Source organism: Carcharhinus amblyrhynchos, chromosome 1, assembly GCF_965287045.1.
Source record: "Carcharhinus amblyrhynchos chromosome 1, sCarAmb.v2.hapA, whole genome shotgun sequence".
Taxonomy (NCBI): Eukaryota; Metazoa; Chordata; class Chondrichthyes; order Carcharhiniformes; family Carcharhinidae; genus Carcharhinus; species Carcharhinus amblyrhynchos.
Window position 1 is genome coordinate 84,308,513 of NC_137324.1, and position 71,923 is coordinate 84,380,435.

Here is a 71,923-nt window from a genome sequence, read left to right on the forward strand (position 1 = left end):
GTACATAAAGTAAATAAACATTTTACATCATGGATTGCCTGATAATAGCAGTAACAAGAATTTAACATGGCATGATAGGATGTGATGTTTCCAACAACTGGCAGAAATCCACCTAGCAACAGCAGTAGCCAGCATTCAAAACACGTAATTTCCCAGTTATGAGATTAGCAGGCATCTAGACACAACTAGGTGTAAACTGGCCTACTAGTAGAATGATGTGGGTATGCCGGCGTTGGACTGGCGTAAACACAGTAAAAAGTCTGACAACACCAGGTTTTAGTAAAACCTGGTGTTGTCAGACTTTTTACTACTAGTGGAAAACAGCTTATCTCGACCTTGAAAGAGGACAAGGAGCAATGTCTATAAACTGTGTTTAGTCATTTACTTGTTTGCCTTAGAGTATTGTACTATTGTTCATGTGTATTTGTATTTAATAAATAGTCTTTAATACTTGTTTATTGATGGCTGGTTATTCTCACCGGGCTCTCACATGACTTCTCACACCATTCCAAGAATAAAACTGTACACCACCATGAACTGATGTTTCAAGTTGGGACACCATCGCAGTTAATATCAGCGTAGGTCATGACATTCACAATATTTACACATTTTCCACTTAATTCATCTCCAGAAATCTTTGTTTTCTTTGGAAGTCTTGTATTTGACCTGAGATATAACTGCTCATCCTCTTAATTTTGTTTGTCATATTCACTGCACCTAACCCCTGGGTGCAGAATAGTGGATGAAGTATGCTGGTGGGTAGAGAGGAAAAATGGATTAAACAAGGATTTATTTAAGCACTTAAGCACAGCACAGTGGACATCCAATAACAGACAATTGACTGACATTAGAAACAGCAGATTAGAGCTGTGAAACAAAGAAGATGGCAACAATTTTTATTAAGATGTGTATTTGAGTGGATACAGCATGCAAAGCTGGCTTCGCAACATCCCATTATTCACAAACTTTGGGTGTATTCTTTTGCAGACCACCATTTCATAGAGCATCTCAGAGCCCCAGATACCAGCTTAGCCAGCCATCTGACAAATGCAGAATTCATCTTTTGGGCATGGACAGAATTCCAAAGTCACTTAAGGATGTCAAAACCAGCCAACAACTGCACCTGTCAGTAAAACTGGGGACAGATCAGTACTCCGCCTCTAAAATAGGAAAATATTTCACATTCTAAATGATGAGTTATTCAGTTCCTATATATTAACACTAGGCAAATTTAACACTACAGTCAGCACTGACATATTGATCTACTTCTACATTGCTGTTGAAGCCCACAATTCAGGCAATATCCTGAAAATCATTTAATGTTAATTACCATCAGTTGGTGTGTATGTGTTGTTGGCTATGCCTCCAAGGTTTGGGAGTATTTGGGAATGACACTGCTTCCATGTTGTTGGGGCTCCAGTTGTTGTTGACACTGATCTACTTGATGAAAAATCATCAGTGCCAGGCTCAGAAGTCATTGGGAGAATACAAATTTACACATTTAAAGTTAAAGTTTATTTATTAGTCACAAGTAAGGCTTACATTAACACTGCAATGAAGTTATGTAAAATTCCCCTAGTCACCGCCTATTAGGGTCAATGCGTCTAACCAGCGTGTCTTTCAGAAACTGGGAGGAAACCTATGCAGAACGTACAAAGTCCACACAGACAGTGACCCAAGCCAGGAATTGAACCTGGGTCCCAGGCACTGTGGAGCAGAGTGCTATCCACTGTGCTAACCATAGATGCTGTTTAAGCCACTTAAGGAGATAGAATAATTGAATCGCTACAATGCAGAAGGAGGCCATTTGGCCCATTGAGCCTGCACCAACAACAACAATCCCACCCAGGGCCTATCCCTGTAACCCCACATATTTACCCTGATAATCCCCCTGACACTAAGGGGCAATTTAGCATGGCCAATCCACCTATCCTGCACATCTTTGGACTGTGGGAAAAAACTCATTCAGGCATGGGGAGAATGTGCAACTAACCCAAGCTGCGAATCGAACCAAGGTCCTTGGTGCTATGAGGCAGCAGTGCTAGCCACTATGCCACTGTACCACAATGTAAGCAAAGTACAACTGAATAAGTTACCCAATTCTGAGAGGCCCACAGTTTCACTTTGTACTAATGCATCCATTAGCTTCTACCATTGGTGCAAGGCTGTGTCTCTTCCTCCAGGTTCACAACTTGCTGGTGCAGGACTGCCCTCTGGTCTCTGAGTTTCTTGGTCTTTTCCTCTTTCAAATATGTGATTGTTTGGGATGGGGACAACCCCTCCTGCCACTGGATGGATGGTACATTTCTACTGCCTGCTCCAGGAGCCAAGACGCTGGCATCAGTGTCCGAGTCTCAATATTATTTCCCTAGTGATGATGATCCCTCCCTTTTTACCTTGATTTTCTACTATCCTTGGATGGCATTTTTGTCTTCTACAGTGAAGACAGACACAAAATATCTGTTCAATACTTCTTCCATTTCTGTGTTTTCTATTATTAATTTTCAATTTTCACATCTAAAGGAATAACACACATTTTAGTTACACGTTTTCTTTTTAAAATGTGTGTAGAAATTTATATAAGAATCTCTGAAGAAGAGTCATATAGACTCAAAATGTTAACTCTTTTGTCCTTCGCCACAGATATTGCCAGATGTATTGTCTGGAATTTTACCGCCTTGTCCACCATGTGAATCGGAACGGGTGAGGGGTGGAACATGGAACGGTCCATTGACCTTGGATGAAATTTTACAATTTTGGGATGAGTGAGGCCATAAAGTCCCTCCCATTGAGTTTTTCCAGCATTTTCTTCTTTTGTTTCAAATTCCGGTATCTACAGTATTTTGATTTTATTAGAGAAAGTCATATTATCCGCTTTCATTTTCTAGTTAGTTTTCTCTTCTACTCTTAATTTCCCCCTCATTTTATTTAGTTATTCTTTGATGGTTTCCAAAACCTCTCCAATATTCCATATTACCAATAATATTCACATTATTATATGTTTTTCTATTTAATTTGATACTACCCCTAACTTTCTTTGTTAACCAGGAATGGTGCATCCTTCTCATAAGAGTCTTTCTTTTTCAACAGGATATATATAAGTCTTTTGAGGAAAGCTTGAGGGAGCTGGGGCTTTTCTCTTTAGAATGGAGGAGGATGAGAGGCAACTTAATAGTGGTTTATAAGATGATGAGGGGGTAGATAGAGTGGACGTGCAGAGACTATTTCCTCGGGTGGATGTAACTGTTACTAGTGGGCATAACTATAAGGTTCATGGTGGGAGATATAGGAGGGTAGTCCGAGGTAGATTCTTCACTCAGAGAGTGGTTGGGGTGTGGAATATACTGCCTGCTATGATAGTGGAGTCAGACACTTTAGGAACTTTCAAGCGGTTATTGGATAGGCACATGGAGCGCACCAGAATAATAGGGAGTGGGATATCTTGATTTTGGGTTTGGACATAACTCGGCACAACATCAAGGGCCAAAGGGTCTGTACTGTGCTGTACTGTTCTATGTTTCTATATTTTTGGTGAAAGTTATGGAATAATATATCTAATAATTTTTCCTTAAATGTCTGCCACTCCTACCTTTTAGCTTATTTTCCCAGTTCACTTTAGCCAGCTATGCCCTTGAGGGAATCCTTGTAATTGCCTTTAAGTTTAAGATACCATTCTTATATTCACTCTTCTCACCCTCAAACTGAATGTGAAATTCAATGATGTTATGATCACTGTTGCTTAGAATATTTTTTAATACAAGGCTGTTACTTAGTCTTCTGTAATTGCAGAATATAAAGTCTAAAAAAGCCTGCTCTCTGGTTGGCACTAGAACGTAAAATTCTAAGATAATGTTCTGAATGCACTCTATAAACTCACCTTCCAGGCTACCATTCTCAATCTATGAAAAGATTAAAATTGCTCATGGTCATTGCAGTAACCTTCTTATAAGCCCTCATTGTTGCTTCCTTAACATTCTGTCTTACAATGTAGCTATTGGTGAGGAGAAGGTAAACTACTGCCACAAGTGACTTCTTACCTTTGATACTTCTTATTCTTGCAAACACTGATTCTACATCTTGAACTTCTGAACTAAAGTCATCACGCTCTTCCAGACTAATATTTTCTTTAAATAACAGAGCTATCCCTCCACCATTTTCTAGTTTCCTGTCCCTCCAGAATGTCAAAAAACCTTAAATAGTCAGATCCTAGCCTTGGTCACCTTTCACCCACATCTCTGAAATGGTTATCAACACATTCATGTTTGTCTGCATTGGTACAATCAATTCATTCACTTTGTCAAAATGGTGTGCACATTCAGATATCTTTCACTCTGACCTTTTAACAGTGATTGTAAATTCTGGCCTTCTCTTCTGGTTAACTCTAAGCATATCTGCTTCCCACTTGAGTGGCTCCTTGCACCATGGCATCTTGGTCAGTTCATCTACCCTGTAGCTCCTGCTCACATCCATAAAAGTTGCAAGAACCTCAAACCTGTTGGATTTTGGCAAGGGCTGAGGCTTCTCCACTTCAACGTTCTCAATCTCCATATTGCCTTTTCACAGACACAGCCTCCTGTCTCTGACTACAGACAAAATCAGAAGACCCTAGCTGTAGGTGTGTGGCTGCCTTCTGGGACAAAGGGTGAAATTCTCTAGTGTGCTGGGTGGAGGAGGAGAATTCTACGGCAATTTCAAAAATTAGCATTATGCCGATGGGAAATTACAGTGGGACCTACGGATGCTGCCCTTCACAGCGGATCAGGAATCCCACTGGAAGCCTGCGTGAAACCCATTTCATCCCACTTATGGGATCAAACCTACGAAGACCCTTCAGGCTCTTGTTTAGGATGTTAGAGTCCCAACTGCCAAAGCAAATCTTCTTCACCCAGAACAAGGAAGGCTCTCGAACAAGAGCAGGACAAAGGAAGTGCTTCAAAGACACTCTGAAGGCTCTCCTTAAGAAATGCAACACAGCCATCAAAGCTTGGGAGACCGTTGCTCAGAAGAGACCTACTTGGAGGAACCTCCTGCTTGAAGGGACACAATTCTTGGAGAACACCCAACAGCAAGAGGGGGCCTGGAAAAGGAGTCTGAGAAAGGAATCTCAGTAATCTAGAGCCCAAGGACCTATCCTACATCCTGGAAACACCTGGCAAATGTGGGGTTGGAGATGTGGCTCTAGGATTGGGCTCATCAAAAGATATATTGGTCTTTCTTGTGAAGGAGATGGGCTATAAGAGTAAATATATCTTGCTGCAATTATATAGCGTTTAGGTGATAGCACACTGGATTCAATTGCATCTGGAGGCGTGCAACACGGTTCACTTGATTGATTTCTGGGATGAAAGGGTTATCTTATGATGAGAGATTGAGTGGAATGAGCTCATTTTCTCTAGAGTTCAGAAGAATGAAAGGCGAAATAACCGCAATGTATAAAATTGATATAGTAGATGCTGAGAGGCTACTTCCTTGTCTGTGGAGTTGAGAATCGTGAGTCACAGGGTTATGTTAAGGAGTTGACAGGGTAGGCCATTTAGTATTGAGGTGAGGAAAATTTCACTCAGATGTTTGCGAGTCTTTGGAATTCTCTAGCCCCGAGACATTTCAGTGATCCAGGGTTCAAGGACCAAACCCACCTCCTACTGTCATCATTAACTACATTCAAGAATGATACTGACAGGTTTTTAGAGACTAAAGTAATCAAGGGATTGGGTTGGAGGTTGGAGGAACCATACTCCTGCTGCTGACTTCCTTAGTGAAAGTGGAGTTGATGTAAGATCACCTGTGATCCAACAAAATGGTGGGACAGTTTTGGGAACTATGTGGCTTCCTCTTGCTCCTTTGGGTTATTTTACATAATAGCTATCTCAGCAGTAAAACAAATGCACAAGTCACAATTGCTAGTTATATATTATTGATTCATTTTTGCTTGCACTTTTTGTGGCATAATCTTGATTTTAATTTATTAAATTTCACTTCTCCCATACATTTGTCTCATGTTATCTCCCTTGTGTTACCTCTCTCCATTTAATTTGCAAAACTGAGTGGGGTAGTTTAACAATTATATGGAGAAACATTTCTCTAAACCTTTAGTTGTATAATAGTTTAGATAAGTAAATGAAATGATTGACATGATGGAGGCTTGTAAGTTCACAATATGAAAAAGTCCAAATGATTACATTTAAGTTTAAAATGTTTACAGTGGATGTTAAATTGCAAGTGACAGTGTCTGTTAATTTTGGCTACCTATTTGACTGAAGTCTATAATTAGAACTTTATAAATAGCATAAAGATTATCTTGCCTACTGGTCAATCAATGTTTAGTCTCTGCTTGTTCGACACACTTTCTTCATGCTATCGAAGTAAAGGATTTACTTTTCATTGCTGTGAACATTTGTTTACTTGAGGTGTGTATGAGTAATAATTTCACAATGACGGCTTTAGAAATATATCTTTTCTGTTTATTTGTTGAGCGAGAACTTGGCAATTAACACTGGCAAGATTATCACTAGTAGAAATATCAACACCGCTAACACATTCTGTAAAATCATATTAAGCATTTGTTTAAGCTACTTCTATATTTCTCACAGCAATAATGCATGTGTAAGAATTTAAAATTGACAGAGAAAACGATAATTAGTTTTTGGAGAACTGATTTAATAAATTTATTTTTAGATGTATCGGTTAATACTGGTCTATACAATGAAACTATAGGGGTTTTCTATATTATGGATTTATTTGAATGTTGAAGTGTTTTGTACGTAGTGTTTAAAATGAATGCATTTCTTAGTTATGACGGACTTGGCCTATGACCAAAATTAGTGTTGCTGGCAGAAACAGGTGTTTATGTTGCATGCGCAATCTAATTGCCCAAGACAGAAAAACGTTAAAGTTGAATGAGGTGGCTGTTGTTTAAAGATATCATATTATCATTTTAAATAGTCTCTGACTTTATTTTTGTTGTGAAATTTTAAAGTGCGGAATCAGGAAATAGTTATTTCTGAAATCTATTAATTTATTCGTAGTTTATTAGCATTATAAGACTGATGCATTACAAAGATCATGGGCAGGATTTTCTGCACCACCTGGGGCAGTCCACCATTGGCCTTCAGTGGGATCTTCAAAACGGGCGCAATGACAATGTGCACAGCCTCACCAACACTTACCTCCTCACCGGTCAGACCTCATACCAGGGAGAATCACAGCTAGTCTCCACCAACAGAGAACAGATGTGATGGCCTTGCTGGGGGAAGTAGGAGGCCATGGAAGCCCCCGGGTGTTCAGAGCCAAAGCCAGGAAGTGCTTATTTGGCAGCACCAGCCTGACACTGCCCACTGGACATCCTGGCACTGTTCACTGGGAACCATAACTGTGCCGGGGCAGTACCAATGGTGTGGGGTTTGAGTGGGGGAGGGAACCTGAGTAGGTGTGGGTCTATGTTGGGAGGAGGCAAGGGGAGGAGCTCTGCAGATGGGAGAGCTCTGTGGTGGGGGAGGCAAAGGGGAGCTCTGCAAGGGGATGCAAGGCAGTGCTCTGCAAGGGGAGAGACAAGGGGGGGAGCTCTGCGGGGGTGGCTTTGCATACAGCGGGTGATCGGCAGGGGGATATACAAGATGAAGGGAAACTGACCAAATGGGTTGCACAGCTTGGGCTGTGGAGGAAGTGAGTCATAGAGGCGGGTTGTAATGGGAGACTCATCGAGTGGGTCCCAATGCCCCGATGCCAACAATCTGTGTTGCCATGGGAGAGTGGGGGGCAGGTTACACTGCTGCCAATGATCGGCAGGGGGTGATGTCCATGGAAGGTTGGTGGATGTGTTGGCAGTTTACTGGAAGATTGTGGCACTTGAGCAATGGTGCTCCAAGCAGTTTGTAGCCAGCTTCACTGGTGAGATTAGATTTTGGGCTCCCAACTGGTGAGAATTGCACTTCTGTTCAAAAAAATTGACAGTGTCATAAGGTAGCGTTGTCAAACTTGCCCAAAAAACAGGTCAGAAACTCTCTCATTTTCTCACTTGTTCGACACCTTTTTTGTGGATTGTACCCAAAGTGTCATAACAGCGAGAACAATGGAGTGATCCATGCCAGGTGTGGAGAGGGGGGGAAATCGCACCCCCCTCCCCCACCCCACCCACACCCGTGCCTCAGATTTCTTTCCCAAAAGCAAAACTTTCTAGACAATTTACTTAACTGCATCATTTCCCTCTTTTCACTTGTTATCAAAAGGTAGTGTTTAATTTTTGATTATTAGGGTATATACTACTAATTAGTCTATGATAATTCACCATTTGGTATTAATAGCTGATTTGTGAATCTTTATTAAATATTATTTATTTGTGCACACTTATTGCCTAAAGTGCTTTGCAGGATAATTCCTATGAAGGTATTTCAATAGGTGGCTTAAGAGGACCAGGAAAAGAAATGCATTTCCTGATGGAAGTTTGTTTGATGAATGATTGACACCAAGATGGAGGAGGAAAGGTTCATCATTGTCTTTGAAATACTGGTGTTCAGACAATTCTTCTTCATTATTGGGTGCTGGCTAATACTGAAGGTGGGAAGCAGAGGTTGGAAGCTTTTGAAACATAATTTGCTGGAAGGATATTGTGTGTCAGCTGAGAGGAAGGACTGACCGACTTTGAAATAATGAAAAGCAGTGACCTGTATGCAGTAATGGAGTACACTGCAGCAAGATTACAATAACCACCTGTGATATATACTTAAAAATCTCCTCCCTTTGAATAAGGCAATAGAAAATGTTGCAGCTGGGAAAAGAATATGTTGAAGGTCAAAATAAGATTTTTTTTTTAACTCTTTCATGGAATGTGTGTTGTTGGCAAGGCCAGCATTTGTTATCTATCCCTAATAGTGGAATTTGGTATGGAAAGACATGAATGGAATAGTATGAGCACTGGCATTATGAATGAGAGGAAAGGGTAAAGGCTGGGATCTTTTTCTTATAGATGCATAACTCCACGATGACTACTCACTGAGTTAATTCAAGTGTTGCCCTTGTTCCACTCTGTTTGTTGAAGATTTTCCATTTCATAAGGCTATTGTTGTAACACTTCTAGTAAAAGAACATGATAGATAGGAATAGCATTCCATAGAAAATAAAGCACTAAATACTTGAGCTAATACCCTTCAAAATCTGACATTATAGGCTACGTAGTGTTGTAGCCCAAAAATCTCCATTATATTATCACTTATAAGAACATAAGAAATAGGAGCAGGAGTAGGCCATCTAGCCCTTCGAGCCTGCCCCGCCATTCAATAAGATCATGGCTGATCTGTTGTGGCTCAGTTCCACTTTCCCGCCCTCTCCCCAAAACCCTTAATCCCCTCTCTTATCAAGAACCCATCAACCCGCTTCTTAAAAATATTTAGCGAGGCAGCCTCCACCACTTCAACGGGCAGAGAATTCCAGAGATTCACCACCCTTTGAGTGAAGAAGTTCCTCCTCAACTCCGTTCTAAACCGCCTCCCCTTTATCTTGAGGCTGTGCCCCCTAGTCCTACTGTCTTTTTTGAGCGGGAAGAGTCTCTCCACCTCTATCCTATCCATCCCATTCATCATCTTATACGTCTCAATGAGATCTCCCCTCATTCTTCTAAACTCTAACGAGTACAAGCCTAGTTTATTCAGCCTCTCCTCATAGCTCAATCCCCTCAACTCCGGTATCAGCCTAGTAAACCTCCTCTGCACTCCCTCCAGGGCCAAAATATCCTTGCGCAGGTGCGGCGCCCAAAACTGCACACAGTACTCCAGCTGCGGCCTCACCAATGCCCTATACAGCTGCAGCAAGACCTCCCTACTTTTATATTCAATCCCCCTCGCTATGAAGGCCAGCATCCCATTCGCCTTCCTGACCACCTGCTGCACCTGCAAGCTGGGTTTTTGCGACTCATGCACAAGGACCCCGAGGTCCCTCTGCACCGTCGCCTGCTGCAGTTTTTCGCCACGTAAGTAATAGTCCTTCCTACCATTCTTCCTACCAAAGTGGACCACCTCACACTTGCCAACATTAAATTCCATTTGCCATTTCCTGGCCCATTCGCCCAGCCTATCTAGATCCTTCTGCAGACTCTCCACACCCTCCACACAATTTGCCTTTCCCCCAATCTTGGTGTCATCAGCAAATTTCGACACCCTGCACTCGGTTCCCTCCTCCAGATCATCTATATAAATGGTAAATAGCTGAGGCCCCAGCACCGACCCCTGGGGCACCCCACTAGTCACCAACCGCCAATCCGAATAGCACCCATTGACCCCCACTCTCTGCCTCCTATTTGACAACCAATCCTCTATCCACGCTAACACCCTACCCCCAACTCCATGTCCCCTGACCTTCTGCAATAACCTCTTGTGAGGTACCTTGTCAAACGCCTTCTGAAAATCCAGAAAGACCACATCCACCGGCTCTCCTCTATCCACTGCCCTAGACACATCCTCATAGAACTCCAGTAAATTTGTCAGACACGACTTCCCTTTAATGAAACCGTGTTGCGTCCGCCCTATCAAGCAATTCCCTTCAAGATGCCTCGCAATTTCCTCCTTAATGACGGATTCTAACATTTTACCTACCACAGACGTTAAACTAACCGGCCTATAATTCCCCGCCTTTTGCCTGGCACCCTTCTTAAACAACGGCGTAACATTAGCCGTTTTCCAACCTTCCGGCACTTCCCCGGAATCCAGCGACGTTTGGAAAATAACCACCAAGGCATCCACTATAACCTCCGCCATTTCTTTCAGAACCCTCGGATGCATTCCATCCGGTCCTGGGGACTTGTCCACAATCAGCCCCTCCAGTCTGTCGAGCATCACCTCTCTAGTAACAGTAATGTCATTAAGACCCTCCATTCCTACCACCTTTCCATCTCTAACACCCGGCAAATTATTCACGTCCTCCTCCGTGAAGACAGAAACAAAAAAGTTATTCAAGACCTTAGCCATATCCCCATCCCCTACCACTAGCTCCCCTTTCTCATCCTCTAAAGGACCAACGTTCACCCTAGCCAGCCTCTTCCTTTTTATATATTTATAAAAACTCTTGCTATCCTTTTTTATATTAAGTGCTAGCCCAGCCTCATAGCTTCTCCTACCCTCCTTTATCAACTTCTTTGTCAATCTTTGTTGACATTTAAACCTTTCCCAATCCTCTTCTCGCCCACTGCTCTTAGCTACTCTAAATTCCTCCGCTTTTAATTTAACACTTTCCTTCACCTCCTTCGTTATCCACGGCTTATGAGTATTTTATGAGTATGACTTATGAGTAATTTCCTACCAATTAACTATGAATAATTTGTTAATCACTGCAGATAATCTGCAGGATTTAAAAAGGGTCATGGAGTACTTGTTCTTCTAATAGTGGGCAAGGGCAGACCATGGAAAGGTCCATTGACCTTGGCAGGATTTTAGAGTTTCGGGGTGATTGCAGCCGGAAAATCGAGCCCAGTATCTTTAATCATGCTTCCTTTTCTGTTGCTATGATGTGCAAAATGGAAACAAGAACAGAAAATGCTGGAAACATTCAGTGGATCAGGCAGCATCTGTGGAGAGAGAAATTGAGTTAATTCAGGTCTGATGAAATGTCACTGAACATTCAGTTTATTTGTCTTTCCATGGATGTTGCCAAACATGCTGAGTATTTCCAGCATTTTCTGTTTGTATTCCCCTTTGCTGTTTGAAACAAGAAAAATTTCAGCTCTGTCGAAAACATAAAGAGATAAATATTAGAGGTGTAGTTTTACAAGTTTATCCCCCTGGCACAAAGCCCTGCCTACTGAGAGAGAATATCCCAAACTTGGCTGTGCATCCCCATAATTGTTTGTCAATTAATGTTTAAAAATGAATAGTCTCAGCCTGAGATGCATGGTCTATCAGCATGATGTTTTCTTATCTGTCAGATATTAGAAGAATCTACAAGGAATCAATTTTGCTTATGAAGGGTAGCTCAATGTTATAAAGGTAGAAAGCAAGTCAGCCCTGAAATATAGTGTATAAGGTAATTACAGTTCAGATAAAGTGTGTGCTTGCCTATGTGAGTTGATTCTTGCAGTGAGTACGTGTAAATATATTAGGCCAGTAGCTTGATTGGTAGCTTTACCACTATTCCACATCCTCCAGCTCTTGAGGAAGATTACATGCACTATTGGAAGTTGGCTCTATCAATATAATCTGCTGATGAAATGTGGTTTCAATTTGGAGGATTTAATTATGTGATAATTGTTTTCTAGGAATTTTTTCAGAATGTCTGCCTTTGAACAGTTTAATCCAGATTTTTACCAATCAAATTATGATATCAATGACCAACAAGGAACCTCATATGACTATGAAGGGAGCAGCTGTCCAGATTCAAGTAGGTAAGACAATTTATATTGTTATGTAATATTACGTACTTTGTTATTGCAGAGATACAGGTCAGTCAGCCCAACAGTTCCACGTCATTTTTTGTTTGCCACATGAACCTCCTCCCACTCTTCAATTAATGCATCACCTTTTATTATTTTCTCCCTTATTAGTTTACTCAGCTCCCCTTTAATACTTGCAACTATTTGCTTCAACTACTCGTTGTGTTCTATGTTCCACATTCTAACCAACCTCTGGATAAAGAAGTTTATTTTCTGAATTCTTTATTGGATGTATTATTAACTATCTCTTTTTATGGCAGTTAGATTTGGTCCCTCTGCACATGGAAACTTCTCTATATCTACCCTATCAAACTCTTTCATAACCTTAAAAACCTCCCTTCCATTCTGCTGCTTGTCCCTGACGCAACAAGTTCTGACCTTAATCACAAGTTCTTTTATGTGCTCCCTTACTTAACTTTTAAAAATCCAAATATATTACCTCAACTGCATCACTGAGCTTGAAGTTGTTCATCAAGAATAATGAATCAATATTAACATTTAGGTATGGATTTTTTACCAAGTTGAATGTGTAAAAAAAGCTTTACACTTTCTTAAAAAAATCTCCTTTTTGTTACAGCTAATAAAAGTGTCCATCATCCAGATCCTTTAATGTTTCAAATCGGTGACACTGCATAATCCTTATCTTGTGTAAATAATCATTATGAAATTGATAGCACAGTTCTCAGAGCGAGAACTATCAATCAAGCAATGTTTTTCTAAGGGCTTAGGTGTTTGAACAGGCTAATGGATTTCTTGGCTCTCAGCCAAGCTTCATTATGTATTTTTTGCTGAGAGTACAGCCAATACTAAACACCCAAGCTGGAGTGAAAACGTTGTTTGATTGACAGCTCAAGCAGTTTGATCCAGCCTGAAAATTTAACCATGTTTATTATCATAGAGTCATAGATTCCTACAGTACAGAAGGAGGCCATCTGGCCCATCGAGACCATACCAATCAGGCCCTATCCCCATAATCCCATGTATTTACCATAACTAGTCCCCCTGACACTAAGGGACAATATAGTGTTGTCAATCCACCTAATCTGTGCATCTTTGGATATTATTGTTATTGATAAAGGGCTGTTTGGGAGGGGCATAACTTGCATGGATATGAAGAGCCATAGGGGTGGGTGACATGTGGTGACTTAGATGGGCACGGGAACTGTGTGGGCTGAGGGCTGGAGGACTTTCTATTTTAACTGGGATGAAGTCCCAATGCGCTTAGGTGGGCCTTTTAAATAGCCCAGTTCCACAACCAGCAGCTCCAGTGGCTGTCTCCGAACTATCTGCCAGGTTAGCTGACCCAATCCCACTGCACACTCATCTCCCCAACAATGAACATCCATTCTTGTGGGCACTTTATTCTGAGGAGCCTGAAATTTTCCTGACTCCCACTACATGCCTCAAGAATCAAAATCTATACCACCTGAAACTGATGTTATTTTACTAAGAATCCCAGAAAATTGTTTTGTCTCTGCAAAAAGAAACAGGGCTTCAAATGTTTGGAGCCAGTTTCAGTCTGAACCTGTTTATCATGATTCTAGTCTGTCTTTTTCTACAACAGAAGATTGACACTATCTTTTACAGGCTTCTTTCATGTTACAAATGATTCCTAATATGGAACCAAATTAAACTAAATTACCACGATGACTTCGTAGCTGTATGCAACCTTTACATTTTAAGTACCTTCATTCTCACTATACTTCCTGTTATGCAAGTGCGGGAGACAACATTAACCCATATTCAAATCACCATATGTGCCAGCTGCAGCAGGAACTTTGTGGTCAGCAAGTGTCTTTCAGTTTCACACAGTCTGCCCCTCCTCTACGCTCTTGCTTGTAACAGGACTTCCAAAGCATCACTGATAAACTTTACTTACCCTGATTAGAAACCTGCACTGCTACTGGTTTGTGTGTCATCTTAAGTAGGGATGCTTACTTCATTTAAGAAATGCTACTCTGCATTAATGTATGCACGTCTGTATTAGACAGCCTGCTGATTTCATGCTGAAGCATATATTTTATCACACATATTAAAGAATTAAAATGAGGAACAATGAGCTCCCTTTGTGCTACTCAAAAATCAATCTTTGACAAATGCACTAATAGAATGCACTGCCTAAGAGTGTGGTGGAGGCAGGTTCAGTTGAGGCATTCAAGAGGGAATTATTGTCTAAAAAGGTAGAATGTGCAGGGCTATAGAGAGATGGCAGAAGAGTGGCACAAGCCTGAATTTCCTAACCCACAGCTGCAATCAGTAAGGATAGGCAACAACACCTCCTCCATCTGCAACACTAGTGCTCCACAAGGCTGTGTCCTCAGTGCCCTGCTGTACTCCTTATATATCTTTCCTATACTCCTTATGCAGTAATGACTGTGGCCAAATTCTCCTCCAGCTCGATTTTCAAGTTTGCTGATGACACCACCATTGTCGGATCTCAAACAATGACAAGACAGTGTACAGGAATGAGATAAAGAATCTGGTGAACTGATGTGATGACAATAATTTCTCTTTCAATGTCAACAAAATGAAGGAGATAGTCATTGAGTTCAGGAAGAGTAGTGGAGAACATGCCCCTGTTGACATCAATGGGGTTGAAGTAGAAAAGGTCGAGAGCTTCAAGTTTTTAGGTGCCCAGATCATCAACAACCTGTCCTGGTCCCCCCTCCCCCCCCACCCCTAGTTAAGAAAACACACCAATGCCTCTACTTTCTCAGAAATCTAAGGAAATTTGGCATATCAGCTATGACTCTCACCAACTTTTACAGATGCATCACAGAAAGAATTCTTTCAGGTTGTATCACAGCTTGGTAAGGCTCCTGCTCTGTCCAAGACTGCAAGAAACTACAAAGGGTCGTGAACGAACCCTAGTCCATCATGCAAACCATTGACTCTGTCTACACTTCCCATTGCCTTGGGAAAGCAGCCAGTATAATTAAGGACTCATGCACTCCAGACATATTCTCTTCTACCTTCTTCTGTTGGGAAAAAGATACAGAAGTCTGAGGGCTCGTACCAACCAGCTCAAGAACCGTTTCTCCCCTGCTGCTGTCAGACTTTTTAATGGAGTTACCTTGCATTTCGTTGATCTTTCTCTGCACCCTAGTTATGACTGCAACACTACATTCTGCATTCTCGTTTCCTTCTCTATGTACAGTACATTTTGTCTGTATAACTCACCAGAAACCATACTTTTTACTATGTATACTAATACATGTGACAATAATAAATCAAATCAAAATTGCTCCTTTGAAGAGTTGGTGCAGACACGACAGTCTGAATTCCTCCACCTGTGTGGTAACAACTCCATAATTCTGTCATTTCATGCTGAAGCATATGTTATAGCACACATATTAAAGAATTAAAATGAGCGATTATGAGCTCCCTTTGTGGTCTCACTGTGCTTTGTTCATGCCACTCAAATCACTTGAAATTTACATTGTTATAAAAGAGTGCAAATGTGTGATGGGTTGAGTAGCCACGTGGGTGGCATGTTGCACAATGGTTAGCACTGCTGTCTCACAGCACAAGCGACCCAGGTTCAACTCCAGCTTTGGGTGACTGGCTGTGCAGAGCTTGCACATTCTCCCTTGTCTGCGTGGGTTTCCTCCAAGTGCTCCGGTTTCCTCCCATGGTCCAAAGATATGCGCGTTAGGTAGATTGACCATGCTAAATCATTCCTTAGTGTTCTGAGATGTGTAGGTTAGATGGATTAGGAATGGAAAATATGTGGTGTTACAGGGAGAGGGAGGAGAAGAAGCCTTGTGTAAAATACTATTCGAGAGAGTCGGTTCGGACTGAATGGACTGAATGGCCACCTTCTGCACTGTAGGGATTCTGTGATTCTATGAACATGAGTAAGAGGAGCTTATCTACCCCTGCAGTTAATCTCAGTTACGTTTTGTAATGTCATTCACCGCATGGGACAAATGAAGCAAAATGGGATTAGTGTGCGTTTAGTGTTAGTTACTGTCGGTGTAGACATGATGACCTGAAGGGCCTTTTCTCCGCTGTATGACTCTTGACACTATACATACTCAAGGACAATATATAACAGGGCTTTTAGATAAACCACTGATAGAAAAGCAAAAAGATGTGAAATCTGAAATAAAAACAAAGTGCTGGAAATACTCAACAGATCTGGTGACATCTGTGGAGAGAGAAGTGAAAGTTAACTTTGCAGGTCTGTGATCTTTCATCAATTCTACTTTGGTAGTAAAAAAAAACTCTCACTGTACAGATCCCAGCTGTCAAATTGGCTGAACTGAACAGAATTTAGGAGAATGGACTAAAAAGTCACAGAAATCAAGTCAGTATTACTAAGTATGATTCTCAAGTTATAAAAAAAATCAGTAATTATACTCATAACGGAAGTAGGCTAGATGTAAGAGCAGAGCGATTTGAGGATACAAGTTCACAGCGACAGCTCTATTAAAAAAAGATGTTAATGGAATTTAAGCTTGATCTCAGGAGAAGTAGAATATGAAATCCAAGAGATAATCATCAGCCCACATGCAACTTAATGAGAGTTCAGTCAGAGGCTGTGGAGCAAAAGGATTTGAGTGTCTACGTATACAAAACAACTAAAAACCAGTGCATCCATTATATAAAAAGTGCTCACTGCTATTTGTCTTACCCCCTCTCTCAAACGTTAATTTTCTTTTCCTTTTCTCCATTTCCTTCCTCACTCCACCCCTCTTCTTTTCTTCTCCTCCTTGTCACTCAGCCCTATGCAATTTGTTTCTTTTCCCTTTCCCTTCCTTGGCCTAATTATCCCCTCTGCTCTTTGGATAATGGACTTGAATAGGGTTGCCAACCCTCCAGGGTTGGCCTGGAGGCTTCAGCAATTGAAGATCAGTCTCCAGGATACCGCCATGTGCAACACTGGAGAAAAATCATTGGGATATTAAAAATATTGTTTCTTTTATCATTTTCTTTGGACATTTCTCTTTACTGGATCTAAAAATTTTGAACAAAGGGGAGAAGGTCTGTTTAGTTGACAGTCAAGCATCACTGAGTTGGGTAATGAGTCTTTTTGCCTTCCAATTGGCATAGGAAAGAAGAACTCCCATCTATTGTAAGGATGGATGTATTTGTTAAATAATGGCCGGAGCATGGGGCAAGTCATATGACGAAATCTCCAGGAATACATTTAATCACAGCTGGCAAGCAACATTGGACACACTTGGTTTTAACTCTAATGGGCAGCATAGTGTTGTCCCACAGCGTCAGAGAGCCGAATTCAATTCCTGGCTTGGATCACTGTCCACGCTGACTCTGCACGTTCTTCCCATGTCTTTGTGGGTTTCATTCGGGTGCTCCAGTTTCCTCCCACATTCCGAAAGATGTGCTGGTTAGCTGCATTGACCATGCTAAATTCTCCCTCAGTGTACCTGAACAGGCACCGGAGTGAGGCGACTGGGGGAATTTTCACATTTACTTCATTGCAGTGTTAATGTAAGCCTACTTGTGATTAATAAATAAACTTTAACATTAAACTCAAGTGTGCAACATTGCAGGAGATTAGTCCTTTAGATCAGCTATTTAAACACTCTAATGGACGTCGGGGTTCTCAACCAACAATACATAATTGGCTGACAGCCCAGAAATCCATTAGAATGTAGAAATGCCTGCGCTCCAGGGAAAACATTGCTTAATTGTCATCTCTGGCTCTTCGTTCTATGCTTTGAATTTCACAATATTTATTCACACAAGATTAGAGGCTCTAAGTGCTTCCTGTGATTGATAGTTGAAGGATATGCCCGATTGACACTTTTATTGGTTTACAGTAAAAAAAGAGTTCTTTTTTAGAAAGTGGAAAGTTATCAATGAACAGCAGTTTTTAAAAACTTCTTTTACATATCATACTGGTACTGAAAGTTCATTGCTTCAAACTGTGTACAGAGCATGAATGGGCATGCAAGTGTCATAGCTTGAAAGTGAGGGCATGAGGGACCATAGGGATTGTTTAGAAGGCATAGCTTGGCATGGGGGATGAGGGGCTGTAAGAGATGGGGAGGCAGGCATTACATAGCATTACATAGGCTACAGGGGATCTGCAGGCACATAGTTTGGAATAAGGGTAAGAGGACCATAGTGGCTGGGAGAAGGAAACAGCATGGCATGGGCGAGTGAGAAGCCATAGGTGATGGGTGGATGGAGGGTGGATGGCAGGGAGGGAGGGTTTTGGGGATGGGGGTGCAGAGAGAGGAAATCACGAGTTGGCATAGATGGAGTATGGGGAGCGTGGAAGGGTTGAAGAGGCTTTCTGTTATTAATTTATCTGCGATGGAGACTCACAGCATCAAAGCGGGCGTTTTAAATAGCCTTTCCTAGCACCCTGCAGCACCTGTGGCTGTCTTCGAACATTGTCTCAGGTTGTTTGGCCTAACTCCAGCCTATACCTGCCTGTCCCATCCTGTGGTATGAAATCTCGTGCTAGCTGGCACTTCCTCCCAAGGTGGGAAGGCTGAATTAGTGATGTTTCCCAACTCTTGCTAGCTGTCTCGAGGATGTAAGTCCAGTCCATTGTTTCTGTTTTGACACAGTTGACTCTTTCCTTTTGTGCATGTTTTAAATGAATTGTTATGGGTATTTAACATTTTCACTTTAACGAGGACTGATTTTTCTCTGTGTACATCTTACAGTGAATTTGAGAATGGTCATCCACGGCCCAAAATATTTGTTCCTTCAGAAATGACACAATCTTCACAGCTTTATGCAGGACATATCTTACAGCCCCAGCAGATGTATACTCCCTTTGGACCATCTTCCACAATATATGGCGACACTGATGATGAAGCTTCACTTCTAGAAGGTAATAATTTCAAATGCTAACTCTCAGGATTGGAAGATCACAATCTGCACAACAAACACTGTCATATTTCACCACACAGTGAGTTACTAATTTCAGACTTGCTAAATGTGAACGCTTTGTCCAAAGAGAGGGATGGTAAGGTAGAAAGTCTGAGTTAGTTCCTTTCCATTATTAGCGGCCAGTCATACAAATGGCCTTGGTGCAAATATATGAGATGGTCTATGCTCTCAATCAGGACCAAAGGTGTGAGAAAGGCCTGAGACATTTCCTTTTTGTTTTAGAGGTCTAGGAATATTGTTATTTGGCAGCTTTATGGCTCCTAAGTTTAGCAGAATCTTGCTTTTCTGAAATGTTAATATTGAACTTCAGGTTGTAAATCAGGAAGGACAATTGTCATATTTTTAGCTTTTATACCAGATATTTCCTCAAGTTTAACATCACTGTCAAGCAAACCATGTGCCTTCTACTGACCAGAATGTATCCTATTCTGGTATTAAACAGCAGTATCTTCCATGAATCAATAATAACCTTTACTTTGCAGAGAGGCTAGAAGAATGCAGCAAATTTCATGATATAATTCTCCTTTCTACAAATGGGGAATCCAGTTTTTTTTTTGTCCATTCTCCCAAATTCTAACAGCTTAAGATTTAAAGGTGGAATTTTCCTGCCAGCTACAACGGCAGGTTTACGCACTGTATCATCCACTGCAGATTTCACTAAATATTCAATGGCAAACACGCTGGACACTGCTGGGCAGCCTTTGATTTGCCTGTCATACCATAACCTCATCACTGCCTTGCCCCAGCCACCATATTTAAAGCACAATCTTGCACACCAAGACTAATGTACAGCAAGGACTTGGCCGCAAAACCAAATAAGACTGCTGTCCCCAAGTTCGATGACACTTACCTCAACCACTTGCTGGACCACTGCAATGCCCTCTATTTCCACTGCGTCTGCAGCTCCACCAATCTCTCCACTCTGGCTTAGGAGGTGGTGGCAACAGCAATGAGTGGCAACTCACCAAATGAGTCATTCAATGCAGAAAGAGAATGAAGTTCTCATTCATGCCACCAGGTCAAGTCCATCAAGTCATTACTCTTACCCCATAGATACACTAGCCCATCACACATTCACATTGGTCTCACACATTGCTACATCAGGGGACATCACTGCTCACTCTCACACACATCTTCACATCTCCATCAACTTCATATCCTCTGCTGCTCACATCCTTATCCTGTCCATGGCTCTGTTAGTCCTGGGGAACAAGATATTGAGTTTTTTTTCCTTTCATGACCTCTCATCTCTACACTTGAAGCCATGATCCCATTGTAAGCACACATATGTCAATGACTGGGTGAACATTGCCTCCCCATCTTGAGGCCTCTGAAACAGTGTGATATAGAAATGCTCTCTGCCCCCAGCCATCATAGCACCCCAGTTATATGTGAATCCTCCCTTTTCCCCAAATGCAGGTCTCATCCTGAAGTCCCTTGTGCTACCATAGCCCAAATCGTCAATGCCCATTTCCTGTGTGCAGACCTCACTCTGTGAGGTTTATAGAATTAAAAGGAATTTTTACAAAGTGAATGGGAAACTTCTACGCCAATTATAATCAGTCTAGATTGTGAATGAGCAACCGCATGCTGACCACATGCAATCATCATATGATTGAACAACAACTTGCATTTATATAGCACCTCTAACATCATAAAATGTCTTAAGGCAGTTCACGTGTGTTATCAAACTAAATCTGATGCCACATCACATGAGAAAACAATAGGACTGGTGACTAAAAGCTGTTTTTTAATATTTGTTCATGGGATGTGGACAATGCTGGTTGGGCCAGCATTTATTCCTCATCCCCTGAGAGCAGTTGAAGGTCAACCACATTGCTGTGGATCAGGAGTCACATGGGTGCCACACTGGGTAAGGACAGCAGATTTCCTTCACTGAAGGACATTAGTGAACCAGGTGGTTTTCACAACAATGGTTTCATAGTCATCATTAGACTTCTAATTCTAGATTTTTATAGAATTCAAATTGCACCATCTGCTGTAGTAGGATTTGAACCTAGGTCCCGAAGCATTTCCCATGGATTCTGGACTATTAGTCCAGTGACAATACCACTATGTCACTGCTTCCCCTTAAGGCTTGGCCATAAGAGTAGGTTTTAAGGACTGTTTTAGAAAAGGAGAAAGAGTTGGAGAGATTTAGAGAGGAAATTCCAGGCCTTCAAAATCTAGAGAGCTGAAGACATGGCTATTAATAATGAAATTATGAAAATGGCTGCCTTCCGGTTCAGAGGTGGAAATGCTATCAGATTAGCCAAACTAGCCATGCAATTGTTGTATTATCTATGGAGACATCAAGTAGAGAATACTACTTTGGTGAAAGGGTGAAAACAGGCATTGAATGTATTAATAAGAAACGCTTGTTTGAAAGCCTTGGTTTAGTACACAATGGATGATTATCATGATTTAAACACAATTGTGAATGGGGCAGTATGGTTCCACAATGGTTAGCACTGTTGCCTTACAGTGCCACGGTACTGGGTTCAATTCCAGCTTTGGGTCACTGTCTGTATGAAGTTTGCACATTTTTCCTTTGTCTGCATAGGTTTCCTCTGGGTGCACCGGTTTCTTCCCACAGCCCAAAGATGTGTGTGTTGGGTGGATTGGCCATACTAAATTGCCCCTTAATATCAAGGGGATTAGGAGGGGTATGTGGGGTAACGGGGACAGGGTCTGGGTGGGATTGTTGTTAATGGGCCAAATGGCCTCCTTCTGTACTGCAGATTCTATGAGAGTGCTAAATTGGGCATGCGTACATTTAATACTCCAATACTGGCTGGAAGCAATCTTTGTGAAACAGTATATGTAGACTCCACATAATCACTTCCATTGAAGTTGTTGACTGAACATTTGAGCATAGCTCTGTAAATGAGAGAGAGAGAGAACAAGCAATTTCTCCAATGCAGCAGCAGAGGTTCTAATGGAGGGGGTCCTGAGGAAGAGAAATATCCTCTACAAGCATGGGGGAATGGAGGCCACAGAGACAATGAATGAGGCACGATGGGAGCGTATCACTCAGGAGGAGTTCAGACAAGTGAGGGGGAAATCTCATAGAGACTTATAAAATTCTAACGGGACTAGACAGGGTAGATGCAGGAAGGATGTTCCCAATGGTGGGGGTGTCAAAACCAGGGGTCACAGTCTGAGGATACAGGGTAGACCATTTAGGGCAGAGTTGAGGAGACATTTCTTCACCCAAAGAGTGGTGAGCCTGTGGAGTACATGACCACAGAAAGTGGTTGATGCCAAAAAATTAAATGTATTTAAGAGGCGGCTAGATATAGCACTTGGAGCGAACGGAATCAATGGTTATGGGGAGAAAGCAAGATTAGGCAGCCATGATCATGATGAATGGCGACACAGGCTCGAATGGTCTCCTCCTGCTCCTATCTCTTATGTTTCTGTGGAGGCGATTCTCCCAAAAGTGCTGAACTGGTGAGAAAACTGTTCTAGATCACGACTGTTTCCCCAATCCAACTTCACACTCAAATCTCTGCGCTGTGCACTGCAGAGGTCATAATTGGGAATCTTATTAAAAACACAGGGGGACCAGGGCCTATTCGCTGGAGTCTGACAGTTCTGGAACTTTGCGCATGCTCAGTAACCCCAATCTGTCAGTCTCCCCATTTGCTGGCCAGCTCTAGGAGATGCACATGCATTCCCAGTGCATGCGCAAATCCCGGTAAAAGGCCAACAATGCACATCTCCCAGCCCGACCCACCAAAAAAGTTGCTGGTCGCGATGGGAGAATCACGCCTTATGTTTCTATGAGATGACAGCCAAAAGCCCTGCCTCAAGGATAAGAAACTAGTTCTACAAGAAATATAATCCACCAATCAAGGTAAGATCCTATTTCACAAACACATCGCTCAGTATCTGTACTGCCACTATCAGCATCAGAACTTCAACACACTTCATCCACCATGAAACTGTATACCAAACATTAAGTCACTATTTCCATCTCGCAATGTTGAATCTTTACAGCCACTATTCACAGTTCAGGTGTAGCTCACAGCTCTTCAATCACTTAAACATATCTGCCAAACCACTCATTCAGAATCACCACTTCCAGGACAATACAGCACACAACAGGCATCCATAGGACATTGTTTTCATTTCTTCTTTCATGAGGATACAGTTACTACTGGCTGTGCCAGTATTTATTGCTCATCTTAATTGCCTTGAGAAGAAGGTGATGAGAACCACTGCAGGCCATGCAGTCTAAGTAATCCGTAAAAGGAGTTCCAGGAATTTTACCTCGTAACAGTGAAGGAGCGGTGATATCTTTCCAAGTCCGGATGGGAAATTGCAGGTGATGATGTTCCCATGCACCAGCCAGCTTTGTCCTTTGGGATGGTAAAGGTTGTGGCTTTAGAAGGGATTGAGAAAAAAGCCTGGTGAGTTGCTACATTGCATCTTGTATATGGTCCATACTCCTACCACTATGTGTCAGTTGTGGAGGGAATGAATGCTTAAGCCGATGAATGGAGTGTCAATTGAGCAAGCCAATTTGTCCTGAATGGTGTTGAACTTCTTGAGGGTTGTTGGAACTGTGCTCATCCAGGCAAGTGGAGAGTATTCCATCACACTCCTGACTCAAGTACTTGTGTGTTGTAGATGGTGGACAGGCTTTGGGAAGTTGACAGGTGTGTTACTAGCCACAGAATTCCCAGCCTCAGACCTGCTCTTGTAGCCACAGTTTTTATATGGCTGGTCCAGTTTAGTTTCTGGTCAATGCAACCATCTTGAATTGGTGCAGTCAGTCCATCAGTGTTTTTCAGAAAAGATTTAGTCCAGACACAGTGAACAGGGATGCAGCCTCGTAAGCATGAAGTTTAATCATCTGTCAGTCCCTAAATGAACCTCCAAGTGGTCACAAGCTTCAACTCTTTTGTTAAGATAGTTCTTCACTTTAAACATGGGCTAGACTGGTGTTTTAGCTCAAGATTCTATTTTTGCTAAATCGGTCATTCTTTAATGTCTAATATATACAGGAAATTTTGCCCAGTCAACACATAAACATTTTAAGTCCATTTAACATTTTGAACTAGAATCAAGCCACAAAGGAACAAAATGAAACATTAAAACAATTTGTTTTACATCTTTATCTAATTAACAACATCTAATCCCTCATCAAATTAATTTTTAATGGATTGCATCAGCAAATTACTTTGCAAAGACATGCAGGTATATGTCTCTATTCCAAAGATACTGACCCAAACATAACTCTTGACTATTTTGTACCAGCTTTGTTCAATTGCTTTTAATAAATCATATTCATGGGTTTTCATGATATATCTTTCCATTTAATGCTAAGGAGAAAGACATTATTGCACAACTTGCTTTTCATGAATAGTATATTTGATCTTAACAGCTTTCCATGAATGATATCTTTATCCATGTAAGATACTTTCATATATATTTTAAATCAAATCAAGCAGCTGGCAATTTGATTATCACAGCTATTGTCCTTATGTGATGACTGTAATAAACATCAAAATCATAAGAAAAAATGCATTGAAGGGCATTATAAACCTACTTAACCTCACTGCTAAAAGCTCCAATTAGTTATTTACTAGGATGGCTGCATCATTGTTATTTAATTTCTGTTGTCTGACAAAACAGCAAAGCTCTGTGTTTAGAATGTACATTTAGAAACTTTGAAAGTGAACAACATGCTCAACTGATTACTTCACTCCCTTTTGTGACAGCTTGCATGCTTACCAACAGAAGAAGCTCTCTGGCTCTTCTATTTAAATTGAATTGGGTTAAAATGTACAAATATTCTCAGGTGACGAATTTTCTCCTGTGTCCCTAAACCTAAGAGTAATTTTCTGTCTTTGATAAGAATGTTGGCGTGTCCAAATTAGAGACTGAAATTGACAAGCTGAATTAATGGGAGTTTCAGGCTCTGTTAATTTCATATTGTCTCAGATGGCATTGGGTGTCTTACTCGGGTAAGAGATCTGGTTGGAGGCAAAGATATTTTCTTGAAAGTACTTTTATTTATATAACTGACTATATACACAAATTTACAGAATGCCGAGATGGAACTGGTGCCCCTCTTTTAGATTTTCTGCTCTCTCTCTCTCTCAGTGACATTATTATGACATAGCTCCCTATGGATATGTCCAGTAACAATTATTTGTGTGGTGTTAGATTTAACCATTTACTTTACATCCCCCTTATCCCAATATTATCATGTGCACATCCTCCTACATCTTCCCAAAAGTCTCTGTTTTTAAAGGGTTAGTCTCCTTGGTGGTTTGACCAATCTCTCTGAACATGTGCCGTGTTCCTTTAGAGCTGTTGTGGATCTGGTCAGTGCAAACTTACTCCCCAAAGTTGTCGCTCCTTGCTTCTCAAGAATATGGCTCCAGTGCTGCAAGATTTGAATGGCTTCAGAGGTAGCATAATGTAGCGTTGTACCTTCATCCAATGGGGATAAGAATTCATATGCATGAAAAATACTTCCCGTTTGAATTCATATAGGTCCATCCCAAGGTGTTCCCATAGTCTGGATGGGAAAGAGGAGGACTGACGAGGTTCTTTCTGAAAGCGCAAGTGACGCAGTTGGAGACGTTGGGTGGAATTTTCCCAAAACAAAAAAATATAACGGCGAGAATATTGGAGTGATCCATACCGGCCTCTCAGGTGTGCTCCATGCCACAATCCTCCCATTCACAATCACTTTTTTGGAGATTTGGGAGGTTTGCACTGGTATGAGGGTGGGGGTGGGGGGTGGGTGCTGTGGGCATGGTCTAAGCATACCAGTGAGCCTGGCTTCAGAGCGATTAGGTTCCATTTTGCAAGAGTACCCCAATCTCACGATGCACTGGGATACCCCTTCCTTCAGCCCACGAATATCAGGACCAGCTCCCTTAATTGGCAGCATGTGCCTCAACCCTTTCCCTGACATAGACTGCTGGCATCAAGGCACTTGACACCCCCCCCCCCCCCCCGCCCCACCCCCTACATAGCCCAATCATATCACCGACTCAGGCTCCTCTGGCACATTGGCAGTGCCCAACTGGCACTACCAGGATGTTCTAGTGGCCACTGCCAGGTGGGTCCAGTGGGCACTGCCATTGTGCCAGATAGACTCTGCCAGGTGGGCATGGCTTAATGTGTTTTGCTTGGCCCCAATCATCTGTGGGCTTCAATGGTGTTGAGGATGATCATGGAGGAGATGTTGTTTTTATTTTTATTTTACTGTTGCATCCAGCTGACCTTTGACATTTAGTTTGATTCCTCCTAGACCCTGTAGTTGGATTATGAAGATTGCAGGATAATCTTTTGCAGCCATCGAATTCTGTCTGATAAAGCTGAGATTTCAGCCCCTGTATCCAATTTAAATTCTCTATAATGCCCGTTGACTTCAACGTTAGCACTCCAGTATTGGCTTTTCTTTCTTTTATTTCCCTTAGGAAGGTGATTTCCTGGTTGTCTGGTGCCTGCATTTCTTCTGACAGCACCGTTATTTCTACGAAAGTCATCTCCTAATTCCATGGACTTGGCTTCCATTCCTCCCTCTGTGACAGGATCCTGAACTTCCTAATTCACAGACTACAATCAGTAAGGATAGGCCCACACCCCCCCAACATGCATGGGGTCCTTGATTATGCTGGTGGTTTTGCCAAGGCAACGGGCATGCAGACAGAGTCAACGAGTGGGAGGCTGGTTTGTGTGATTGATTGGGCTACATTCGCAATCTTTTGTAGTTCCTTATGGTCTTGGGCAGGAGCCATACCAAGCTATGATACAACGAGAAAGAACGTTTTCTATAGTGCATCTATAAAAGTTGGTGAGAGTCGTAGCTGACATGCCAAATTTCCTTAGTCCTCTGAGAAAGTAGAGGTGTTAGTTTTCTTAACTATGGAGTTGACATGAGGGGACCAGGACAAGTTGTTGGTTATCTGGACACCTAAAAGCTTGAAGCTCTTGACTATTTCTACTTCATCCCCATTGATGTAGACAGGGACATATTCTCCACTACGCTTCTTGATGACAATGTCCTTCGTGTTGTTGACATTGAGGGAAAGATTATTGTCACCGCACCAGTTCACCAAATTCTCTATCCCGTTCCTGTCTTCTGTCTCGTCATTGATCAAGAACCAACCCACACAATGGTGGTGTCATCAGCAAACTTGAAAATTGAATTGGAGAGGAATTTGGCCACACAGTCATAGGTGTATAAGGAGTATAGTAGGGAGTTGAGAACACAGCCTTGTGGTGTTGAGGATGATCATGGAGGAGATGTTGTTGCCTATCCTTACTGATTGTAGTCTGTGAATTAGGAAGTTCAGGATCCTGTCACAGAGGGAGGAATGGAAGCCAAGTCCATGGAATTAGGAGATGACTTTCGTAGAAATAACGGTGCTGTCAGTGGCATTTCACATTGATATCACCCCATTCCCCTGGGAAACCCATGGCAGGACTGTGCTGTCGGCGGGACCTTGTGTGAACAGCTGGAAAATTCTAGCCATAGTGTCTCTGACATTTTTATTTTTATTTTACTGTTGCATCCAGCTGACCTTTGACATTTAGTTTGATTCCTCCTAGACCCTGTAGTTGGATTATGAAGATTGCAGGATAATCTTTTGCAGCCATCGAATTCTGTCTGATAAAGCTGAGATTTCAGCCCCTGTATCCAATTTAAATTCTCTATAATGCCCGTTGACTTCAACGTTAGCACTCCAGTATTGGCTTTTCTTTCTTTTATTTCCCTTAGGAAGGTGATTTCCTGGTTGTCTGGTGCCTGCATTTCTTCTGCAAAGCTTCTTTGAAAATAATTTTATTTTCACTGTGCAAACACGGGTTTTTTTGAATATACTGTTTTAAAATAACCAACCATACCCATGACGTTGTGAAGTTCAGGCATGACATTCTTCACATCTGTGGACCTTCTTCCCAGAATGGCAGGGGCATGGAAGGAAGGGTTGTTGCCCTTTCAGCATATTTCCCCGGCTGCTGCCAAGACACATATTCATTTTCACACTGAGAAAGCTGAATGGCTTCGTCAGGCCGTTCCGGCAGGATTTCTTCCTCATCCCCTACAAAAGCTTGATTTTACCTTTGCTCCCTGGCCTGTCTGGCCTCTTGTACAACTTTAGTTCATGTTGAATCTTCCCGAAATTGTAGAATGTTTGATAGGGTTCCTTCTAAATTACAAAATCTCTTATCAATTCAGCTATTAGTGTTCCATATCTCATAATTGTCAGCTAAATCATAGAGATTTGGGCACTACAATGGTTAGCAATGCTGCCTCACAGCTCCTGGGATCTGGATTCAATTCCAGACTTCAGTGACTGTGGAGTTTACATGTGCTCCTCATGTTTGCCTGGGTTTCCTTCAGGAACTCTGGTTTCCTCCCACAGTCCAAAGATATGCAAGTTAGGTGGACTGGCCATGATAAATTGCCCCTTAGTGTCCCAAGATGTGTAGGTTAGGGAAATTAGTGAGGTAAGTAAATGGGGTTATGAGGATAGGGCCTGGGTAAAATGCTCTGTTGGAGAAACGGTGCAGGCTTGATGAGCCAAATATCCTCCTTCTGCACTGTAGGGATTCTATGATTCTATGATAATAATGTGCCTCAGAGAGAGTGATGAGTGAGAAGAATTTAAGAGAGGACCAGTAGCTCTATCCTGATTTCCTGTATTCTTGTCTATCGTTATCTTAATTAAAGTTATTTTAAGGGACATTATGTGCTTCCAGCCAGATGTCTTATTAGTGTTAAACAATGAGACAACTCACCAATAACAGCTGGTGGCGGTGGTGACTACATATACACAGAAGCAATAAAAAGTGACAGGAAAGAGCCTGAAGATAAGTCTAGCAGCAACAGAGAGCAGTAGATGAAGGACTTTGAGGCTAAACCAGCAGTCACACCAGAGAGCAGTAATGACAGGGACTGCCCAGTGAGTAACATAGAAAGTAGCATGAGAAACTGGAACCTCAATCCAGAGTGAACAATGCCAAGTACTCTAGCCCTCCCAAGAACGTTTGAGAACATAGACAGCCCCAGACAGGCTGAGCAGTGGCTAAACTGGAGAAGGCATTTCACTTTGTATGACAATGCTTTAGGGCTTACAAGCAAGAATGACAAGGAACAGGTTCGCATCTTGTTGTGTGCTGTTATAGCGCAGTGGCACAGTGGTTATCACTGCTGCCTCAACAGCACCAGTAAGAAGTCTCACAACACCAGGTTTAAGTCCAACTGGTTTATTTGGTAGTAAACACCACTAGCTTTCAGAACGCTGTTCCTTTGCCAGGTGAGCGCCAGGGACAAGGATTCGATTCCTGGCTTGGGTCACTGTCTGTTTGGATTCTGCACATTCTCCTCGTGTCTGCATGGATTTGCTCCACATGCTCCAGTTTCCTGCCGCAGTCTGAAACACGTGCTGGTTAGGTGCATTAGTCATGTTAAATTCTCCCTCAGTGCACCCGAACAGGTGCTAGAGTGTGGCGACTAGGGGATTTTCACAGTAACTTCATTATTAATGTTACGAGTAGGCTTACATTACAAATAAACATGTGCTGTCAATGTGCTGACCAGGCCAGGGGTGAATGAGGACACAGTTTCTTAAGAGGATGTCATCAGAGCTTTTGACTCTCATGCCTTAGTCTCCACTGAGACATCGAAATAGAGAGGGAAAAAAAATTGACGCAACCAGGTGGAGGAATTGATTCGTTCAATAATAAGCCAATAAATAATCTGTAGAAACCCTCCAGTACCAATTATTTTAACGTTAGAATTACTTTAGTCCACAACACACAACAATTGTCTTGAGCATTTTTGAAATGGTTGCTAAAATCTGCCATGAACAATGGAAAATTAAGGCTGAGGAGGTTATGAAACTATACGTCAGATCACGATAGCTCCTTGAAAACCTCTGTGTATGACAGTTCTGTACTGAGTGATGTATTTCAGTTTGGCTGAGTTGGTAGTAGTGTTGCCTTTGGTCAGAAGGTTGTGACTTTGAGCTTGTACCAAGATCCAAACTCAGAATCCAAGCTGAAAGAGATGTATTAACAAAGGTGCTGACCTCCAGCTGACATGGTTCCAATTACATGCGTCAGGGTAGTTGCACTACTGAAAGATTGCCAGAGAGTTATTTTTGCATCCTGACCAAAACTCTTTCCTTGACCAACACCATCTAAATAAAAATTAGATGAACTGGTTGTTTATCTAATTGATGTTTCTGGGATATTGCTGGCATTCACCAGTTGGAAAAGGAAACACAACCACTGAACTTCCCAACTAATTCACTGTTTGACCCATTTTGATGTGATAAGATTTATAATGTATTGTATTTTTTATTAAAATTGTTTGGTAATATGTTGTAATTATCTTGCAGCCGGCACCAAGCAATAAGAAAAACAATAAGATACACCCTATGGTATTAAAATATGGCATTTTATTCCATTTATGGAGTGAACTTATGACAGACTGAAGTAAAACTGGAAGGTGTTGAAAATGCACAGCAGATTCAATGACATCTGTCTAGAGAAAAGAGAGTTTAACATTTTGGTATAGGCCCCTCCTCAGGAGGAACATAATTCTGGGAGTCAATAAAATTCTGAACAAATGCCAACATTTAGCACGATCTGTTCCTTTGAATTTAAATAGATATGAAATAGCTCATTGGGATCTTCGACATCTTATAGCTCAGGGAAGCTTTTGTGACCATTACAACACAGATCAGCATCAGATGGAGCTCATGCACCCTTTTAGTCTTAACCGAGTATTTGAAGTTCATCTATCAATATTAATTTGAGTTTCCACCTGTTGAAAATGGCAATATAATTTAAACTATAATAGCTGTTGAAAGCTAAAAGGTAACTAATATTCTGGATAAATTGTATTGTTTATTAAGATTGCAATGTTCATGGAGACATCGATGATTGGTACAACCTGATGCCTAGTGCACAAAAGAAAAGTTTCCTTGATAATAAAAACTGAACTTGACATATTCAATCAAATGGTACCTACTTAAAAAAACTGCTCATCGTCAAATTATAGCCTTTATCTGAAGAATGATAACCAACTTAAAATATGTTGTGAGTTTCAGATAGGATCAAAAATTATTTTCTAAAAATTTGATTTGATTTATTATTGTCATATGTATTTGAATAAGTGTTTCTTGTTGTTTCTTGTATGCTATACAGACAAAGCAAATCATTCATACAGTACACAGGGGAGAAGGAAAGGACTGAGTGTAGAATATAGTGTTACAGTCATAGCTAGGTTACAGAGAAAGATCAACTTAATATATGGTAGGTCCATTCAAAAATCTGATGGCCGCAGGGAAGAAGCTGTTCTTGAGTTGTTTGGTATGTGATTGCAGACTTTTATATCTTTTTCCTGATGGAAGAAGGTGGAAGAGAGTTTGGGTGGGATGTCCAACCGCACTCGCCCCAAGGCTGGAAAGCCCCCATCCTAGGTCAACAGACATTTGCATCCACCCCACCCACCCACTGCGATTCCCATGGCAGGCGGGATGGGTACGGGAAAATTCTGCCCTATGTCCAGGATGCGTGGGGTCCTTGATTATGCTGGCTGCTTTTCAGAGGCAGTGGGAAGTGTAGACAGAGTCAATGGGTAGGAGACTGGTTTGGAGCAGAGAACCAAATCCTTTTTGAGGAATCCTAAACCAGATTGCTTTTCTTCACAGAAATTGGGATCAACTTTGACCATATCTGGCAGAAAACATTAACAGTGCTGAATCCGATGAAGCCAGCAGATGGCAGCATTATGAATGAGACTGACCTGACAGGACCAATGGTTTTCTGTTTGGCATTTGGAGCCACATTGCTGCTGGTGGGTTGAAATGTCACTTCAGAGAAAATGACAGCAAATGTAATTTACTTACATGTGGCATTTTGCTTATTTCCTCTTTACTTTCTTACATATCATCATTTGCTTCATTATGATAATCATCAGAATTGCCTTTCTTTCATTCTTGTAGAAATGTCATTTCTTGCCTCAGGCTGCTCTTCATGAAAGAAAGCAACTGGTTTGATGCTCATGTTATTTGTGTGGCCAGCTACAGAAAATGATTTTTCCTTTTCTTGTGAGGCAGGTTTTGACCCGATTTGCATTCTTTATTCAAAGTCTTTACACTGTAAGAGAAAGAAACAGACATGCATTTTGCATTTCAATAAAATGTAAGCCGATCTGTCAACGTATCACAATGAAAGCAAGTAGCTCCATATCATTACATCCATACATCAAACGTAGTGGGAACACCATCTTTGAAATTTGTTTATTGACATCAAAGTGAGGGATGTCACTGCCCGAGTCTGGAACACTTTTCACTTCTATTGTCTGCTGTCAGCATCGGGTGCTCTGAGATTAGGTATGGTGCTAGTTAGATACAAGGTTGAGGAGTCCTTTACGACAACTGGCAGGCACATGTAATAAGCCTACATTCACTGGCTGCACATACCAGTAAATTGGGAGTGCCCTCCTCACAATTTCCTGTTCTGTATAACTGATAGATGGAAAATTGTGTGCAGAGCACTGTCAATTTCCTGAAATGCATGACCATTGGGTAAACCTCCCCACTGGCAAGCAAGCAAGCAATCAAATCACTCCTGAGATTGTTAATGGCAAGCATACTGAAAGATCGTTTTCTGTTGACTTTTTAGCACACTGCAGATCAGAAATACTAAATAATCTGAGATAGAGAGGAGAGATAATTATCTGAAAACTGGGTTGCATTCACACGTTAAAAAGAAGTTGAGGAAGAGACAGCTACTACTGCATAAGTATAAAAATTAATTAGGAAAGGGACTAGTGCCAGAGAACTGGTGCACAACTAATATGAATCCTATATTTAAAATGGGAGATGTTACGAGCGAAGGAACTATTGATCAATTAATTACGTGTCAGTGGTAGAAGAGATAATGGAATTCTTACTCAAAAAAATGTTCAGAAAATGGAAAATAGTAGTCAGCGTGAATTTCAAAAGGGGAGGTCATGCTTGATGAATCACATTGAATTCTTTAAAGAAATAACAGAAACTATAGACAAGATAATAGTAATATATTAGGATTTTAGAAGTCCATTGCTAAAGTATTGCTTAGTAGGCTTGTAACAAAGTCTGCCATGTGGAGTCGGGACAGGTGACAGAACCACTTCAGCATCCAAATAAGTGTTTCTTCCCATCACTGTTGGCATTTAACTAGTGATGGTCAAATCCTCCACTTAGTGGGAAGAGCAACTAATGCACGCTGATACCACGGGCGGCACAGTAGCACAGTGGTTAGGACAGCTGCTTCATAGCTCCAGGGACCCGGTTTGGGTCTCTGTCTGTGTGGAGTCTGCACGTTCTCCCTGTGTTTCCTCCAGGTGCTTCAGTTTCCTTCCTCAGTGTGAAAGATTTGCCAGTTAGGTGCATTGCCATGCTAAATTCTCCCTCAGTGTACCTGAACAAATGCCAGAGTGCAACAACTAGGGGATTTTCACAATAGCTTCATTGCAGTGTTAATGTGAATAACTAAACATTACTTTACTTGCAGTCTCCTTGTGAGTTTGAGGTAGAAAGGGCCTTTGCTATTCAAGTGCTTAATGCTGAAGTATATTCTATAAGTTCATTAATATCTTTTACAATATGAAAATCATGATTTACATCTATTTTTACGAGCCCAGGACACAATCGTCCTGGCTCACTAATGTACCTGACCCCACCGATGGAGGTTCACACCATTTGGAATTACCATTAGGTCCCAGCAATAAGGACCTAGCATGATGGCCTCGTTGAGAGGACCAGAGACATTTGAGGCTTCCCAGGAGCTCAGGGATGGTGGGGGTGGGGGGGGTGGTGGAATGCCAATTGGGCAATGTCAGCCTGGTACATTGGCAGTGCCAGTCTGGCACCCTAACAGTGCCAGCCTGGCACTGGGCAGTGCAAAAGGGGTTTGATGGGGGAAGCCAGACTGGGGGTTGCGAGGAGGTAGGAGGGGAAGGAATGGGAGAAACACTTAATGAGAGTTGGGGGCTGGTGGTGGGGCCGGTGCTTGGTGGCTGGGTCTGGCCATCTGAAGGCCATGATGTAGAGTTGCCAGTGTTGGACTGGGTAAACACAGTAAGAAGTCTCACAACACCTGGTTTTAAGTCCAACCAGTTTATTTGATTGTAAACCCACAAGTTTTTGGAAACTGTGTTCCTTCATCAAGTGTGTGGAAGGTTCTATTATCAATGAAATCCCATTGACAGTGGTGAGACCAAAAGATCCTGGTGCTGGAAAACAGCGCACAGCCCCCTGCCTTGAGAAACACGGTGCGTGGAGGCCAGAAAATCTCCTCCATTTAATAGTGCTGTGATGTTTCCGTTGTTTCTTACCTAGCTTATTTTACAGTGCTTGTATGTAATCCATCTGGACCAGATGCCTTGTCTTCTTTGTATTTGATTCATTTATCCTACACTGCTATTATTTTGAGGGTGACCATTAATTTTTGAAAAGAAATTCAAACCCTCAGTTTTTAACTGAAAAAAATGACGCTTCAAGATTTCACATCTTAAACAACAACTTTTACCATCCAAGAATTAAACAAATCTAGTCCTATTAACTTAATATTGTACTTCAAAACCCTTATTATTTAAATGTGAAAATCTCAGCAGGACACTCCCATTCTATTTTACTTCCATCCAAGAGTTTCCCTATACATTGCAGGATCAATGAAGTTGCTTTCTCTTAATCTTCTAAGCTGACACACTGTTTCTATCAGAAAATGCAGAAACAAACCCCAAATAAATGATTGCCTCCCTCTAATTTATTTCCACAGGAGCATGGAGCACCTGGGATGTCCGAGATAAAGATTTAAATCTCCCATTTTAAGCCTATGTATGGAAACTTCGTGAAGATTTTCTTCACTTTAAAATCTCTCTGTGACCTGGGACCACATGTATAATTTATACTTTTTATTTGCTGGAGCAGACGAGTGAAGGAGCAAAGAGACAGCTAAGATTTTACCTGTTAAAAACCAGTTTAAAATAAGTTTAAAGCACTTTGTTCTTTGTAGAACTGTTTAAAGCATTTATTTATTGTATTTACTGCTTTAAGAATTCTGAGGGAGTGGTTAGCAGGCAGTTGTGGTTCGTCAGATTTAAATATCAACTGACCACACAGTGAAGCCTTCCATTGTTTGCTGGAGCAGACGAGTGAAGGAGCAAAGAGACAGCTAAGATTTTACCTGTTAAAAACCAGTTTAAAATAAGTTTAAAGCAATTTGTTCTTTGTAGAACTGTTTAAAGCATTTATTTATTGTATTTACTGCTTTAAGAATTCTGAGGGAGTGGTTAGCAGGCAGTTGTGGGACATCAGATTTAAATCAGCGCCAGGTTTAAAAGGAGGCCTGGTGTAGACAGCGGGCAGCGTCTGAGCGGGCAGCGGAGTGAGGGGGAAGCAGAGTGAGCTACTAGGGCTTAATATCAAAAAGGGCTGGAAGGAAAAAAGGCCAGGTGAGTTCGTTTGAAAAACAAAAAAAACCAAAAAAAAAAATTTTTTCAAAACTACTACAGTAAATAATGGAGGGGCATGTGATGTGTGGTTTCTGTATGATGTGGGAACTGGTGGACCCTAGGGTTCATCCCAGTGACCATGTCTGCAGTAAGTGCAGGTTGCTGGAGGAGCTCCAGCTCAGGGTAAATGAGCTGGCCTCTGAGCTACAGACACTGAGGCTCATCAAGGGGAGAGAGGGTACAATTGTCAATGGGGTGCAAGTGACATCCACCCCACCTAGACTGGCTAACTCTAAGGGTCAGGGACAAGAGGGGGCTACTGGGAAGAGGAAGGGGGGTGAGGAGCGGAGGCCTCAGCCTCTTAATCTGCATAACAGGTTTGAGGTTCTTGCTTCCAAGTTGGACGAGAACGAGGCAGGTGAGGTTGGTGAGCAAACTGCACACGGTACAGTGCTGCAGCAGGACATAGGCAAAGAGAAAAGGAAAAGGAACGTAGTAGTGATTGGGGATAGTGGGGTGAAGGGTATTGACACTGTCCTTTGTCACAATGACAAAGTGCACAGAAGGGTGTGTTGTCTGCCTGGTGCTCGGGTACGGGATGTCGCAGCTGGGCTGCAGAGGAACCTGGAGTGGGAGGGTGAGAATCTAGTCGTTGTGGTACATGTGGGTGCCGGCGACGTAAGTAAAATGCAGACTGAGGATCTGGGGAGGGAGTATGAAAAGCTTGGAATGGAATTAAAAAGTAGAACCGACAAGGTGGTTATCTCTGGGCTACTGCCTGAACCGTGTGCAGATGGGCGTAGGGTTGACAGGATTAAGGAAGTGAATGGGTGGCTCAGGGATTGGTGTGGGAGGAATGGGTTTGAATTTATGGGGCATTGGCACCAGTATTGGGGTAGGTGGGACCTGTTCGGGAGGGATGGGGTTGGTCTGAACCGTGCTGGGACCAGAGTGCTGGCGAATCGAGTAAAGAGGACTGTAGACAGGGCTTTAAACTAATTAGGGGGGGGGAGGGTGTGAGGGTAGGTGACCTTACAAGGTCTAAAGTTAAGGAGAGTGTACATGTAAGGGAAGAGGCCGAGGATGTCCCAATAATAGAGGGAGTAGGGGGCGTGAGTATAGTTGGTGGCATTGTGGCAAATAGGGTCCAGGTGAAGGCTGGGATGAAAGCACTTTATCTGAATGCACGAAGCATTCGGAATAAAGTGGATGAGCTGATGGCGCAGATCGACACAAATGGATACGATCTGGTGGCCATTACAGAGACGTGGCTGCAGGGTGACAGGGACTGGGAGCTGAATGTACAGGGCTATCAAGTGTTTAGGAAGGATAGACAGGAGGGAAAAGGGGGGGGGGGGGCGTAGCTCTGCTGATTAAGGATAACATCACGGTGGTAGCAAGGGATGATATTGGAGCCAAGGAGCAGAGGGTGGAATCGTTGTGGGTGGAGATTAGGAACAGCAAAGGGAGGAAGACGCTGGTGGGTGTCGTCTATAGGCCCCCGAATAACGATCTGGAGGTGGGGCGGGCTGTTAACGCGCAAATAAGTGCGGCGTGCAGGAATGGGACGGCCGTAGTTATGGGGTATTTCAATCTGCATATTGATTGGTCGACCCATGTTGGACGTGGGGGGCTCGAGGAAGAGTTCTTGGAATGCTGCCGGGATAGTTTCCTCGAACAGTGTGTGTTGGAGCCGACGAGGGAGCGAGCTATCTTGGATCTGGTGCTATGTAATGAAGCGGGTAGAATTAGGGACCTTGTGGTGAAGGATCCTCTTGGAGAGAGTGATCATTGTATGGTGGAGTTTCTGGTGCAGCTGGAGGAGGAGAAAGTGGGTTCCCGGACACGCGTCCTTTGTTTGAATAGAGGGAAATACGGTAGGATGAGAGGAGAATTGGCGAATGTGGACTGGGAGAGCGCGTTGGAGGGAGGGTCTGTTAAGGAGCAGTGGAGGATCTTTAAGGAGATCTTTCTTGGTGCTCAACGGAAATTTATTCCGATGGTCAAAAAGGATAGTAGGAGGAGAGGTAATAAGCCGTGGATAACGAAGGAGGTGAAGGAAAGTGTTAAACTAAAAGCGGAGGAATTTAGAGTAGCTAAGAGTAGTGGGCGAGAAGAGGATTGGGAGAGGTTTAAATGTCAACAAAGATTGACAAAGAAGTTGATAAGGAAGGATAGGAGAAACTATGAAGCTGGGCTGGCGCTTAATATAAAAAAGGATAGCAAGAGTTTTTATAAATATATGAAAAGGAAGAGGCTGGCTAGGGTGAACGTTGGTCCCTTAGAGGATGAGAAAGGGGACCTAGTGGTAGGGGATGGGGATATGGCTAAGGTATTGAATAACTTTTTTGTTTCTGTCTTCACGGAGGAGGACGTGAATAATTTGCCGGGTGTTAGCGATAGAAAGGTGGTAGGACTGGAGGGTCTTAATGACATTACTGTTACTAGAAAGGCGGTGCTCGACAGACTGGAGGGGCTGATTGTGGACAAGTCCCCAGGACCGGATGGAATGCATCCGAGGGTTCTGAAAGAAATGGCGGAGGTGATAGTGGATGCCTTGGTGGTTATTCTCCAAACGTCACTGGATTCCGGGGAAGTGCCGGATGATTGGAAAACGGCTAATGTTACGCCGTTGTTTAAGAAGGGTGCCAGGCAAAAGGCGGGGAATTATAGGCCGGTTAGTTTAACATCTGTGGTAGGTAAAATGTTAGAATCTGTCATTAAGGAGGAAATTGCGAGGCATCTTGAAGGGAATTGCTTGATAGAGCAGACGCAGCACGGTTTCATTAAAGGGAAGTCGTGTCTGACAAATTTACTGGAGTTCTATGAGGATGTGTCTAGGGCGGTGGATAGAGGAGAGCCGGTGGATGTGGTCTTTCTAGATTTTCAGAAAGCATTTGACAAAGTGCCTCACAAGAGGTTATTGCAGAAGGTCGAGGGACATGGAGTTGGGGGTAGGGTGTTAGCGTGGATAGAGGATTGGTTGTCAAATAGGAGGCAGAGAGTGGGGGTCAACGGGTGCTATTCGGATTGGCGGATGGTGACTAGTGGAGTGCCCCAGGGGTCGGTGCTGGGACCTCAGCTTTTTACCATTTATATAGATGATCTGGAGGAGGGAACCGAGTGTAGAGTGTCGAAATTTGCTGATGACACCAAGATTGGGGGAACAGCAAATTGTGCGGAGGGTGTGGAGAGTCTGTAGAAGGATCTAGATAGGCTGGGCGAATGGGCCAGGAAATGGCAAATGGAATTTAATGTTGGCAAGTGTGAGGTGGTCCACTTTGGTAGGAAAAATGGTAGGAAGGACTATTACTTACGAGGCGAAAAACTGCAGCAGGCGACGGTGCAGAGGGACCTCGGGGTCCTTGTGCATGAGTCGCAAAAACCCAGCTTGCAGGTGCAGCAGGTGGTCAGGAAGGCGAATGGGATGCTGGCCTTCATAGCGAAGGGGATTGAATATAAAAGTAGGGAGGTCTTGCTGCAGCTGTATAGGGCATTGGTGAGGCCGCAACTGGAATACTGTGTGCATTTTTGGGCGCCGCACCTGCGCAAAGATATTTTGGCCTTGGAGGGAGTGCAGAGGAGGTTTACTAGGCTGATACCGGAGTTGAGGGGGTTGAGCTATGAGGAGAGGCTGAATAAACTAGGCTTGTACTCGTTAGAGTTTAGAAGAATGAGAGGAGATCTCATTGAGACGTATAAGATGATAAATGGATGGATAGGATAGAGGTGGAAAGACTCTTCCCGCTCAAAAAAGACAATAGGACTAGGGGGCACAGCCTCAAGATAAAAAGGGGGGTGGTTTAGAACGGAGTTGAGGAGGAACTTCTTCACTCAAAGGGTGGTGAATCTCTGGAATTCTCTGCCCGTTGAAGTGGTGGAGGCTGCCTCGCTAAATATTTTTAAGACGCGGGTTGATGGGTTTTTGATAGGAGAGGGGATTAAGGGTTATGGGGAGAGGGCGGGAAAGTGGAACTGAGCAGCGACAGATCAGCCATGATCTTATTGAATGGCGGGGCAGGCTTGAAGGGCTGGATGGCCTACTCCTGCTCCTATTTCTTATGTTCTTATGTTCTTATGCAGACAACTGTAGGCATTTTCACCGATGGGGTTCTCCGGTGCCACCTTAGTGAATGGAGTTTTGGCTGGAACGCCAAATTCTCCATTATCACTTGCAGCGGGGCGAACATGGATATGATTGGAGAATCCCGCCCGTTATCTGTAACAAACACAGAAAAGGATTACACATTGTTCAGTGTTGTCAATCGTCTAACACTGACATTATTAACCAAACACAAGCTACATTTTAAATTGCAATTAATTTAGGCTTTGTTTACTGACTCTCAAACTCAGGTTTCTCCCGCTTCTATTTACAAATTCAAAACTAAAAGTTATATTCCTTATCCAATACCTAAATCCATGCCAGGTGATCCATTCAGTTTTATTCCTACTTGATATTTTCGTCAAAGTTTTGATATAATTGAGTGGCTCACATGAACATGTCAGTGCCAACTATGTTAATGTGGATCTGGAGTTGCAAGTAGGCCATGACCAGGTGAACACAGTAGCTTTCCTTCCCTAAAGGACAGTCATGAATCAGATCAGTTTTTATGACAATCAGATTGTTTCATGAGTACCATCACTGACACTAGCATTTTCAGTTCTAGGTTAAATTATTTAATTAATTCAGTTTAAATTTCTCCAGCTATCATGCAAGGATTTGACTTCCCGCCTCCAGAGCTTCAGTCCAGGCCTTTGAATTACTATTCCAATATGATTGCCATTACGCTACCATCTCCTTCAGCCAACTATCATTTTTCCATTTGAAATAGCGTCTGAATTTAATTTTGCTATATTATTTGCAGTAATTCATATCTCGCTGATCCCCTAAACATCCGTGGGGCAGCACGGTGGCACAGCAGTTAGCGGTGCTGCCTCACAGCGCCAGAGACCCGGGTTTAATTCTGGCCTCAGGTCACTGTGTGGAATTTGCACATTCTCCCTGTGTCTGCGTGGATTTTCTCTGGGTGCTCTGGTTTCCTCCCACAGTCCAAAGATCTGTGGGTTAGGTTGGTTGGCCATACTAAATTGATCTTAGTGTCAGGGGGTTAGCAGGGTAAATATGTGGGGTTACGGATATAGGGCATGGGTGGGATTGTGATCAGTGCAGACTTAATGGGCCAAATGGCCTCCTTCTGCACTGTAGAGAGTCTATTCTAACACCCACTCCATGAGGGCTGAAACAATTAAGTTTCTCCAAGCTGCTCTCTGTCACTACTGTAGCTCTTCTTATACCACCGACGGTGGAGGAATGCTACCTTTGTGTTCACAGCACAAGGGCTATAACAACTACAACACTGCATAATCTACACATGATTATACAAGTTATATTCAGTTGTTTAAGTTTTTCAGAATTTGTTTTGTTCTTTGCTCGTTTGCAATAATTATTATGATCTGAAATGAATTGAATGAAAGAATTGTGAAAACAGATGCAACAGCAACTTTCAAAAGAAAAAACTGGAAACATACTTGAAAAGGAACAATTTGCAACTCTGTGGAGAAAGAACAGGAGAGCAAGATTATTGGAGTAGCTCTTTCAAAGTGCCAGTACAGGCGGGATGGGTCAACTGGTTTTCTCCTGTATTCTTTGATCCTATAACATATTGGGATAAATTTTAACACTTATCCATGGATGAAGAACAAGTGATAGGAAAAGAAAATTGTGAGAGGTATAAAGCAGATTCCAATTTGCATTGCCTGTTTTCTCGCTCAGTAATGTGTTAAATTAACTTTCATTTAGTGTCATGTTAACTTTGGCCTAAGGATCTCTTTGACCCTTAATTATTTTATCACCATGAGCAATGTACTCACGTCTCCTAACTATATTTTGCTTTATTTCTTCACACTTTTACTGGAGTGAATTTGCATTGTTCTATTTAATTGCTTCATATGTTTAGCAAAGAGTCTAGCAGTTCCCTTATTCCCTGCACTGTCCAATCCTCTTGCAATCCTTTAAATTTGTAAATTTCAAATTGTTTGTTTTAATTATATTTCAGTTCAACCTTAACATTCTCTATTTCTACGGGCAAGTGAAAATAGATCCCAAATGATATTGATGAATGATGGATTTCTGCTTTTTATTACAGGCGGGTAAAGTGCAGTTTGGCTACATTTATGGTATCAGTGTTTTGGGATGTTTGGCAATGCACACACTGCTGAACCTGATGAGTGTTACAGGAGTCTCGTGTGGCTGTGTGGCCAGCGTCCTGGGCTACTGTCTCCTTCCAATGATCATTCTCTCTAGCTGTGCTGTCCTCTTCTCGCTCCAGTAAGTATCAAATTAGCATCAGGGAAATCTATCTGTGGTCGATTGGAGAAAAATTGATTTTGCAAATCCTTCCGTCAAACTTTGAATTAGTTCTTGAAAGCAACTGCTAAAATGGCTGAAATTCTTCCACAATAGCACTAGGTGGTGCTTTTGTCTATTCTGGTGACCTTGTGGGCTAAATAATAAAGGAAATGTGCAAGGTGCACTGAAGTGCAAACATCTAAACACAGGATTTAATTTTAGGGTGATGCTCAAAATTAATGGACAATTTTATGGCAGTACAGATATTGATCCACTTCTTTTGTTAGGCAAGGAAATTACAGTAAGTAGTCTCACAATACCAGATTAAAGTCCAACAGGTTTATATGGAATCATGTGCTTTTGGAGTGCTGCTCCTTCCTCAGGTGAGAGACTTTAACCTGGTGTTGTGAGACTCTTATTGTGCTCACCCAAGTCCAATGCTAGCATCTCCACATCAAGGTCATTACAGGTTAAGGAACTAAGGTGGTTAGATGGAGTTCAGATACCGATCAGCCATAATCTAACTGAATTATGGAATAGGGCTGAATGGCCTACTCCTGTTTCTGCAATGGAAGTTTGTTTTCCTTATGTCAAAATTAACTTCATAGGATGGGATTTTCAGGCCGCGCTTGCCCTAAGACTGGAAAATCCTGCCTGAAGTCAATGGACCTTTGCATGGATCTGTCCTGCCTGCTACGATTCTCATGGCGGGCAAAATGGGAAAGTTCCGTCCTTTCAAAGACACCAATTTGACCCACCATTACTTATTAACTTTGTAGTACAGTTCCTTTAAAAATGAACCCTGCTTCATTTATTTAAAACATTTGTAATTTATACCATCACTGCTGATTACAAGTGTCATTCCTAATATTTTGTTTATGAGTTTTTAGTTGGTATTAGAGAACAGGCAGTTTAATTACATTTATTGGAGCTCATCACACAGAGGTTCAATTATTCCAGGTGCTACCTGCCCTTTTCACCTTCCATGTAATTGCTAATTTTTCCATCCTGCTGCTGCTAAAAGTGAAAATAAAATTGTCCTGCTTGTTCTAGAGCTGGCCTATTCTGTACGTTAGCAAGTACTGTAACAGAAAAGATGTAATTGCTGCCTCCTTTTATTGGAATATTTTGCACAATATATTCAGCTGTCAAGAGAAATTCTGTAAATACTTCCTGCAGTATTTTGTTAAACATTTGGAACATATATCATTAAAATAACAGGGGCAAAGGCAGGGTATCTACAACTATCTCCATCAGATTGTTACCATACTAACAAATCATCCTGATTGTCATGTGCTTAATTGTCCTGTACCGAACATTGCACAATTACAGCAACATCATTCACTGAATGAATATATCCTTCTCCAAATGCTTTTAAACAAAATGTAGAACAACTTCAGCAATAAATAAACCAATGTAAAATGCTGAGAAAGAAGTTCAAAATATAATTAATGAAATTTGCTGTTACACGTTCAAAAATGTTGTTAACATTGTATCTCTTGGTTGGTGTTAAAGGTGAACTAAGTAATCTATTTCCCCTCTTGATTATCGTGTTGAGGATAGTTTTAGTGGGTAAAATATGTATGGATGTGGAGGTAGGTCCTGGGTGGGATTGTGGTTGGTGCGGACTCGATGGGCCGAATGGCCTCTTTCTGTACTGTAGGGTTTCTATGATTCCATGATTCCAAGTTGATACTATAACTTTACCCATATAGTGTCTATGAAATGTTGACAAACTGCAGTCTTCTGTTTCTAATGAAGCCCAAAGATAACTAAATTGTCTGTGTCTTTCTGTCTGCACTTTGTGGAGTCCAGCTGAGAACAATAGAGCTATCTTATCTCAACTACATGTACATTTACTAATGTGTCAAATTAATGAACCAAAGAAGCTTACAGCAAGGAACGAGACCGTTTGGCACAATCGTCTGTGGCAGATCTTTGCTGGAACAATCCAAAACTAATCTTACTGCCCTACTCTCTCCTCATAGCCTTGTATTTTCCACTACTTTAAATATTTATTCCAGTTTCACTTATAAGATAAAATGGTTTCTACCTCAAGAATTTCCCTGTGGTAAAATATTCCATGCTCCAACAATCACTTCTGGGCAGAGAGATTTCTCAGAACTCTCTTAGTACCAATTCTAAATTGATAACCCCTCGTTACTCAGCCAGAAGAAATAGATTTTCCTGATTCAGTCTCTAAAAGCTCTCTCATGTCAAAATTTTGACCAATTCTAACCATGGAAACAGGTGAAATAAAGCTTTAAGAGGTCAGTTCACAACAGCATTTTCTTTATTTTTGAGTTCAGCTATAGATTGTAATGATGGAAAATGAAAGTTGCTCTGAATGTGGGATTCACAAAGCTACATAAAAAGGTTGTTTGTCCAGTACTTCACAAGACCTTCCATGAATTATTTTCCTACAATGCCTAGAGGCTACTTTAGCAGGCTGACTTTCAAATATCTGTTACAATTTAAATTTCTTCACAATGCTTCTTTTTCATATTTTCCTCAATATTCTGCTCGCATAGGCAAACTTGTGCTGCCAATAAGCTGAAACTTGACCTATATGTCTGATATTGGCACATAATGTTGGCACCAGGAAAGCAACAAGCCCTTCTAGAAAGTGGGAATGCAGCAAAATTATCATATGTTATCAGTCACATGCTCTCTAAACCTCTCTGAAGAAACACCATGCTAATTCTAAATAGCTGAAGCATGTTAAATTATACAAGTTAATAAATTAGAAGATTAAACATATAAGTAATTGATTCTCATTACTTTCTTGAGCCAAACTTAAAAAGACTTGTACTTTGGTAAATCTACACTGCTGCTTTCTGGAGCCTGACCTCAACGCAATGAAATTGATCAATGACAGAAAGCTTTCAATATTCATCCCAGATTTGGGCAGCTTTTACCCACATGATTGTTGATCAAAATCAATTTCAAAAGCATAAAAGTGTGCAGAAGAAAGTAGAAAAGTGAGAATAATACTGGTAGGGCACCTTCATGAGCCTACTATTATAATAATCTGGTCTTCAGACAGCAGGCACTGATATGAGATTGCAGGCACTTCCACCTAGCACGGCCAATCCACCCAAGCCGCACATCTTTGGAGTTGGGTTAGGTTGGGGAGGAGACGGGGTTCTGGGGATGGATGGAGGCAGGGGTGAAAGAGTTTGGGGTGGTGCCGAGCTGTGGCCACTAGTGAATTTCTACAAGTTTAGGAAATCACTTTCACTCTGAACAGGTGCTGGGTTTTGACAGAGAGCAGCAGCAAGGATACTGTACATAAATGAAATCAGGGGAATTTTCAGCTCATTACTAACCTGTTCAGCAAAGAATGCCTCAGTCTCATAGAAACTTATAAAATTCTAACAGGATTAAACAGGAGATTCAGAATGTTCCTGATGATGGGGGAGTCCAGAACTAGGGGGTCATAGTTTGAGGAGAAGGGGTAAACCTTTTTTGGACTGAGATGAGGAGAAATTTCTTCACCCAGAGAGTGGTGAATGTGTGGAATTCACTACAGAATGTAGTTGAGGCCAAAACGTCTGATTTCAAGAAGAAATGAGGCTAAAGGGAGGAAAGGGGAATCAGGATATTGAATTTAATGATCAAAATGAAAGGTGGAGCAGGCTCAAAGGGCTGAATGGCCTATTCCTGCTTCTGGTTTTTATGTTTCTAGGTCTCCATGAAACCTGTCAAATGGCTGAAGCAATTTCAATTGACTGTAAGTATTGGCAATTATCCACCTCAACACCAGTGATTTGTATTACGTTTTCTATAACCTGGATAATTTTTTTTCATCTTTCACTAGCCAGACAATATAATAGTTTGGTCCGAAGTATATATATCTGTAGTTTATAGGAACATGAAAATTCACCCATTGCTGATTCACAAAAGACTATAATTTACATAGCTTAAAGATTGGTTATCCCAACCAGGAGCAAATATGTGATAGAATTTAACATTGTGAGGTCTCAGGTGGATCAGTGTGTGTCTCTGTACATACAGAAAGACAAAAACAAATGCTTTTTAGACAAATTATAGAAAACAACTGGAATTAGACCATTTTGACCCAGTTAAAATTTTGTTTAAATTTCTCAAACTGGATCCATGCAACTGGGTCATAAGAAATAGGAGCAGGAGTAGGCCACCTAGCCCTTCGAGCCTGCCCCGCCATTCAATAAGATCACGGCTGATCTGTCGTGTCTCAGTTCCACTTTCCTGCCCTCTCCCCATAACCTTTAATCCCCTTGCCTATCAAAAACCTATCTACCTGTGTCTTTAATATATTTAGCGAGGCAGCCTCCACCACATCAACGGGCAGAGAATTCCAGAGATTCACCACCCTTTGAGTGAAGAAGTTCCTCCTCAACTCCGTTCTAAACTGCCCCCCCCCTCTTATCTTGAGGCTGTGTCCTCTAGTCCTACTGTCCTTTCTGAGCGGGAAGAGCCTCTCCACCTCTATCCTATCCATCCCATTCATCATCTTATATGTCTCAATGAGATCTCCCCTCATTCTTCTAGACTCTAACGAGTACAAGCCTAGTTTATTCAGCCTCTCCTCATAGTTCAACCCCCTCAACTCCGGTATCAACCTAGTAAACCTCCTCTGCAGTCCCTCCAAGGCCAAAATATCCTTGCGTAAGTGCGGCGACCAAAACTGCACACAGTACTCCAGCTGCAGCCTCACCAGTGCCCTGTACAGTTGCAGCAAGACCTCCCTACTTTTATATTCAATCCACCTCGCTATGAAGGCCAGGATTCCATTCGCCTTCTTGACCACCTGCTGCATCTGCAGGCTGGGTTTTTGCGACTCATGCACAAGGACCCCGAGGTCCCTCTGCACCTTTGCATGCTGCAGTTTTTTGCCATGTAAGTAATAGTCCTTCCTACCATTATTCCTACCAAAGTGGACAACTTCACACTTGCCAACATTAAATTCCATTTGCCATTTCCTGGCCCATTCGCCCAGCCTATCTAGATCCTTCTGCAGACTCTCCACACCCTCCGCACAATTTGCCATTCCACCAATCTTGGTGTCATCAGCAAATTTCAACACTATGCACTCGGTTCCCTCCTCCAGATCATCTATATAAATAGTAAATAGCTGAGGCCCCAGCACCGATCTCTGGGGCACTCCACTAGTCACCAACCGCCAATCCGAATAGCACCCGTTGACCCCCACTCTCTGCCTCCTACTTGACAGCCAATCCCCTATCCACGCTAACACCCTACCCCCAACTCCATGCCCCCTAGCCTTCTGTAATAACCTCTTGTGCGGCGCCTTATCAAGCGCCTTCTGAAAATCAAGAAACACCACATCTACCGGCTCTCCTCTATCCACTGCCCTAGACACAGCCTCATAGAACTCCAATAAATTCATCAGACACAACCTCCCCTTAACGAAACCGTGCTGCGTCTGCTCTATCAAACAATTCTCCTCAAGATGCCTCGCTATTTTCTCCTTGATCACAGATTTGAGCATTTTACCTACAACAGACTTTAAACTAACTGGCCTATAATTCCCTGCCTTTTGCCTGTTACCCTTCTTAAACAACGGCGTAACATTAGCCGTTTTCCAATCTTCCGGCACTTCCCCGGAATCCAGCGAGGTTCGGAAAATAATCATCAAGGCATCCACTATCACCTCCGCCATTTCTTTCAGAACCCTTGGATGCATTCCATCCGGTCCTGGGGACTTGTCCACAATCAGTCCCTCCAGTCTGTCGAGCACCGCCTCTCTAGTAACAATCATGTCATTCAGCCCTCCACTCCTACCATCTTTCCATCGCTAACACCCGGCAAACTATTCACGTCCTCCTCCGTGAAGACCGAAACAAAAAAGTTATTCAAGACCTCAGCCATATCCCCATCCCCTACCACTAAGTCTCCCCTCTCATCCTCTAAGGGTCCAACGTTCACCCTAGTCAGCCTCTCCCTTTTTATATATTTATAAAAACTCTTGCTATCCTTTTTTATATTTAGCGCTAGCCCAGCTTCATAGTTTATCCTACCCTTCTTTATCAACTTCTTCGTCATTCTTTGTTGATATTTAAACCTCTCCCAATCCTCTTCTCGCCCACTACTCTTAGCTACTCTAAATGCATCCGCTTTTAATTTAATACTCTCCTTTACCTCCTTCATTATCCACGGCTGATTATCTCTCCTCCTATGATCCTTTTTAACCATCGGAATAAATTTCTGCTGAGCACCAAGAAAGATCTCCTTAAAGATCCTCCACTGTTCCTCAGCAGACCTACCTTCTAATGTGCTCCCCCAATCAACATTCGCCAATTCCTCTCTCATACTATCATACTCTCCTCTGTTCAAACAAAGGGCACAGGTCCGGGAACCCACTTTCTCCTCCTCCATCTGCATCAGAAACTCCACCATACAATGATCACTCTTCCCAAGAGGATCCTTCACCACAAGGTCCCTAATTCTACCTGCCTCATTACATAACACCAGATCCAAGATAGCTCGCTCTCTTGTCAGCTCGAACACACACTGTTCAAGGAAACTATCCCGGCAGCATTCCAAGAACTCTTCCTCAAGCCCACCACGTCCAGCATGGGCCGACCAATCAATATGTAGATTGAAATGCCCCATAATTATCGCCGTTCCATTCCTGCACGCCGCATTTATTTGCGCGTTAACAGCCCGCCCCACCTCCAGGTCATTATTTGGGGGCCTATAGATGACACCCACTAGCGTCTTCCTCCCTTTGCTGTTCCTAATCTCCACCCACAACGATTCCACGTTCTGCTCTTTGGCTCCAATATCATCCCTTGCTACCACCCTGATGCTATCCTTAATCAGCAGAGCTACGCTCCCCCCTTTTTCCTCCCGCCTATCCTTCCTAAACACTTGATAGCCCTGTACATTCAGCTCCCAGTCTCTGTCACCCTGCAGCACGTCTCTGTAATGGCCACCAGATCATATCCATTTGTGCTGATCTGCGCCACCAGCTCATTCACTTTATTCCGAATGCTTCATGCAGTCAGATAAAGTGCCTTCATCCCAGCCTTCACCTGGACCCTATTTGCAGGAACGCCACCAACCTTACTCATGCACCCTACTCCCTTTATTATTGGGACATCCTTGGCCTCTTCCCATACCTGTACCCTCTCCTTTACTTTAGACCCTGTAATTTCACCTACCCTCGCATCTTGCCCCCCACTAATTAGTTTAAAGCCCTATCTACAGTCCTATCTACACGATTCGCCAGGACTCTGGTCCCAGCACGGTTCAGACCAACCCCATCCTACCTGAACAGGTCCCATCTACCCCAATACTGATGCCAATGCCCCATAAATTCAAACCCATTCTTCCCACCCCAATCCCTGAGCCACCCATTCGCTTCCTTAATCTTACCAACCCTACGCCCGTCTGCATACGGTTCAGGCAGTAATCCAGAGATAACCACCTTGTCGGTTCTACTTTTTAATTCTATTCCCAGCTTTTCATACTCCCTCCCCAGATCCTCAGTTCGCATTTTGCCTACATCGTTGGCACCCACATGTACCACAACGACCGGATTCTCACCCTCCCACTCCAGGTTCCTCTGCAGCCCAGATGCGACATCCCGGACCCGAGCACCAGGCAGACAACACACCCTTCTGTGCACTTTGTCATTGTGACAAAGGACAGTGTCAATACCCTTAACCCACTATCCCCAATCACTACTACGTTCCTTTTCACCTTCTCTTTGTCAATGCTCTGTGTCTGCATCACTGTACCGTGTGCAGTTTGCTCACCAACCTCACAGCCCTCGTTCTTGTTCACACTGGAAGCAAGAACCTCAAATCTGTTATGCAGATTGAGATGCTGAGGCATTTGGTCCCCACCCTCCTTCCTCCTCTCAGCAGCCCCCTCCTGTTCCTGACCCTTAGAGTTAGCCAGTCTCGGGGGTGTGGATGCCTCTTGCACCCCATTATCAATGGCACCCTCCCTCCCCCTGATGAGCCTCAGTGTCTGAAGCTCAGAGGCCAGCTCATCTACCTTGAACTGGAGCTCCTCCAGCAACCTGCACTTACTGCAGACATGGTCACTGGGAAGGACTCTGGGGTCCACCAGTTCCCACATCATACAGAAACAACACATCACATGCCCCTCCATTATTCCCCTTTAGTAATACTGAACACCGTTTTCAACGCAAACTTACCTGGCCCTTTTCTCCCAAGCCCTTTGATCCTAAGCCCTAGTAGCACACTCTGCTTCCCTCTCATTCCGCTGCCCGCTGTCTACAGCAGGCCTCCTTTTAAACCTAGCGCCGTTTGAAAGACTGCTTACCCGCAAATCCCTGCTATCCACTCCCTTTGTATTCTTAAAGCGGTAAACACAAAAAGCCCGCAAAAATGCTTTTAAATGAATCTAACAGTTTTACAAGGTAAGTTCTTACTAAACACAAAAAAGCCCGCAAAAATGCTTTTAAATGATTTAAGCAGTTTTTAGAAGGTAATTTCTTACCTTACTCAGTGCTCCTTCACTCCGCCCGCTCCAGCGAACAATGTTGTAAAAACGAAACTGGTTCATTCACTTTCTTTCACCCTGAGTTAATCTGCTCCAAAAGTGATATTAAGCCGTACTACATGGTTGATGCCATTAGTCAGAGTTCGCATTAACAATGATAATATCAAGATCACTGCCCTATTTTGTTTGTCAGCAAATCTGCAGCTCCTGTTGATGAGCTTGGTAGCAAACGTCCTGTACAAATAATTCATTTGTTATGTCACTTGAGATGCTACTGAGAGTCAACCACGTAGTACGGCTTAATATCACTTTTGGAGCAGATTAACTCAGGGTGAAAGAAAGTGAATGAACCAGTTTCATTTTTACAACAATCCCTTAGCTTTCATGATAATATATTATTGTGCTGGCCTACAAACTGTCAGATACATTGAATTCAGTTTCACAACTTGTCTTGGCAGACTTTGATCTTGGGGACCCTAGCTGGTAGTGTAGTGATTATGTGAATATTTTCATAATATTTATAATGCAGAAAATGTCCCAATTTTATTTAGAGGCAGAGATTGCCAAAGCTAAAATATATGTTGCAGTTGGAGTGTTGACAACTGGTTTGAGAGTACTGCATCAGGATGCCACTGGGTTGTACCATCTACCCAAACCACTTCCCAAATTATGGCTCTGTTTAAGCAAGTGTGCCAGTCTCAAATTTATAAATCTCTGACTGCCAGTGAAATTTTAAATGTTAGGAGGGAGTGCTAACATTTTTAGCTACAGTAACATTACTGCAATCACTGTGAAATCAATATGCTGTGAGACGGTGTAAAAACTTCAAATTAACCCTGACCCAACTGCACTTGTACAACTCACCTTGCATTGTTAGAAGGCCAATGTCCTAGCTCTGATATTAACAGTGAGATAGGGTTGGTGTGAAGGAGTACAGTAGCTGAAAACCTGGCCAACAAAGCCAAGAGTGGATCGAGGCCCTGCCAATCTTAATCACAGGGCCTTATTAAAATAACTTGCTGCAGTCTCCTGCAGAACATCCTGCTAAATTGCCAACTAAACGGGCAGTGAAAATAAACAACCAGAGGGACCAGCCTGAGGTCTGTGAGGACAGCGCCCAGCAGTCAGTGGAGTGCCATGATGCAATGTATTTGGAAGGATCTTGCTGTAGCCCTGTAATCGAGCATGTCAGGGATGGGGGGGTGGGGGAGGGTGTTTGGGGAGGTTGTTGGTGTCGCCTAATCTGGTACAAAGGAAGTCCAAGCATTCTGAGCCCAGAAGCCTCACTGATGCCCATCTGGTCCCAACAAGGAAACCTGAGAAATGAATTTAAAACCTCTTCTGGCACTGGATCAGGCTCCTGGCAGATTTTTTTGGACAGTGGGGCTGTATGTTGCAGTTGGAGTGTTGGCAATTGCTCTGGCTTTAAATTGGAAGTGCAATTGGGGTCCTGATAATATCAATTGACCCTATCTGCATATATAAAATTTTATGCTTCTTTCCCACACGTGTCCTTCTTTCCCACACAAAACAGCAGATTAATATGGAAACACAGTGAGAAGGAAGTGGGATTGGAGGTTATATAAGTAACTGCCCTTTCTGGTCACAGTTAAAGCCAGGGGCTATATTACAGTGATCCAAAATATGGACTATAATTGCACTATTTATTTATTTTCCCTGTCCTATTTGGTGGGGTGATGGATAAGTGATATCACTAAGCTAGCAGTCCAAAGGCCCGAGCTACTGCCTTGGGACATGGGTTCAAATTCTATGACAGCTGGTGGAATAATGGTTGGAATTTTACAGCCTCGCTCATCCTAAAACTGTAAAATCCCAATTGAGATCAATGGACTTTCCCATTGCTCCCTCCAATTCTCGTGGCGGGCAGAGCGGTTAAATTCCGGCAATAAATTCAATTGATATATCTGGAATATAAAGCTAATCTCAGTAACAGTGACCATGGCACTACCATTGCTTGTCATAAAAGCCCATCTAGTTCACTATTGTCCTTTAGGGATGGAAATCAGCTGTTCTTACCTGGTCTGGTCCACATGTGATTCCACATCCACAGGGATGTGGCTGACTCTCAATTACTCCCTGAAACAGCCTCGCAAGCAAGTGATTCATTTCAAGTATAATTAGGGATAGGCAACAGATGCCAGCCTTGCCACTGATGCCCACACTCCATGAAAGAATTAAAAAAAATTCCTATTTATTTTACCCACTTTTAAATCTCCTTGCACCATTGCTCAACCAACATCAGTGGAAACAGATTATCTGGTTATCATATCTGTCTGTGGACCGTTGTGAAATGTTACCTGCATTACAGCAGTAACTACATTTCAAAAATACTTAACTGGTTGTCATGTTTTGAAATGTCCTGAGGTCATGAAAGATGTCATGTTAATGCAAGTCCCTCTTTCTTTAAATACATACATATGCATAAATTTGCTTTGTTCTAAGCAGGTAACAGTATCAAATCTCAACTTACTGTATTACAATACCAGTAAAGACTATCTGGCAAATCATTTGAAGAGGATAATCCAACTAGACTAGTTTTGAATTCCTTTCCATTTTTATATGAATAGCTTCAGCAGCAAAGATGAAAAAAACAAATGAAAACCACTTGTGGCATAATATCATCATTTCTTTCAAATCTCATAGGCAAACACATCAGTCACTGCTACAGCCCTGATTGCACAAACATGACTTTTGGAGATTAGATTCCTGCTAAGATTGATTCTGTTATATTATCTGCATTTGAATAATCACTCTGCACACCAGCATTGTGCAAACAGATCCGCTCTAATACTTTTCGCTGATGCGTTTTCACCTGTAGAAATATTCTTAATTCCTGTTCTATTATCAATAAGACAGATAATTGTGAAAGAGTCCTGGTGGGAATTTGTTATAACTTAACACAAGCATTTTTTTTAGGAAGGCACTGGGTGAAGGTAACATGTGGCATATTTGATCAATAAAAGAATTAAGGTGATTGGTAGAAAGGATAAAAGGGACATGAAGAAGAACTTTTTCACCCAGAGAGTGAGTGCTGGTTGTCTGGAATTCACTGTCAAATCAGTGATTTGAGACAGAGATACTTAGCTAATTGAAAAGACACCTGGATGGACAGCACAGCTGCACGGTGGTTAGCATTGCTGCCTCACAGTGCCAGGGACTGGAGTTCAATTCCGGCCTCGGGTCACTGTCTCTGTGGAGTTTGCACATTCTTCCCATGTCTAGGTGGGTTTCCTCTGGGTGCCCCTGTTTCTTCCCACACTCCAAAGATGTGCATGTTAACTGGCCATGCTAAATTGCCCCTTAGTGTCAGGGTAAATTAGCAATTATCAGAATAGGGCCTGAGTGGGATTATGGTCGATGCAGACTCAATGGGCCAAACGACCTCCTTCTACATTGAGGGATTCAATGATTTTGTCTTATCTGAAGCACTAACCTGCAAGGCTATGGACCAGTGCTGGAAAGTGTGGCTAAAGTAAATGGCTAGTTTTTTTGCTTCTTTCTTTTGGCCAGCACGGATATGATAGGCTGAATGGCCTTTTTCTGTGCCATGACTTTTCTATGGTTAAATGACGATATGATACAGAAACATGCTGAGTGTGATTCTCCTGAATTGGGACTAAGTCCCCACGTCAGCAGGAAAAGCAGAGTGTTTCCCGCTGACACTGGCAGCGTCTGTCAAATGGGATTCATCAATCTGAAGAACGGAAATTAATGCATTCCGAGAAAAATAGCCATTCTAGCTATTCAGAGATCAGGGTACTGTTCTAAAGGGCTCTCCAATCTCTATGATTAGAAACAGGTCCCCATTCCCCCCAAAAATGGTGATACTCCTCATCCCAACTGACCAGAAGAGCACCACCAACCCCTCAGCAAAGAGGGGCATCTCCCTGCTACCAGTCAGTTAATGGGTCACCCCTCCTAACCATGCAAGCACGCGGGGGTGACCTGACCCGAAGCATCCTCAGATCCCCACTCAACCCCCATGGCCTCTCCCCTACTCCCCTCTTAGAAATCCCACTCATGCCCCCTTCAAATCAGTACTGATTTTGAAGTCCGTGAGTCTTCCTCGCAAGCTTAAATCTTTGAAACCCTCTCGATTCTATTGGAACCCTTTAATCCCTACCAATTTCATAGTGCAATGCATTGAAATAGGCTTCATTCACAGTTTAAATGGATTAAGGTGACCCAGCCTGAGTCCAGCCAAACCACAGGTCCCTAAGGGGATCTTTCATCTGCAACCTGGCAGTGATGAAGGGGCCAATGGCCACTGGACTTAGCTCCTTGCCCTCCCTTGGGGTCCAAGGTGCCAGGCCCAGGTGTCAGTGCCAGGGCACCATTGCCACTGTCAAAGCACATGGCCTAAAGATGGGTCTGATTGGGAGCTGAAGGTGTTCCTGTTGGGGGAGGAGGATTTAAGGGTGGTCTGAAGGGGTTAGGGGCTGAGGGAGGGCCAGAGTGGGGTTCTGAGGGGTTGAGGGGGATGTCAGGTTAGGTCACCCTCATACCTGTGGGGGGGTTGGGGGGTGGGTGTGTGGACAATGACCTGTTATTTGAATGTGGTGGGGAGGATGTCTCTCCTTTCTGAGGGGTTTATGATGCTCCCCTGGACCCTCAAGGTCCAGCACGCTGGTCCACTTTGGTGATGACCAATACCAAAGCCCACCTGATGTAGGTTTGAATATTAATCAGGCTGCGGCCTACTCCGGGCAGGAACATGATGTGGGCCAGTGGAATGGGTTGGGTCAACCCCGATAGCTCTCACGTCTGGCAGCATTCCCATTTTTGGCCCTGCTGCCCGATTCAGCAGGCAATTGGGACTCCTGCCATCAGCAAAAGTGGCTGGTGAATACCCCCTCTGCTGGGTTTTCGACAAATAGTAGGTCAGCACAGTATCCTTTCAGCTCCAGGGTATGGAATTCAAATTCAAGTTTCACTGATCAAATAAAGGTATCCTGTCTCTACTATGTACGAGGGTCCTAAATGGTTGTAATTCTTAGTGAGCACGGCTCCAGAGCTCCACAGGTTGGCATTGGCTTGATGACTCCCTGAGATATTGTCCTTAACCAGTTTGTGAAACAGTTTCATACCAGCATTTGCCCAACCAATATCAGTGCATGTTGACATCACATAGCAATGATGCTTCAGAAAAGTTACAAGCGGAAGATTTGAAAGCTCCAAAAAAAAGACGCAGCTGATCTGTGATTAACCTGTGACCTTGCTTCCAATGTAGGCAGCATGCCAACACTGCGCTGCCTACTAAGTTGCATGATTGTTGAGTGCAGCCAGCATTGAATGTTTGGTTGAGAGGCTGCATGTCTCAGAAGCGGAGCAAAGCTTTTTCGAGGCAAGTATCACTGCACTTTTTAAAGAGGAGGCATGTTCCAGCTGGAATAGCTGCTTGAACTATTTGTGAAAGAAGCTCTGGGCAGTAAGAAGAGTGAAGTAAGATGCAATAGGGAAGGGAATGTTCCCCAAAATTCAATGGTGCTGCAAGAGAGATCCAGGTACATGAGGTAGAGAGAAGGGGAGATGTGAGCTATCCATTGTGTGGGAGCCAGGACGGTGCAGGATGTCCTCAAGGCCAACTTAATGCATGTAGGAAAATCAGATTGCCAGGGATCAAATATTGAAGATCTGAATGCATTGCCACTAATAAATTCATAAAAATCTTATCTAGAAACCTGCTCCGACAGTTATCCAATACAGGAATTGAACCCAGATTCCTGGCGCTGCAAAGCAGCAGAGGTAACCACTATGCCAATATCTATTTTAAAGTTGTCAGTCTCAATGGGGGTCTTAACACTTTGCCCCTTCCCTCACCACAATCCTATCCTTGTGCCTTTATCCTTTCAAATACTCTGCAATTGCAATTTGGCAAAGCAGTGACGGAAAAGTAACAAGAGAGTGATAATGAAGAAACAGTATCGTTTGATTTCATACTCACAGCTACCAGCTCAGATACTGACGATCCTGTGCGACATAAAAGTGGGGTTATGCATGTAGTATAACACTGCAGTGACCGGTAGCCAGGGCAAGATGCAAGGGTAGCACAGGTACCAACTTGCCAGAGGGCAAGATTGCACATACATTCTGCTGCAGATTGGACTCAGAGAAGCACTTTGATGCATTGACTACACCAAAAGGCTGATGGGTATATATAAGAAACGTTTAGTGCATTGGTAAGCCTGTCAGAAAGGTTCAGTATAATGTCAAGAGGCATCTAGGAATGTGACACTAAATTTGTTATGTGGTTTTGTACAGAGTTTGAAATCCATTCTTTCCAATGTGAAAGTAGTGGCCAACTACATTAACACACTTAAGGATCAAATTATAACACAGTGTATTTTGGCTGATGTCTCAGCTTCCTTTGCAGCCAAAGCACCCAATGTCCAGAAGCTTGGACTGAGGTTATGTCGGTCAACTTGCTACCTTATAAGCTCAAGCTGCTGCTGTCATGCCTCTGGATATCAATGCTCAAATGAGCAGAAAATCTCTCCTCCAACAGATTACTAAGATTGAAGTGCTGTGCTGGTAGAGTGACTGCATCATCAAGAAGCACAAATGTGCTATCCTCTCTCAAGATGAAAACGTTTATGCTCCCACCCCCATCACTCCACCAGTGCCCCTCCTGTTGCTGCGCACGTTAAGGTGGTGCAGTCTGAGGCTGATCAATGTCACCCTGCAGGGTCAATGGCACGTTCCTCCACGTTGTAAGCTCACAGCCTTCTAGCAGCCACGTTGCAGTCACTGGAGTAGCATTGTGTACTGAGCACCTGGCCAGGCAGTGACACATGGAAGACTAAGGGAATCCATAAGAGTGATTAATTGGCATTTGTATGAATATGTCATGGCCAAATTTATAACTTTGGATCAGAATGTTTATTTTGCATTGGCTTTTGTTCTTGCATTGTGCAACAAATGAACAAGGGGAATGGAAGGTATGAGACTGTTGGTGAATGAGGAGTTGGGTTTATGCTTACTAATATGGCTATCCAATGAGTTGTTCACAGCAGAAAGGGATGTATTGATTGTCTCCTCATCCTCTTCATCTTCCTCCTAAGCTGGTCAATGCACAGCTGGTGGTAAAACTGCTCCCTTGTGATGGTAAGATTGTTTAGCATGCAGCAGACCATCAAAAATCTTAACCCCATTCTGCCACATACTATAAGACTCCTCCAGAATCCTTCAGGCAGTAGAAGTATTATTTTGGCACATCAATGGTCTGCTTTAAGGCAATTCCCATGGTAGTATGGATTTTCTTGCACCCACGAGCAAGTTGCTTGTGCCCTGAAGTCATAAACCATGTTGTTAGTTCTTAGTAACCATCTTCAGCCTTATCATAGTAACACAGCAGACAGAATGAAGGCATCGTGACTGTTTCCAGGATACCAGACATTGACATGCATGGTTCTCTCTCTGTCTATAGTCGCTCACCAACTGGACATCGAGAGATTGAAATCCTTTTTGGTTACGGTACATCTCAGAGTTGACATGTCGTTCTCAATGCCACCCTGTACCATGAGAAAACCTGCAATCTTCGTGAAGCAGCGTATCTGTTCTCTACTTAGTTTCTAGCAGGAAACAAAATGAAATGTTCTCAGCTCTCTTGTAACACAGAGTGAATGACAAACTGGGAGATGTTTCAAATGTCACCTGTTTCAACCAAAGATGTACAAGTTTGCAGTGGACACCATTTTGAAGCAAAACAATTGCTTGCAAAACCACACTAAAATTTTGTAGTCATCATCATTTCAATGATGGAGCAGAGGTGGGTGGCAGTGTGGTCTGCAGGAGTAATTAGTAAGAACAAAGGAAAGTTCACAGTCTAAAAAACATTGAGTTTTGCAACAGAAAAAACTAACTTTGCAGTTTGTGTGAGTTGTGGGGAAGGTGGTGACTTAGAGTCATTGAGCTTTACAGCGTGGAAACAGACCCTTCGGCCCAACTTGTCCATGCTGCCCTTTTTTTTGAACCTCTAAACTGATCCCAATTGCTCGCATTTGGCCCATATCCCTCTATATACCCATCGTACCCATGTAACTAGCTAAATGCTTTTTAAAAAATAAAATTGTACCTGCCTCTACTACTACCTCTGGAAGCTTGTTCCAGACACTCACCATCTTCTGTGTGAAAAAAATTGCCCCTCTGGACACTTTTGTATCTCTCCCCTCTCACCTCAAATCTATGCTCTCTACTTTTAGACTCCCCTTCTTTTGGGAAAAGATATATAGAGCCATAGAGGTTTACAATGTGTGACATATTAAGAGTGTTACTGGACTAGTTATCCAGACGTGGAGGCTAATATTTTGGGGACATGGATTCAAATCCATCCATGGTATTTGGTGAGAGTATAAATTCAATTTAGAAACCTGGAATATAAAGTTGATCTCAGTGATGGTAACCACAAAATCATTATCAATTGTCACAAAAAGCCACCTGGTTCACTCATGTCCTTTAGGAAAAGAACCTTGCTGTCCTTACCAACAGCAACATGATTGTTGCTTATGTGGCCTGGTGGGTCATTTGAGTCCAAGGGCAATTAGGGATGGGCAACAAATGCTAACCTTGGCAGTGATGTCCGCATTCCATGATTTGATTTGATTTGACTTGATGTATTATTGTCACATGTACTAATATACAGTGAAAAGTATTGTTTCTTGCGCACTATAAAGCCAAAGCAGATCGTACATAGGGAAAGAAAGAACAGAATGTAGTGTTACAGTCATAGCTAGAGTAGAAAAAGATCAACTGAATGCAAGGTCGTTCCATTCAAAAGTCTGATGGCAGCAGGGAAGGAGCTGTTTTTGAGTCAGTTGGTTCGTGATCTCAGATTTTTGTATCTTTTTCCCGACAGAAGAAGGTGGAAGGGAGTATGTCCGAGGTGCATGGGTCCTGTATTATGCTGGCTGCTTTTCCGAATGAATGAATAAAGAAAACAGTTGTGTGCAAGAAGGGTGAAATCAATGGTTTGAATAATTCATTAGCCTGGAAATCGCTGTAGGTCATGTTACTGTATGATCGCGAATATCAAATTGCTCTATCAACTATTTTAATGGAATTGTTAACACACTTAAAAATGAGCAGATCATTGCCTCTGTGCAATTGTGTTAGATAGGCACATGATAACAACATCTTCCACTATAATTTCCAGGCTCCAGTTTTAAGAAAGAAACCAATCATCAAATTTTACTCACAAAACCTACTCCTATTCTGCATTAACCTATTTTCTGATTTCTGTATTTAATTCGTGCCGCAGCTGCATTTGCGAAAATGAAGAAAAAAATCATCCTTGTCATTCCTCCCATATTGATTACACTTCAGTGTTCTAATCTTTATCTTAAACTGAAATGCAGCCAAACTTCAAAGAAATTATGCAGATTTTAGAAGATTTATTTAACATTTGAATTTGGCATTGTGAAGCTGATTAGGTCTGACATGATAACGTGCTCTGTTTTGTTAATCTCAGGGGAGTGATTGGAATTCCGCTCGCTTTGATTGTCATCGGATGGTGCAGTCTATCAGCTTCAAAAATGTTTATCTCGACATTGGCAATGGAGGGACAACAGCTTCTTGTGGCCTATCCTTGTGCCTTACTATATGGAATCTTTGCACTTCTGACAGTTTTCTAACTTCATGGTTTCAATGTTAAAATGTGCAATTTCAGTTTTGTTTTAAATGTACATCACATTTTCCTTATTGCAATTTTGAGATTTAATAATAATAAAAACATTGTTACCGTTAAAGTCTGTGCACGTTGAATGCAAAATGTCAGTTCTTTTTATTGCTTGCAACTGTAGAATTCCTTCTGCTGGATGAACAGTAGCCATGTGTACCATCTACAAGATGCACTGCAGGAACTCACCAAGGTATGTCAAGCACCATTTTCCAAACCTACAACCATCTAAAAGGATAAGGGCAGCAGATACACCACCACCTTGACTAAGCATCCAAGTCCCTCACCATCCTAACTTGGAAATATATCACTATTCCTTCACTGTCGCTGGGTCAAAATCCTGGAACACCTTCTCCAACAACACTGTGGAAGTATCTACACCTCAGGGACTGAAGCATTCATCACCAAGTGTCTCAACACCATGATACTGAGAAATCGGTATTAATAGAACTTCATTTTGGAGTGATTCTTCCTATAGGGTCACACTTCACTTACCTACACCCAGGGAATTGAGGCACAGATCAGCTTCTTCCCCTTACCAAAGTGTGCATGGGAGAGTCATTGCAACTTAGTGAGTTAAAACAACAGTTTGCCAGCAAAGGACATTGATAATCTTCCAGCTACTTGTCCAGCCACCAGCACCCTATTAGACAAAGCCAGAAGAATCTCAGATTCCAGTAGCAAATTTATTTCCATCAATGAGTCAAGCTGTCTATGGATCTGCTTTACTCAGCAACCAGATTTTGATCCAGGATTCACTCAGCATACCCATCGCAAAATGTAAAGACAGATGATCTCAAATGGACAATATGCCTATATATAAGACATGTTACATAATTAATTGTCATAAAACAATAAATGATAATGGACCAGTTTGTTGCATCAAGCACAACCTGCCAATTTCTTTATTCATTCAATGGACATGTGTGTCACTGGCTGCCCAGCATTTATTGTCTATCCCTAGTTGCCCTTGAGAAGGTGGTGGTGAGCTGCCTTCTTGAACAACTAAATGGCTTGCTAGGCCATTTCAGAGGGCACTTGAGAGTCAGCCACATTGCTGTGGGCATGGAGTCTATAGGCCAGACCAGGTAAAAACAGCAGATCCCCTTCCACCAAGGACATCAGTGCGTCAGATGGGATTTTCAGACAATCAACAATGGCTTCATGGTTATCAGTAGATTCTTAATTCCAGATATTTTTATTGAATTAAAATGCCACCGTCTGCTGTGGCGGGATTCAAACCTGGGTCCTCAGGCCATCACCTCCCCTTCGTTAAACTTTCCCCTGAACTCTTTAGCTCCAAACCATTTTCACCAATGTTGCTGGAAATGTTAGCTGACAATGGTATAGTGAGGAAGTCGAGTATCAGGACTTGAATGATCAGGGAAAGTCTACAGGCCATCTCCTTAAACAATGAGGTTTAAGGTGAGGGGAGTAAACCTAGGAAGGACTGAGTTACAGTGAATTAAGGGCAGTGAATTCAATGTCAAATCAAGTGAGGAAAGATAAGTTGAATTATTGAATGAAAAGAGAACTGAAAAAGGAAAACAAAATAGCACATTTTGCATCCTTAAACCTCCTGCAAAATCCAAAATCGAAAGGAATAAACCTGCACACAAACAAGAATTAATTTTAGGTGCTAGAGAGGTTGATTGGCAGTCATTAGTACTTATCATATCTTTAAATGGGGATTTTGAGTTGTGATGACAAGACTTAATTTATTATATTGAATTTAATGGGAAATTAATGGACAAATAGAGTATGGAAAATGGGAAAGCTAAGGGCCAAAAGGGTAATTTTAAAAATAATGGCTATTCAAACAACAACTTTTGGATATTCATATTTAGTCAAGCATCTGCTCCGAAGTTGCTTATCTTTTCCTCATAAATAACAGTGGGCACTAATAGCCTTGCCATCATTTTGACAGCAATTTTTTCCCTGATAAATTGCATCAGATGTAAATAGAATGGAAAGGATGTTAGCTTGCACAAAAAGATTATGGCGCTCGATATTCAAGGCAGTTTTTCAGTTGCACATTGTAACTTCATCAGAAAAGTGATGGAAACTTCAAAGCTCGAGCTTACAAAGAAGGTTTCTTGACAGCAGCATTTTCTGGCGGTATTGTATCATTTGCCTTGGGGTTACCGTAATTAGCCTGGCAGAACAGGAGTTAATTCCATCATGTGTAGTTTTCTGCTCAGTGGCACCAGCAGTTGGAAATACACTACAGAGTTTGTGGACAGTTAGGACCAAATATGAAGCTTTCGTGAAAGCTCAGGCAGATCGCGTATCATGTTAGACTAGATTATGGGTTATTTTGTAGGATTTGTGTCTACAACAATCGGAGTCAGAGGTGAAGGTTCTGTGAGCTAGATTCAGATAACTTACATTATTGTTAATCTTACAGACAGGAAATAGTCACAAACACCACTAAATTACACTCAACTTTACTGATCCTATGACAAAAGAAGCACTTGCATCCTTTGTCATAGAAATAGTAAACTTAAGTGCAATTTAATGGTCCTTGTTGTGGGATCATCCAGTGGCTGGAGAACTGGTAGTGGTCCTTTTATGGCCATTTTCAGGAGTGCGGATGGGATTAAATTCCAATCAGGCAGTCTATGGCCTCCCACCCAAGGGGTCCTGAGTCAACAAAGAACAACCCAGCACGGGAAACAGGCCCTTCAGCCCAACGAGCCCACGCTGCTGCATCCTCCTACACCTACCCTGCCCTGCGTGTCTGCGAGTGGAACCCCCAACTTAGCCAGATTCAGGGGAGAATAGTGTCAATTTGGTAAACCAATCAGCCTAAGAGCACATCTTTGGGGTGTGGGAGGAAACCGGAGCACCCGGGAGGAAACCCACGTAACCACAGGGAGAATGCGCAAACTCCCACAGACACAGGCCCAAATCCATGTATCTGCACAGCTAGCAGTGCTAGTCTCCGAGCTGTTGCGGCACCCGTCTACCGGTCCAGGATTAAGCACACACACCGACACAAAGTACTAGGCCACTCCTGGAACCAGTCCAGTCCAGTCCGGAACCACTCCAGTCGCAGAGGGAAGAGCCAAGCCCCAAGTCATGAAATGTGGAGATGAGTCTCGGAGGAATAATGGTGTTGAAGGCTGAGCTGTAGCCTATGAATAGGAGTCTACAGAGGTGTCTATGTTATCTAAGTGTTCCAGGGTTGAGTGTGGGGACAGGGAGATGGCATCTGATGTGGACCTGTTGTGGCAAAAGAGGATCCAGGCATTCTAAGAGGCAGGGATTGATTTGTGCCATGACTAACTTTTCGAAGCAATAATGATAGATAACAGAGCCATCGGATGATAGTCATTAAGAATCAAGTAGATAGGGTTGTTAGGAAGGCATACGGTGTCTTGGCGTTTATTGGTAGGGGGATTGAATTTTGGAGCCACAGTGTCATGTTGCAACTGTACAAGACTCTGGTGCGGCCGCACTTGGAGTATTGTGTGCAGTTCTGGTCCCCACATTATAGGAAGGATGTGGAGGCTTTGGAGAGGATGCAGAGGAGGTTTACCAGGATGTTGCCTGGTATGGAGGGGAGGTCCTATGAGGAGAGACTGAGGGATTTGAGGTTGTTTTCGTTAGAAAGAAGGTGGCTACGAGGGGACCTTATTGAAACATATAAGGTGATTAGAGGTTTAGATAGGGTGGATAGTGATAGCCTTTTTCCTCAGATGGAGAAAGCTAGCACAAGGGGGCATAGCTTTAAATTAAGGGGTGGTAGTTATAGGACGGATGTCAGGGGTAGGTTCTTTACCCAGAGGGTGGTGAGGGATTGGAATGTCCTGCCTGCTGCAGTTGTAAATGCGCCTAGTTTGGGGGCGTTTAAGAGATCCGTGGATAGGTTTATGGATGGAAAGGGTTTGGTTTAGGTTAGAGGGTCATTGCTTTTTAAGTGGTCGGCGCAACATCGTGGGCCGAAGGGCCTGTTCTGCGCTGTAGTGTTCTATGTTCTAACCTCCAAGAGCAGCCCACGCACGACCCATTGTGTGCAAGCCCCTCGTTTGACAACAAGGTGGACCTCTACCTGGGTAATGTTATGCCTTTGAGGGCTATCAGCCAGTTGTAGGCTGGCCATTCATAGAAAGTAGAACCATCAGGAACTGTGACCACTGCCGGTACTGCATTAGGCCTGAGGAAAGGGATTGGTGCTGGAGCCCCAAAACACGGATAAGTGGCATGGGCTTGGTGGGACCAGTCAGACAGACCCTAGTGAGAGGTCTGAGGAGGGTCAGTGTAAAAGGGGGACAGTGAACAGAAGCATTAAATTCTGTCCATTAACTCTTTCTGTTTCGACAGATGCTGTCTGATCTATGAGTATTTTCAGCTTTTTCTGTTTTTATTTCTTCCATGGGACCTATTTATGTTCTGAGAACTGAAGGTTACATTTTTTTTCATCTTATGGCTAAAACTAAGGCAGGTTTTTGGCAACTCTGCTCTCCAGAAATTCTGCAATAATAAGAAATATTTTCTCTGGGCCATTTGGTTCACAGATGAGATTTACTATCTGTGAAATCGGCAAACACTTTTTCTACATAAACATTCATGAAAACTGTGAAATTCTCTCCCCAAAAGGCTGTGGATGATGAGTCAGTTGGAGATTTCTGAGAATAATAATTCCAACGTTTTAAACTGTAACACTGGTTTTAATCTTTTTTAATTAATTTATGAAATGGGCATCAATGGCTAGATCAGCCCTAATTGCCTGTCCCTCATTGCCCTTGAAAAGGTGAGTTTCCTTCTTGAACTGCTTCAGTCCCTGAGGTGTAGGTACGTCTATACTGTTATTCGAGAGGTGTTCCAAGATTTTGACCCAGCAACAGTGAAGGAATAGTGATTTATTTCCAAGTTAGAATGATGAGGGACTTGGAAGGTTAGTCAAGGTGGTGGTGTTCCCTGGTATCTGCTGCTCTTACCCTTCTAGATGGCTGTGGGTTTGGAAGATGCTGCTTGACGAAGCTTGGTGAGTTCCTGCAGTGCATCTTGTAGGTGGTACACGTGGCTACTATTCATCCAGCAGAAGGAATTCTACAGTTGCAAGCAATAAAAACTTACTTGAGAAAGAAAATCAAAGAAAAAGGTTTAATAAAGAAACTTCATTACTCCAACACTTGAGGCCACACACTGGGCCATACAAGCTTCCCCACAATTCCCAAACTGATTCTTATTTATACTGGGTCAGCTGGTCACCACATTATTTTGTCATTGTCTACTGGGCCAGCTGGTCAGCTGACCCTCATCATTGGTTACATTCTAACAGTTACGACTGTGTGATGGTGGTGGAGGGAGCAAATATTGTGAATTGGGTGCCAATCAAGTGGGCTGCTTTGTCCTGACTGATGTTGAGCATTTTCCGGGTTTTTGGAACTGTACTGATCCAGGAAAATGGAGAATATTCCATCACAGTCCTGATCTTTGCCTTACGGATGGTGGAAAGAGTTTACAGATTGTAGATGATGGCACAACAAGTTAACTTATAATAGCAAATCTTGAGAAAATTCACAAAGTGGCAACAGTTAAATAAGAAAATATTTTATTTCAGTTAGGGTTCTTGCAAAACCAATTTTTGTTTATCAATCCCCTCTATTCATCACATGCTGGATTTGTCTAACACAATATGGCTGCAAGGCCTAACCTTAAGACACTATAAGTTGCTTCCTATTCTTAATCCAGACTTCCTTTCCCCCAGTTGCCAAGAATTGCCGAGCCTTGACCATTCTCACTGCCTTCAGTCCAAGGCCTGATTTCCTTTTCCTTCCTCACTTATTAAGGGTTGCCTGAGGCCTACACACTGTGGTTTTCAAGTGAGCCTCAATTTAGTCAAACAGGCAGGATCCCCATGAGGTCAGAGCAATTTGTGTTCTTTAATATGGTTAAAACCTTCATGTGGTCCTGGGAACGAACAGGGTGGCACCTGCTGAGTACTAGATCTATTCACTGCACATAGCAGGAAACAGGCAGAACCAGAGTCCCTTAATATTCCTGCAGGAAGCAAGTTTGATTAAAAAAAGTACTTTCAATCGCACTGTCTGGACAGGATGACCATAATTGCTTTCCCTGTCCCTGAAGAGGATAGAAAAGTGCCTCATGTTCATTTCTTATTTAATTATTTATATCAAGGGAATCAGAGATGCTTTATTTACAAGAGACCACATGTTTGTCACTAGCTTCTATGGAAAGGAGACAAAGTGGCTAAAATGCAGAACAAAAAATGTTTCACAACCAATGGATTACTTTTGAACCATAATTATTCTTATCACGCAAGTATGGGGGAAAATAATGTTGCTGACAACAAGTTCTCACCAACTGCAAATGAATGAGTGGTCAGATAATCCGCTTTGGAAATTATGCAGCTGAGGGAGATGTTTTGGCCAGGTTAGGGTAACCACATGTCCTGAGTTTTGCTAAACATCCCATTGTCCCGACAGCTTTCTCCAGACTGTTCAAGTGTCCAGGTTTTTAGCTCCACTGAGTGCCCTCCTCTTTGACTCAGCTCTCACTTTCCATTTCAACATAAGAAATCTCACAACACCAGGTTAATGTCCAACAGGTTTGCTTGGAATCACGGGCTTTCAGAGCACTGCTCCTTTGGAGGTGGGGCGGGCTGTTAACGCGCAAATAAGTACGGCGTGCAGGAATGGGACGGCCATAGTTATGGGGGATTTCAATCTGCATATTGATTGGTCGACCCATGTTGGACGCGGGGGGCTCGAGGAAGAGTTCTTGGAATGCTGCCGGGATAGTTTCCTCGAACAGTGTGTGTTGGAGCCGACGAGGGAGCGGGCTATCTTGGATCTGGTGCTATATAATGAGGCGGGTAGAATTACGGACCTTGTGGTGAAGGATCCTCTTGGGGAGAGTGATCATTGTATGGTAGAGTTTCTGGTGCAGATGGAGGAGGAGAAAGTGGGTTCCCGGACACGCGTCCTTTGTTTGAATAGAGGGGAGTACGGTAGGATGAGAGAAGAATTGGCGAATGTGGACTGGGGGAGCGCGTTGGAAGGAGGGTCTGTTGAGGAGCAGTGGAGGATCTTTAAGGAGATCTTTCTTGGTGCTCAGCGGAAATTTATTCCGATGGTCAAAAAGGATAGTAGGAGGAGAGGTAATAAGCCATGGATAACGAAGGAGGTGAAGGAAAGTGTTAAATTAAAAGCGGAGGAATTTAGAGTAGCTAAGAGGATTGGGAGAGGTTTAAATGTCAACAAAGATTGACAAAGAAGTTGATAAAAAAGGGTAGGAGAAACTATGAAGCTGGGCTAGCGCTTAATATAAAAAAGGATAGCAAGAGTTTTTATAAATATATAAAAAGGAAGAGGCTGGCTAGGGTGAATGTTGGTCCTTTAGAGGATGAGAAAGGGGACCTAGTGGTAGGGGATGGGGATATGGCTAAGTTATTGAATAACTTTTTTGTTTCTGTCTTCACGGAGGAGGACGTGAATAATTTGCCGGGTGTTAGCGATGGAAAGGTGGTAGGACTGAAGGGTCTTAATGACATTACTGTTACTAGACAAGTGGTGCTCGACAGACTGGAGGGGCTGATTGTGGACAAGTCCCCAGGACCGGATGGAATGCATCCGAGGGTTCTGAAAGAAATGGTGGAGGTTATAGTGGATGCCTTGGTGGTTATTTTCCAGACGTCGCTGGATTCCGGGGAAGTGCCGGATGATTGGAAAACGACTAATGTTACGCCGTTGTTTAAGAAGGGTGCCAGGCAAAAGGCGGGGAATTATAGGCCGGTTAGTTTAATGTCTGTGGTAGGTAAAATGTTAGAATCTGTCATTAAGGAGGAAATTGCGTGGCATCTTGAAGGGAATTGCTTGATAGAGCAGACGCAGCACAGTTTCATTAAAGGGAAGTCGTGTCTGACAAATTTACTAGAGTTCTATGAGGATGTGTCTAGGGCGGTGGATAGAGGAGAGCCAGTGGATGTGGTCTTTCTAGATTTTCAGAAGGCGTTTGACAAAGTACCTCACAAGAGGTTATTGCAGAAGGTCAAGGGACATGGAGTTGGGGGTAGGGTGTTAGCGTGGATAGAGGATTGGTTGTCAAATAGGAGGCAGAGAGTGGGGGTCAACGGGTGCTATTCGGATTGGCGGATGGTGACTAGTGGAGTGCCCCAGGGGTCGGTGCTGGGGCCTCAGCTTTTTACTATTTATATAGATGATCTGGAGGAGGGAACCGAGTGTAGGGTGTCGAAATTTGCTGATGACACCAAGATTGGGGGAACGGCAAATTGTGCGGAGGGTGTGGGGAGTCTGCAGAAGGATCTAGATAGGCTGGGCGAATGGGCCAGGAAATGGCAAATGGAATTTAATGTTGGCAAGTGTGAGGTGGTCCACTTTGGTAGGAATAATGGTAGGAAGGACTATTACTTACGGGGCGAAAAACTGCAGCAGGCGACGGTGCAGAGGGACCTCGGGGTCCTTGTGCATGAGTCGCAAAAACCCAGCTTGCAGGTGCAGCAGGTGGTCAGGAAGGCGAATGGGATGCTGGCCTTCATAGCGAGGGGGATTGAATATAAAAGTAGGGAGGTCTTGCTGCAGCTGTATAGGGCATTGGTGAGGCTGCAGCTGGAGTACTGTGCGCAGTTTTGGGCGCCGCACCTGCACAAAGATATTTTGGCCTTGGGGGGAGTGCAGAGGAGGTTTACTAGGCTGATACCGGAGTTGAGGGGGTTGAGCTATGAGGAGAGGCTGAATAAACTGGGCTTGTACTCGTTAGAGTTTAGAAGAATGAGGGGAGATCTCATTGAGACGTATAAGATGATGAATGGGATGGATAGGATAGAGGTGGAGAGACTCTTCCCGCTCAAAAAAGACAGTAGGACTAGGGGGCACAGCCTCAAGATAAAAGGGGGGTGGTTTAGAACGGAGTTGAGGAGGAACTTCTTCACTCAAAGGGGGTGAATCTCTGGAATTCTCTGCCCGTTGAAGTGGTGGAGGCTGCCTCGCTAAATATTTTTAAGACGCGGGTTGATGGGTTTTTGATAAGAGAGGGGATTAAGGGTTATGGGGAGAGGATGGGAATGTGGAACTGAGCAGCGACAGATCAGCCATGATCTTATTGAATGGCGGGGCAGGCTCGAAGGGCTAGATGGCCTACTCCTGCTCCTATTTCTTATGTTCTTATGTTCTTATCACCTGATGAAGAAACAACGCTCCGAAAGCTTGTGATTCCAAGTGAACCTGTTGGACTTTAACCTGGTGTTGTGAAACTTCTTACTGTGCCCACCTCAGTCCAACGCTGGCATCTCTACCTCATTCCATTTCATATCCATTGGTGTTTACCCAGGACAGACGAGCATAAGAGCAAATCCCTTTCAAACGTAAATCATTAAAAGGGCCAGGCTGATATATAGAAATCCACCTATTAGCACCCTTATTATAATTAGGCTTTGGCCAATGGGGGAGGGGGGGCTTCAACCAGAGAGAACATTGGGCCCACAGTCAAAAAGGCTTGCTGTGGGAAAATGAGTGGGAAACTGAAGGATTGCCATGTGCTATGGATCACATTTTATTGTGGCTGTGTTTGACTTAATTATCAGTGGGGGCTTTGGATGCCCCCAAGGGTCCATGGCATTGGGGTGTGGGTGAATACTTGACTGACGAGCTGAGTGTGTGAAAGAGATAAGCAGGGATCTAAACTCTATCTTAGGCTCTCTGGGGTTGGCACAGCCCTGCTTCAGCCATCTCTACTTATTCAACATTTCATTCACCACTGGCTAGGTGAGTTGTTCCATTGGATGGTCTGTGCTGTATATTTCCTCTGTGAGGATAGGTTGCTGTCACTGCACTTGCTGATTTAAGCGATGGCCTCTGCAGGCAAGAGCCTTGGGTTTTCATTGAGTTGAAATTATGTTCTAGCATCTCTTGAATCTTCAGTTTGAAATAATAGATTGAAGACTCCCAGTTTTGCTTATCATGTACATCACACACATTTTCTCTATTAATTATCTTCAGTAAATGGGTGTCTGAAAAGTGTTGCCAACTTTAGCTGAACATATTCTGGGACATTGTCATCACATGACTTCCTACCTTCAATTGCACTTCCTCCATGCCCCATATCAATATTCACAAAGGCTCGCCTTCCCAAGGCTTTTCAATGTACTCTGCTTTCAAATTTGAAAACCTGTCACCCTATATCAGCGCACTGGGAAAGCTCCCTGCTTTTTCATTCAGTAGTATGGGACCATGCACACCACATCTCAGTTTTAAAACCTCATCTGAAGGAAAGCGTCTATGAAAGCACAGTGTGGTACTCCCTCACTCACTTAGCCTGGCACTGGAGTGTCAGCTTGGATTTGTGCTTAAATCCCATTTTAGGTTCAAATCCAAATTAAGACCAAGGTTAAGAAGCCAAGCTGATCCTATAATTATTACAGTATTCCCACTGCTGAGGAAAGGAAAATCTATCCAAGGGTTTATAGAAATCACTTTTGTGTTAACATTTCAAGAACATAAGAACATAAGAACATAAGAAATAGGAGCAGGAGTAGGCCATCTAGCCCTTCGAGCCTGCCCCGCCATTCAATAAGATCATGGCTGATCTGTCGTGGCTCAGTTCCACTTTCCCGCCCTCTCCCCATAACCCTTAATCCCTTCTCTTATCAAAAACCCATCAACCCGCTTCTTAAAAATATTTAGCGAGGCAGCCTCCACCACTTCAACGGGCAGAGAATTCCAGAGATTCACCACCCTTTGAGTGAAGAAGTTCTTCCTCAACTCCGTTCTAAACCGCCTCCCCTTTATCTTGAGGCTGTGCCCCCTAGTCCTACTGTCTTTTTTGAGCGGGAAGAGTCTCTCCACCTCTATCCTATCCATCCCATTCATCATCTTATACGTCTCAATGAGATCTCCCCTCATTCTTCTAAACTCTAACGAGTACAAGCCTAGTTTATTCAGCCTCTCCTCATAGCTCAATCCCCTCAACTCCGGTATCAGCCTAGTAAACCTCCTCTGCACTCCCTCCAGGGCCAAAATATCCTTGCGCAGGTGCGGCGCCCAAAACTGCACACAGTACTCCAGCTGCGGCCTCACCAATGCCCTATACAGCTGCAGCAAGACCTCCCTACTTTTATATTCAATCCCCCTCGCTATGAAGGCCAGCATCCCATTCGCCTTCCTGACCACCTGCTGCACCTGCAAGCTGGGTTTTTGCGATTCATGCACAAGGACCCCGAGGTCCCTCTGCACCGTCGCCTGCTGCAGTTTTTCGCCACGTAAGTAATAGTCCTTCCTACCATTCTTCCTACCAAAGTGGACCACCTCACACTTGCCAACATTAAATTCCATTTGCCATTTCCTGGCCCATTCGCCCAGCCTATCTAGATCCTTCTGCAGACTCTCCACACCCTCCGCACAATTTGCCGTTCCCCCAATCTTGGTGTCATCAGCAAATTTCGACAAATTTCAATTGCTAAGTTGTGTTAAGTCTTTTTTATGTTTATTGTTATAATTTGTCTGAATCCTATAGTTAGCTGCATCTAAATTGTAATTAACTGAATTTGAATTTGTGTCAACCGGGTTATTGGTCAGAACAGTGGGAGTAGAAACTGTAGTAGACATATTGCTACAACCCACATCAGCTGCAAGAATGTGGTAT

At 42.9% G+C, this 71,923-nt stretch overlaps 1 protein-coding gene across 2 annotated transcripts; it reads left to right on the forward strand.

Moving 5' to 3' along the window:
- Positions 1-6,303: 6,303 nt before the first annotated feature.
- Positions 6,304-60,366, forward strand: LOC145349789 (protein YIPF5-like). Of its 2 annotated transcripts, XM_080198344.1 has the most exons (7): positions 6,304-6,407; positions 12,239-12,364; positions 19,060-19,229; positions 31,981-32,126; positions 41,918-42,099; positions 45,809-45,853; positions 60,089-60,153. In XM_080198344.1, the coding sequence occupies exons 2-6, from the start codon at positions 12,252-12,254 to the stop codon at positions 45,816-45,818; spliced, it is 621 nt and encodes a 206-aa protein (XP_080054470.1). In that variant the 5' UTR covers positions 6,304-6,407; positions 12,239-12,251; the 3' UTR covers positions 45,819-45,853; positions 60,089-60,153. The 2 variants fall into 2 exon arrangements, with proteins under 2 accessions (XP_080054470.1, XP_080054463.1); XM_080198337.1 differs by lacking the exon at positions 45,809-45,853 and having other exon boundaries at positions 60,089-60,366.
- Positions 60,367-71,923: the final 11,557 nt, after the last annotated feature.

Bases quoted from the DNA above. Each gene is read 5' to 3' on its own strand.
- LOC145349789 (XM_080198337.1), top strand. From the start codon at position 12,252: ATGTCTGCCTTTGAACAGTTTAATCCAGATTTTTACCAATCAAATTAT. The intron at 32,127-41,917 runs GTGGGTTGAAAT...TTTTTATTACAG, and splicing joins TTGGAGCCACATTGCTGCTG to GCGGGTAAAGTGCAGTTTGG. The intron at 42,100-60,088 runs GTAAGTATCAAA...TGTTAATCTCAG, and splicing joins GCTGTCCTCTTCTCGCTCCA to GGGAGTGATTGGAATTCCGC.